Source organism: Grampus griseus, assembly GCF_964374135.1.
Source record: "Grampus griseus genome assembly, chromosome: 1".
NCBI lineage: Eukaryota > Metazoa > Chordata > Mammalia > Artiodactyla > Delphinidae > Grampus > Grampus griseus.
In genome coordinates, this window is record NC_139017.1 from 182,740,183 (window position 1) to 182,808,481 (window position 68,299).

Genomic DNA, 68,299 nt, shown 5'->3' on the forward strand with positions numbered 1-68,299 from the left:
AAGGCCTTCTCAATGAAACGAAGGAAAATCGTTTGGATTTTGGAATGGAAAACGATGTAAAATACAGAAAGCGTCATTTTGAATGCATGACCGAGCTGAGAGAAAGGTCAGGAGGGAAACAGCAACCCCAAATGCAGAAAAACCGGGAGCATAAGAGGGGGCCGAGCCCCAGGACGTGCCGCTTGGAGGGGAGGTGGGCAGGGACGGGGGCCAGGCAGGGAGGGGTGGGCGGGAGGAGGGGGCGTGGTCAGCTGCCGGTGGGGGAGGGGTGCAGCTGAGGACACTGCTGGGCTTAGCGTGGCTGAGGGGGTGCGGGGGGCATTCTGTATTCTTTCCCATTTCTCCCAACCCAGCGGGCCCAACACTTTAAAATAACTACGTCACAAGTGACTGGATTCTGCCTGTGTAGCCGGCGTGGCTGCAGGTTTACAGAAGAAGGAGCTGGGGACACAGAGTGAACAGAACAGACAGCCCGAGCCAACACAGAAGTGTGTCCTGGGAGAGTAATGTTAACGATAATGATTTCAAGAAAAAACAGCACATCAGTGTGAAAGGAAATTGACTTTCGACTCCAAGTGAGGCAACCAACAAAATTATGAGATTTAGCATAACTTTTTGCACAAAGGAAGAAGAAGGAATTCCAGAGCTTTCTTCTGGCTTCACAAAGAAATTGCACAGGTGCCCTTCTGAAAAGAGAGATGTTGACTTATTAGTTTTGTTTTTTGATTTTTTAAAATCCCACAGCATTTGTTGTCATCTGACATACGGGTGATCAAAACAAGATGAATAAATGTTTCAAACCTAAGTATCCATTGCCAGAGGAATGGATAAAGAAGATGTGGTATATATACACAATGGAATATTACTCAGCCATAAAAACGACTGAAATTCTGCCATTTGCAACAACATGGATGGACCTAGAGATTATTATGCTTAGTGAAATAAGTCAGACAGGAAAAGATAAATACTGTATGTTATCACTTATATGTGGAATCTGTTTTTTGGCCACACCACGCGTCTTGCGGGATCTTAGTTCCCCCACCAGGGATCGAACCCAGGCCCTGGCAGTGAAAGTGGCAAGTCCTAACCATTGGACCACCAGGGAATTCCCTACATGTGGAATCTTAAAAATAAAACAAACTAGTGAATATAACAAAATGAAATCAGACTCACATATACGAGAACAAACTAATGGTTACCAGTGGGAAGAGGAGAGGGAGAAGGACAAGATAGGGGTATGGGATTAACAGATGCAAACTCCTATGTATAAAATAGATAAGCAACAAGGATTTACTGTTTAGCACAGGGAAATATAGCCATTATTTAGTAATAACTTTATTTAATTTTAAAAAATATATTTATTTATTTACTTATTTGGCTGTGCCAGGTCTTAGTTGCAGCACGTGGGATCTTTAGTTGCAGCATGCGAACTCTTAGTTGCGGCATGTGGGATCTAGTTCCCTGACCAGGGATGAAACCTGCGCCCCCTGCATTGGGAGTGTGGAATGTGGAGTCTTACCCACTGGACCACCAGGGAAGTCCTGGTAATAACTTTATGTGGAGTATAATCTATAAAAACGTTGAATCGCTATGTTGTACACCTGAAACTAATATAATATTGCAAATCAACTATGCAGCAATAAAATGAACAATATGAATCAATGTTTCAGACACCTAAAAAAACTGTGTGGCCTTCCCGACAATTTCTCCCTTCGCTGCTAAGTTCTGGTTGGAGACACTTTGGAGCAGTGATATCATCAGCTTCTAGCGTGATCCACCCTGTTGTTTCCTTGACTTTGTTTTCGAATGAATTTCTTCTGCATCACGTAATACGAGGTTCATACGCTCATCAAAACCAACAGGTCAGGGGGCTTCCCTGGTGCTGCAGTGGTTAAGAATCTGCCTGTCAATGCAGGGGTCACGGGTTCAAGCCCTGGTCCGGGAAGATCCCACATGCCGCAGAGGAACGAAGCCCGTGCACCACAACTACTGAGCCTGCGCTCTAGAGCCCACGAGCCACAACTACTGAGCCCACGTGCCACAACTACTGAAGCCCGCGTGCCTAGAGCCCGTTCTCCGCAACAAAAGAAGCCACCGCAATGAGAAGCCCATGCACCACAACAAAGAGTAGCCTCCGCTGGCCACAACTTGAGAAAGCCCATGTGCAGCAATGGAGATCCAATGCAGCCAAAAATAAATAAATAAATAAATAAATAAACAGGTCAGGGACTTCCCTGGTGGTGCAGTGGTTAAGAATCTGCCTGCCAGTGCAAGGGACACGGGTTCGAGCCCTCGTCCGGGAAGCTCCCACATGCTACGGAGCAACTAAGCCCATGTGCCACGACTACTGAGGCCCATGTGCCTAGAGCCCGTGCTCCGCAACAAGAGAAGCCACCGCAGTGGGAAGCCCGCGCACCGCAACGAAGAGTAGCTCCCGCTCGCCACAACTAGAGAAAGCCCGCGCACGGCAACGAAGACCCAATGCAGCCAAAAATAAATAAATTAATTTTTTAATAAAAACAGGTCAGCCCTCTACCGGCATATTCACTTGCTCCTCAAGCCACACCTGAAGCCAAGGTCTATTTTGCAAGAGTGAAGATAAGGTTGAGGGCTGCACTGTCACCTTTTTGGCCCTGGCCACAGAGCAGCGTGGGGGATGCCCATGAAGACCACGCAGACTCATCACACTGAGAGATGTCAATTCAGTGTTATCAGGGCAAAGACCCAATCAGGAGGCTGGATGTGGGGGTAGACGGGTCTACTCTTGGAAGTCCAGGGGTCAGAGGAGGCCCCTTTGTGCCAATTGCAGGCCCGGGGGCAGCCTTATAGCATTGGAAGGAGAACAGGGGAAGTTTATCCCCATTCTCCACACTAATTGGAGAGGAGAGACGTGTACATTCCCAGAGCCCGAATTTCTGAGGACACAGCAGAGCAGGGGCTCCTGAGACGCCCTGTCACTGTCCCTCCGGATCCATCTCCCCCAGCAGCTGGGAACTAAGCAGGGCAGGAGGCTGGAACGCCCCGGTTCACCTTCCAGAAAGAGAGGCCTGCAGAGATTAGGGAAGGGCAAAATTGACCCTTTCTAAACACAAATGGGGCGTGGTGAGCGATACATTTTTCTTCCACGTTAAGAATGAAAAAGAAGATGATTACATATGCAGTGGGAATGAGAGGACTGTGGACATTTTTATGCTGATACATGTGAAAACGTAAACAAGACGGGCAATTTCCTAGGGCGTCTGGGCAGCTTTCAGTCAGTAAAGTGGCCTGAGACGAGGTGGGCAGGGGCTGGGCTGATGAGGGCCAGCAGAGCTGCAGATGCCCTGAGCCCAGGCTGATCAGCAAGGCCCAGCCCTCATCCAGCCTTCTTGAGGCCCTTGGCCACCACTGGCGACATGAGGGCATCTGTACAAAAGCAGAAACGGGCCAGAGGGGATCTGAGTGACCTCACACATGGGCCTCCTCTCCGGCCCTTGGAAACAACACAGCAGATTCTACTCTCTGCTCACCACTTTTTTTTGCTCAATTCAATGCATTTTCAGCAAAAGCTATCATGTTGCCGAGGCCTGTGCTGATCTGTACTGTGAGGAGGGCGGGAAGGGAGGGAGGGACCCACCGACAGCCCTGTAGGTCCCTCCACAGGGAAGACCCCCGGCTGGGACCTGCCCCGTGTCCCAGCCTCGTGGACCCCCGAGCCTCAGTTTCTGCCCCTGCCTGCTGCCCAGCTCATTGTCAGGCGTCCCTTTGGGCCCAACTGCTGTCCCCTGGTACTACTGGTTCCTGGCTCATCTATACTAGGGAGGGAAGGGAGCCAGGTCCCAGGCCAGGTCCTGTCCTGCGTGTCCTGGGAGCCTCGGGCACAGGGTCTGCCCCTTACGGCCCACAGCATGCTGTACTCTGACAGAGCTGCTGGGGGCCCGGAGAAGCCAGCCACCCTGAGCTCCGAGCTGCACAGGCAGATCCCTGGCGGGGCCCTGGAGACAAGGACCTTCCTCTCCTGAGTCTGCAGGTGAGAAAACAGATGCCAGCCTCCTGCCCACTCTGCCCTGGGGACATGCCTGCAAACGCCCAGGGCATCTCTGTCCTCAGGGAGCAGAGAAGCAGGGATGTCTGGGCAGGAAAACAGTGGGGGCTGGGTGCCCACCTGTCCCCTCTGCCCCGGCCGCCTCACTGCAGATGCAAAGCAGGCAGTGAGTTGTATGAAGGCTCTCAGCGTGCACTGGGAGGGGGGCCTGGGGCACCCAGGCACCCAGGCAGTCTCTCTCTGGTGTCCCCTCTGCTCTCCCTCCCCTCACAGGGCATGGGGTGCGCGTCGCCCCCCTCAGCTTCACCTACCGGGGATGGGGCACTGGAGCCCTGAGGCCACATAGCGGGCCGAGCCGTCCAGCCAGTGGCTGGAGGCAACTCCAGGTCCCGCAGGTGAGAAACGCAGCCCCACAGGGACCAACCTGAGCTTGACGACCCGCTTCTCAGAGCCCAGCTCCGCCAAGAGGGGAGCGCTGTGCCCCGAAAAGGCCCCCTTCCCCGGATGTCCGGCCGCCCCCCCAAACCGCCTGGTCCTCTGGGGTGTGAGCAAGGCTGGCCTGCGGGAAGAGAGGACCCTCGGCAGCCGGAGACGCAAAGGCAGCAGAGGGGGTGGTTCCTGGCCCCTGAGGACACCGTGAACGCCAAGGCCGCCGGGAGGGGCCGAGGACGAGCTGCCGCCCCGAAGCCTCTCCTTTTCAAACAACCCACACAGTGGTCACCCACGTGTCCCCGTAACCTCCGTGCTCAGGGTCCGAGCGGCCCAACACCAGCTTCTTTCTCCCAGCCCAGATGGGCTGGGGGGATCACCTTGTCTGGAGGCAGGGGGTTCCCTGGAAGTTGCTGTTGTCGCTTCAGGCTGGTCCAACCTCCCCTGCTGGGCGGAACCATTTCCCACAGGTCCTGGAGCCCGGACCCTCGCCAGTGAGATGCCACCTGGGTGAAGTCACCTGTACGCCCCCTCCCCGAGTCGGGGGGGGGGGCTACAGGGATGCCGGAGGCGGCCAGCAGCCTGCTGGGCTCGGGCGGCAGGCAGGGTTTGGAGAGGGTGAAGGCCATGGAGGCTTCTGCGGACACACTTTGACAGTCAGTCTGAAGCCTCCAAGCAGGAAGCCCAGAAGCCAACACCGTCTGACATTGACTTTTCTTTTATTTGTGGTTGTGATATGATGTTTCCTGTAAAGGGATTTAAAGAAAACGTCCAGGAAATAACCACACAGCTGGTGACCTCCGGAAAGTGGCCCTTCAGACAGGGAAGTGTGTCCTAGCCGGGCCTGCGGGAGCTGGATGGAGGCCTCTCCCCTCCTTGCCCGCCCCATGCTCAGGGCCAGCCGCAGCTGGACCTCCCAACGTCGAGTGCCCGCTTGCTCACCCAACAGGAGACCCGGGGAACCACGTTTTCGTTGCACAGAAATGGTTTCTCCTTCCTTGTGGTCTCTGCCTCACCTTGCTGGCCCCTTGCAGGAAGCTGAGCCCTGGGGTTCAGTCTGTGTCCACAGTCCACAGCTGGGGAAGGGGGCGGGCCTCTGGACCCCAGCCAGGGTGGGGGGCGGGTGGGGCTGGGGGAAGATGCTCAGGTCTTCAGGGAGGGGATGTCAGGCAGAGGGAGTGACCTGGGGGTTCTAGGAAAGGGAAGGGGTCAGGGTGGAGGGGTGGGAGGTGGAGTTGGCAAGGTCAGCGGGGCCGGCAGGCCACGCGCTGGGTGGGCCTCTGAGTTGCAATGGTCAGACAGCTGGTGTCCCAGTGTCTGCACAGAGGGGCTTTCCTGGCCCCTGTGCCTTTGAAGTCCAGGGGCGGGCTTGCTTCAGGCAATGTTGGATCCAGACACTTGGTGCAAATACTCTGGCAGGTTTCTTTTTTTCCTTTTTTTAAAAAAAATTTTATATTTATTTATTTATTTGGCTGCGTTGGGTCTTAGTTGCGGCATGCGGGATCTTCCGTTGCGGTGCGTCGGCTTCTCTCTAGTTGTGGCTCGCAGGCTTAGTAGTTGCGGTGTGCAGGCTTAGTTGCCCCGTGGCACGTGGGATCTTAGTTTCCCGACCAGGGATCGAATCCGCGTGCCCTGCATCGGAAGGCGGATTCTTAACCACAGCACCACCAGGGAAGTCCTTCTGGCAGGTTTCTTGCCTCCCTCAGGGGATGGCTTCATTCTCAGACCAGCTCTTCCCCTGAGATACCTTTCGATCAGCAGCTGGACGTCTACTTCTGCCAGTAGAGCAACCACACTTTCCCGTAAGCTTCGGCAAAGGCCTTGAGGCCAAGGGGACGGTCTGACTGGCCAGGCCTGGGTGCTCCAGCAGCCCCTGGGCGAGGTGGGTGAGCCCACCCAAAGCCCCACAGCCTGAGAGCAGAGAATAGAGACCCCCAAAGGGAAATGGAGGCGCTAGCACTGGGAGTCAGGACAAGCGTGGGGCAGGGAGGTGCCACCCGCCCGCGACGTGGTGTGGGGAGTGGGGGCACTGGGTTTGCCTTCACCTCACGTGTTGGTCCCTCTCTGTCTGCTGCCCCTCCCCTGTCTTCACTCCAGCCTGGCTGTGCCCAGCACTGGCTTCCGTGTCTGCACAGCCGGGGCTCCATCCTCTGGTTTCCAGTGCAATTGCCTAGGAAGCTGGCTCCAGCCAGGAGGGTCTCTGCGCAGTGAGGGAGCTACCCTGGTGGGTGGGCAGCAGCTTAAAGGTGGGCCATCTGGTCTTTGAGGTCTTGCCCACGTGCCCTTTCCGGTGGGAGGGAGGCCACTCGTGCCACGCTCGGCTCCCTGGGGAAGGTGGGCACTGACCTTGACTTCCCCCTCACCTTCCCTAATGGGGCAGGAGCGACAGCAGCCCCAGATGCTCCTGCAAACCCCATTAGCTCCTACTTCTGGGCAGGGAGCTGTCGGGGGTTCTGGCTAGGGGATCTCAGGGCTGGTAGGTCCAGGATCTGAGATGGGCTGTCTCTATGGGGCCAGGGGAAGGGGCCCAGGATCCATCCACCTTCCTCAGAGGCTGTGGCTGGTGGCAGAGGGAGCTCCAGCCCCTCCACAGAGCTAAGCCCTGGTACTGGGCCTTCGGAGGACAACAGACGGCGACCCCGCTGGCCACTGGCAGGGGCAGCTGCAGAGGTGGGTATGGGGCCTGATGTGGGGTGAAGGGTGGGGGTCCCCCGTGATCTCTGGGGACAGTTTGCTTCACCAGCCCAGAACCCTCAGCTGGGAAGCAGAGCTTTCTCACATCTGCCCTCCCCAATCCTGCGGCAGCTCAGCAGATCCTGCACAGGGACACGTAGGGCACAGCCCTCCCCCTCCCCTCCCCTGCTCTTTGCCCAAAGATGCCCTGCACAGAGAAAATGCCCAGGTGGGGGAGCAGCAAAGCTGGCAACGCCATGCCTGGCCCTTCCTCCTAGCCAGGAGCTGCCAGACCAGGAAGAGCTCAGGCTGGTGAGCCCCCAGCCCCAGAACAGGCTAAGGGCATGGGTATCAGGCTCCGCAGGGAGGCCTCAGGCTGGATCTAACTGGATTCTCTCCCTTACCCGCCACCAGCTGCAAAAGCTCTGAACAGTCCCGTTTCTGCCCAGCTCCTCTCTGGAGTGGGCAGGTGGAATGGTCACCTGGCTGCTCTCTGGCCCAGAAGACCTGGCAGTGGAGACCTGGGCCACCGTAGAGCATGGTACCCTCTGACCACTGTCCCATCCCTACCCCTCGGGCAGAGCGGCCGCAGCGACCTCAGCTTCCCCGGGAAACTGGTGTGAGAAAGCTGGTCGAGGCCCCAGGGAGCTCGGGGTGAGGACGCGGGGTCCCTGGATCACTGTCACTTTCTGCCCCCTGAGTCCCCCACAAAGCTGGGCAGGAGTCTGAGCCCAGGGCCCTCCCTGCCGGGGGAGGGGGTAGAAGGCAGGGGCAGGGCCAGGGGTGCCTCTCTCCAAACCTTTGCCCCCAGGCCTCCCCCACTAGGTGCAGCGGCCTGGGGAGACCCTGCTCGGGGTCTCAGGGAGCTGCAGAGGCCTGGTGTTGGGGGCAGGGTCTTCTGGCCGGTGTGCTGACCCTTGGCTTCAGGCTCTGGTAGAGGGCTTGCGATCTGGTGCTGACCTGGAATTTGGGGGAATGACCAGGAAATAGTGAGGCGGGGGTGGAGGTGGGGTGCTCCTTGGATGGGTGTATGGGGACCAAGGACTCAGTGAGTGTTGCAGCCCACCTAGTCCCTCCTCTCTCTCCCCCAGATGAGAACAGCACCTGGAAGTGGCTGCCGGGAAACTACAGTCCACAGGACAGTTGCCAGGGACCCCTCCTCGCCTCCCTGCCCAGGGCTCAGAGGTGTGCTCCCTGCACGTGGTGTGCTACTCCACATCCAGTCCTGTCAGGCAGGCCTGGCTGCGTGTCCCCCGGCCCTGGAGAGGCGTCTTGAGCACGGGACGGTTAGGCTGGAGGGGATGGAAGGCCTACGGTCTCAGACCTCCTGGACACCGGAGTGGGGGAAGGTATGTGTCCCTCCTTCCCCGGGTAGTGATGCCCACCCGCTGCACCAGGTGGGCTTGTGGCGGGGCTGTTCCCTTCGTCCAGCCTTGGCCCTCTTCCCGGGCGATCCGGAGGGCTGCCCCAGGGCCATATCTGCGGGGAGGCGGGGGAAGGATTAATTAGAGCCGAGAGTGGTCCACCCTGTAGCTGCCTCTTTGGTGCGGAGTGAATAGTTTTCAGCAGAGGAAGTCTCATCTCTCTGGCGCCCCTCCCAGGTCGGCGCTGTCCACTTCTAAATGAGCAGAAGCCCTGAGGGCGGAGGAGTTTCCGTCCTCACCCCCTCCAGGTCACGGCAGATGGTACCCTTTCTTTGCCGGTCCCCACCGCGGGTGTGGGATGGGGCGGCGTGGAGCCGCGCGCGCTCGCTCCAGGCCGCTGCTCCCCACCATCTGGAGGCACGGCATCCTTGCCAGGTGTGGCCAAGGAGAGTCGCGAAGCTGCCCCCGGGTGCCACGACTCGAGACCCCAGCCCGCCGCGGACCACTGGAAAGCCCGGAAAAAGCCTGGCAGGGGAGGGGAAAAGGCAGGGCTCCGAAGGGCGCTCACACGGCGAGAGGCCGAGGGGCACAGCCGCCCCGGCGGCGCCGGGCCCCTGCCGACCCGCGCGGCCACCCCCTCTCCTTCGAGATCCGCCCTCCGGGGGGGCCGCGGCCCGGCGAGGGTTAAGGGGGGCGGGGCGGGGGTGGCCCCGCCTCCGCCGCCGCGCCGGGTCCGAGCGCGCACGGGGCGCGGGGGCGGGTCGGAGCGGGCGGCGGCGGAGGGCGCGGCGAGCCGGGCGAGCGCGGGGAGCGGCGGCGCGGCCGGCGTGACCCACTGCCCGCGCCCGTGCGCCCCCGAGCCCGCGCCCCGCCGCCGCCCGGCCCAGCCGCAGGATGCGCGCTCTGCTGCTGCTGCTGCTGCTGCTGCTGCTGGCCGCCTGCGCGCCGCCGCCCTGCGCCGCGGCCGCCCCGACGCCGCCGGGCTGGGAGCCGTCGGCAGACGCGCCCTGGTGCCCCTACAAGGTGCTGCCCGAGGGCCCCGAGGCGGGCGGCGGGCGCCTGTGCTTTCGCAGCCCGGCGCGCGGCTTCCGCTGCCAGGCGCCCGCCTGCGCGGCGCACGCCTCGGCCGGCCGCTCGCTGCGCGCCAGCGTCCTGCGCAACCGCAGCGTGCTACTGCAGTGGCGCCTGGCGCCGGCCGAGGCGCGCCGCGTGCGCGCCTTCGCGCTCAACTGCTCGTGGCGCGGCGCCTACACGCGCTTCCCGTGCGAGCGCGTGCTGCTCGGCGCCTCCTGCCGCGACTACCTGCTGCCCGACGTGCACGACGGCGTGCGCTACCGCCTGTGCTTGCAGTCGCTGCCGCTGCGCGCCGAGCCCGCCGTCGCCTCGGAGCCCGCCGTCGTCCCGGAGCCTGCCGCGTCCGCCGAGTGCGTGGAGTTCGCCGCCGAGCCGGCCGGCATGCGGGAGATCGTTGTGGCCATGACGGCGGTGGGCGGCTCCATCTGCGTCATGCTCGTGGTTATCTGCCTACTCGTGGCCTACATCACGGAGAACCTCATGCACCCGGCCTTCGGGCGCCCGGGCCTGCGCCGGCAGCCCTGAAGTGCGAGGCGCCCGCCAGACCGGGCTCTGCCTGCCCGACTAGGGTGCGGGAGGCCCCAGGCCCTTGGCCCGCTCTCCCCTCCCCGCTCTCGCTCCATTCTGAGGATCTCCACGCAGGGCCTGCTGGAGATAGATGGGGCACCGGCCGGCCCTTCCCAGAGCCTTGGAATCACCGCACGACCTTTCCAGCTGAGCAGCCGCCTCCCAAACTCCAGCTCGGGACTGGCCCTTGGGCCTGAGTGGAGATGCCAACCGCGTGCAGGGCTCTCCCCGCTCTCCAGAGCCCTTGGGGGGAACCGTCAGAGCACAGAGACCCTCTTCGCAAGAGCCATTGGCACCCCCGGGCCGACACCCTGCGCCTCCAGCCTGTGACGAGTTGGAAAAAACCAGGCTGTCGTTATGGCTTGGTCACTGTGTGCTTTTCCGACTCAAGGGGGCCACTTGGAGCCTGTCCTCTCCCCGCCCCACCCCAATGGGCTTAGGTAGTTCGTGCCTTAGTATCTCGGGCCCACTGCGGGAGCCAGCCACCCTTCCAGTGCTGTCCAAGAGGGTCTGTGGCCCCGATGCTGGCAGCTTGTGCGTGCTTCTGGCCAGAGCCCCCCTGGGGACCCTCCCTTCAAGCTTTGCAGGAGCATCCAGTTTGGGTAAGAAGCGTCCTGCGGTGTTTCCCTGTGTGGGCATTTGACAAGTTGGGAGCCATGACTTAGCTCGGCAGGCGGCCCAGCGTCCAGCTGTTGTTTCCGGGGGTGAGTGTCCCCTGACCTCGGGGGGAGCTGGCAGTTCACCAGGGCTGGGCTCCCTCCCCTTCCTTTTGTGTGTCTGGTGAGGACTTTCCATGGGGACTGGGGGTCTGAAAGCGCAGTGCCGTATGCAGAGGGTGAAGGTTAGATGCCAACTTGCCCAGCTGGACCTTCCACTGTGATCTGGACCCCAAGCCTCAACCACGGCATGACGGACAGCACCACGCCACCCCATCCCCGAGCCAGTGGCCAGCTGCCCCGGATCTGGCTGGGTGCTGCCCCCTGCCCTCCCACCCGCTCGCCGTGGACTGAAGGCTGGCCTTGCCCCTCTCCGGGCAGACCTGAGCATCTTGGCCGAGGTTCCCTCCTGTGCCAGCCACCTGACGATGCTGGGCGCTGGGAGGGGCGAAGCATGGCTCGCCCGGCTCTGCGTGAGCCCCCGACTGTGGCTGTCCTGGACCCGACACATCTGGAGTCACTGTGGCGAACTCCCCCTCCCCCAGCAGCCACCAGCGACCCTCACACCAGCAGCCTGGCTGGTGCCCCTGCAGCGCCCACTCCCTACCTCTCTGTCTTTGCTCTGCCCGCCCCTGGCGTGGCACTGGTGAGGCGTGAGCCTGGCGCCAGTGTCTAAATGTCCATCATTCTTAGACCCAAACCACCGTCTTGTGTACTTATTTGGGAGGGGGGAGAGAAGGGGGAGGGGGAGAGTTGAACCCCTTTTTCCCAGCTCCTCAGGCGTCAGCCCAGTGGTTGGCCCTGGACCCTTTGCAGGTCACGTGGGGTTAGCCCAGGCCGGGAGCACAGGCACCCTGCCCTTGGGGCTTGTGGCAGAGGAACAGGCAGGGTGTCTCTCAGCTGGCCTGTCCACCCTCAGAGCTTGGACAAGCATCTTCTCCGGGGCCTGCTCTGCGGGGCGGGGCTGGGGAGTGGCACCTGCCGCAGTTGGAAATAGCCCCGCTTCAGGAATGACCCGCTTGAGCTGTGACAGGCAGCAGTGAGGCGGCTCCAGAAGGGGCCCCTCCCCGGCCCGGGCATCCCCACGCGGTGCTAGAGCTGGGCGGGTGGGGGCCAGAGGACGGACCTGGGGCCCCTGTGTGTGGCGCATACTGTGTCACCCCCTGCATTCCCTACTGGGCCTCCCGCACCTGGGCTAGGCTGTCCTTGAGATCCTGGAGCCGGCTGTGACCCTGAGGGGCAAACAGCTGGGGGTGGGCCATGCTCTGAGGAGTGACTCATCCCCCCTCCCGCCAAGGGGGCGGAGTGCAGTGAAGTGTCTAGACAGCCAGCAGGAGTGGAAGGGGTTTCAATCCCTCCAGCCTGGCTCCCTGGGGGACCTTTTCCTCTTGCAGCTCTAGGCCACCCGTGACAGGCGCTCAGGTGTCTTCCACAAGGGTGGGGCTGGCAGCCCTGGTCCCAGGCCCTGGTGCCCTGCTGTCCATCCTCTAGCTCCTGTGTGCAGCTGGGTTCACAACCGGCCACTGTGAAGTTCTTGGAGGCCTGCCCTGGGCCCTTCCCCCAGCCGTGCACCTGATTTGGGGCCCTGTCCGTGGCCCTGACTGGGCTCACGCCAGCTAGAGCCACAGGCCTGTCCTACCCGCCGATTCTCGAGGCTGGTCAGCACTGACCCGCAGTCCTCTGCTCCAGAGATGCCTCTTCAGGGCTCTCTTCAAGGGCTTCTTGGAGGCCCAGGGTCCAGCCCAGCAGGGTCCAGTGGGGGAGCCCTGGCCTGGAGACGGCATGGAGCTGGTGTCCACGAGGAGCACTTCTGCTCCTGAACCGTTGCCACCCCTGAAAACTGCTTCCCCAGGTGGCCCTTCCATTCTGGGGGCGCGGGGACACCCAGGCTCCTCCCCTACGAGCCCCCAGTCCTCCATCCCCACCACGTCCTCGAGGAGGCCCCCCCCCCGGTCGCGCTCTCTCTCTGACTCGTGGCTGGCGGGTAGACGTGCGGCTTCCCTGTGCCCTGGAGGTGGGGGTCCGGATGCCTTGTCCCCCAGTCAAGACTTCGTCTTTCTCGTGGTGCCTGAAGGTAACTTCCTTAAGCTTATGATTTTCTGACGTGGAGTAGAAAGAACTGCTCTGATTCTAAAACACTGAAGGGTTGCCTGGGCTGTCAGCCTGGCCCTGCTTTCAAGAGCCATGCACCCTTTCAATGCCTCAGTCTCCTTGTCTGTGAAGTGGAAACAGTCATCGGACCTAACTCAGAGGCTTGTGTGGAGGCTTATGTGAGATCAGCCAGGCGGAGAAGCGTAAGTGGTCCGTGCTTGGTCCTGTCTGTGCCACGACTTGATGCGCATCCAGGCCGAGACAACCCCTGCCCACGGCTGCATCCCTAGCCTGACCCTGCTCAGAATCCTGAGGTCCTTGAAATTCCACCACCAAGCACACTCCCTGCTCACTCCCCAAAGCTGACCCACAGCTTGTGTTCCTCACTCAGCCAGCAGGAGGGATTCATGGTCATTCTGTGGACGCATGCCCAATGCCCTGTGTGGCAGGCTCTGGGGGCCCAGCAGTGACACCGGAGGTAAGATGCAGGCCGGCCGGCCTGCTCAGGCCCCTCCCCACGGCCCCCAGGGCAGCTGCTAACTCCCCAGGTCCCCCGGACATTCAGGCCTCCGGCCTCCGAGGAGAAGCTGGTTTCATCAGCGCTGGCTCGTGAGGACCTCACACTCCCAGGGGCCGCTAAGCCAGGGGGTGGGGGCGGACACACAAACGCGCAGGCAGCATGAGGTGCAATGGAGGAAACATTTCTCCACTGGGGCAGGGCTGTGGGGCTGGCGTTTCCCTGGTGATCTCAGGATTGGGGGACTGGGCTGTTGGAGCTGGTCTACAGGGACAGCCAGGGAGCTGCTGGAGACCCTGGCCCAGGGGATGGGCAGTTTGGCCCCTTCAGCCTGAGTCTAGAGAGTCCTGGGTCCCTGACACCCAGAGCCTCCTCCAGCCGCATCTCTCTGGGGACTGGAAGCGTGACCCCAGCAAGCGCCGGCCAAGAGGGGAGGAAGCGTCCACATCCCAGGGTGGGGTCAGGCTGCACCTTCTGAAGTCAGGAGCCCAAGGGCCACACACACACTGCCTCTTTCTTTCAAGGTCCCCCCAGATATCCCCCCTCCTTTAGAGATCTGTTATTTCATTTCTATGCTGTATCGGCTGTCTTTTCAAACTTTCATTTTTTCTAATGACCTCAGTAAAATGTTCCCTCCATTTCTGATGCAGGGTGTTCTTTCATAACTTTCGTTTTCCTAACTCTGTTTAGCTTATGATGAAATATTCAGTTAAAATGTCTACTTATTTTGGGGGCATGCCTTTCTGGCTTGTCTTCTCTACCTACAGGGATGTCAGCACACTTCTCTTTTTCTTATGGAGAGTCTGGGTGGGAGTCACTCGCTGCTCTGTCCCCTTGGCCACATGTAACGAAGCTGGGTTTCCCTCGCTCTTAGGTGGGGAGTGGGTGGGCTGGGATAGCGTTCAGAACTTCCCAGCTCTGCTGTTAACCACTGCGTTGATTACGTGGCCTCACACGTCTGGGATCTGCCTTTCCTTCCCCTCCCCCACTTTTATCTGGACTGTCTCCTTCCTTTGTCCCACGTGTCTCTGTCCTGCTCAATTTGGATCCCAGCGCGACAGATTCTCCCCATGCCGTTCCCTTCTTCCCTCATGGCAACCACTCTGATGCTGTGCTGCTGGGCTTGTTTTTAATTTTTACTCAACACCGTGTCTTTGAGATTTATCCATGTTGCAGAATGCACAGATTTTTAATTGTTTCTGTTCATTGCATGCAATTTCTAGTGTGTGTCCACCAGGCTGACTTGTCCTCAGCCCTGAGGGTACACGGGTAACTGCAATGCTAATCACAGTGTCGCCATGAAAATGCCCATCCACATTCCTCAGGGACCCCTGTGAGGATTTCTCTAGGTGAGGGGCAATGGATCTTAGGGGTGTGTGTACCTAACCACCAATATTATCAGTTTGTCCTTAACGGCCAAAGCAGTCAGCACTCCCGCCAGCAGGGCAGGTAGGTTTCTACTTCCACAACTTCTCACAAACACTGTGTATTGTTCAGTTTCGTAGCCTTTGCCCATCTGTTGGCTGTGTAGCAGTAACTGGATGTGATTTTAATTTGCTTTCTTCTGATCACTGGAGAGGCTGCACACCACTTACTATTCCTAGTAGCCATTTGAATTTCCCTGCTGAATAACTGCTTATTCATAATTTTTGTACATTTTCCCATTGCTGTGGCTTTTTCCTCTTGATTTTCAAGAGGTCCACAAATAGTGCTGTCCAACAGGACTTTCTGAAATTAGGAAAATGTTATCTGTGCTGTATTAGTTTCCTGGGGCTGCTATAACAAAACCACAAACTGGGTGTCTTAGAACAACAGAAATTTATTCTCTCATGGTTCTGGAGGCTGGAGGTCCGAAATCAAGGTGTTGCCAGGGGTGGCTCCTTCTGGAGGCTCTGAGGGAACGTTTCACGCCCGTTTCACGCCTCTCTCCAGTGTCTGGTGTGGCCGGCAATCTTTGGGGCTCCCTGGCTAGCGGACACATCACTCCAATTTCCAAGGACGCCCCTGTTATGGCCTCCTCCTGTCTGTCTGTCTCCTCTGAGCCTCTGTGTCTGAATTTCCATCTCCTTTCTCTTATAAAGACACCACTCACTGTATTATTGCCCACTCTAATCCATTATAATTTTAAAGTATTTTATTTAGTTATCTATTTATTTGGTTACACCAGGTCTTAGTTGTGGCTCACCAGCTCCTTAGTTGTGGCATGTGAACTCTTAGTTGCGGCATGCATGTGGGATCTAGTTCCCTGACCAGGGATCAAACCCGGGCCCCCTGCATTGGGAGCACGGAGTCCTAACCACTGCACCACCAGGGAAGTCCCCTAATCCATTATAACTTAATTTTATTCCATCTGCAAAGACCCCTATTTTCAAATAAGGGCACATCCACAGGTCCCAGGGGTTAGGGTATCAACATATTCTTTTGAGGAACACGATTCACAGTAGTCACTAGTCTAGTCAGTATCTACTAGTCATTGTGGCTATTTGGGGACTTGAAATGTGACTAGTATAACCAAGAAACCACATCTTAAGTTTTCATTAATTTAAACGTAAGTTCAAATAGCCGTATATATTTAGTGGGGCTGTACTGAACAGCACACTTCTAGATACATACCTTTGACTATTTATTTTTTAACTAATTAATTTATGGCTGCGCTGGGTCTTCATTGCTGTGCACGGGCTTTCTCTAGTTGCGGCTAGTGGGGGCTACTCTTCATTGTGGTGTGTGGGCTTCTCGTTGCAGTGGCTTCTCTTGCTGTGGAGCACGGGTTCTAGGCACGTGGGCTCAGTAGTTGTGGCGCACAGGCTCTAGAGTGCGGGCTCAGTAGTTGTGGCGCACAGGCTTAGTTGACCCGCAGCATATGGGATCTTCCCAGACCGGGACTCAAATCCATGTCCCCTGCACTGGCAGGCGGATTCTTAATCACTGCGCCACCAGGGAAGCCCCCCTTTGACTGTCTAGATGTTGCAAGTATTTTCTCCTATACTGTGAACATTGTTAACAGTGTCCCTTGTTGAAAACAAATCCTTAATTTTGATGACATCATCAGACCTATCTTTTTTTCCCTATATGTTGTATGCATTTTTTTTTGGTCTTAAGCAATCCTTGCACACCCAGATAATACATAAATATTCCCCATGAGAATATTTTTTTCGACTGGCTTTATGACTTTACTTTTCATATTTAATTGTCTAGAGGTCACATTGTATATGGTGTGAGGTAGGGATCCAACTTTTTATATCAGCACACTGAGCCGATTTCCCCAATCCAGTCTGCAGAAACAATCCATCCTTTTCCAGGTGCGTGGGTCTATTTCTGGGCTATTGTATTCTATTGGTCTGTTTGTCTTTTCGTACAGTGGTACCATATTATCTTTATTATTATAACCTTAACATCTGTAGGGTGAGTTTCTACATTGCACTCTCTTTAAATTTATATGTATATTAAAAATATTTATTTATGTATTTATTTATTTAGGCTGCACCAGGTCTTAGTTGCAGTATGCAGGATCTTCGTTGTGGCATGCGGGATCTTTTTTTTTAGTTGTGGCATGCGGACCCCTTGGTTGCGGCATGCAGGATCTAGTTCCCTGACCAGGGATTGAACCTGGGCCCCCTGCATTAGGAGCACAGAGTCTTACCCACTGGACCACCAGGGAAGTCCCACATTTCACTCCTTTAAAATGGACTTAGTGAGACTTCTGATTCCAGCCAAGATGAAGTAACAGGGACCAGAATTACCCTTTCACCTGAAACAACTAAAAAATCATACAAAATATGTGAAACAACAGTTCCAAATACATTGGCTGTAATGCAATGAAGGGCCATGACCTCTGAGAGAAAGGAAAGAAACGAATTGAGTCCTGTGGCTGCTCCAGCTTACTGTCTGGAGGATTTTCAGGATGCAGAGCGAGGAGGAGGGACTCAGACAGAGCCCAGTATTGTCCTGAGTTAAGTGGATGGATCTGGGAGGCCAGGGAGGCCAAGATGGCTGGAGTTTGGGGGGCAGAACACAGAATAAGAAAGAGGATGTGAAGATCTATAGCTTAGGACTGACTAGTGTGTGTGTGAGGGAATCACCAGGCCAAGAAAGGAGCCAACAAACAGGATTACAGGCAAGACTCCTCAGAGTTCAAGCAGGGCCAGGAGCAGTGTCTCTGACAACCAGCCAGAGTGCAAACCCACCCCCGGGGCACCGATTACACGTATCAGCTGCTGGAGGTTGCCCCACAACCTGATGCTCTGTTTATTTTTTCTCTTTCATTTTGTTTCGCTTTTCTGTTTCATTTATACTTTTTATTTATATGTCTTCAATTTCACTAACCTTCTCTTCTTCAACGTCTAATCTACCATTAAACCCATCCAGTATATTTTTCATATCAGATATTTTAGTGCAATGTATAAGAGAACAAGTTGGTAAATTGTACTTTATCAAACTTAAGAACTTTTGTCCTTCGAAAGACATTGATGGGAGAACAAGACGAACCACAGGGAGAAAATATCTACATATCACATATCTGGAATATATATACATAAACTTAATAACAACACAATGATAAATGCACAAATGATTTGGACATCTCAGCAAAGAAGACATAGTGACGGCAAATAAGCACCCGAAATTATGCTCCATTTCATTAGTCACTAGGTAAATACACACACTGAGATACCATGAGGTACCTCGTCTAAAAATGTCTAAAACTGAAAAGACTAATCACATCAAATGCTGGCAAGGATGTGGAGAACCTGGAACACTGCTCATGGGAATGTAAAATAGTGCATCTACGGGACTTCCTTGGCAGTAAGACTCCATGCTTCCAATGCAAGGGGCGCAGGTTCGATCCCTGGTCGGGGAACTAAGATCCCACGTGTGGCGTGGCACAGCCAAGAAAATATGAAGGAAAAAAATATTACATCGCTTTGTAAACAGTTTAGCAGCAGTCTCTTAAAAAGTTAAACGTACATCTAAACTTATGATCCAATCATCCTACACCCAAGCATTAAGCCAAGAGAAATGAAACAATACGTCCATACAAAGACTCATTCGTGGGGACTTCCCTGGTGGCGCAGTGGTTAAGAATCCCCCTGCCAATGCAGGGGACACGGGTTCAAGCCCTGGTCCGGGAAGATCCCACATGCTGTGAAGCAACTAAGCGCGTACGCCACAACTACTGAGCCTGCACTCTAGAGCCCGAGAGCCACAAGTACTGAGCCCGTGAGCCATAACTACTGAAGCCTGCATGCCTAGAGCCCGTGCTCCGCAACAAAAGAAGCCACCGCAACGAGAAGCCTGTGCACCACAACGAAAAGTAGCCCCCGCTCGCCACAACTAGGGAAAGCCCACGCACAGCAATGAAGACCCAACGCAGCCAAAAAAAAAAAACAGACTCATTCATGCATGTTCACAGCAGCCTTATTTGTAATAGCTAGAAGCTGGAAACAACCCAAATGTCTATCAACAGGTTAATGGATAAACAAAATGGGGTATATCCATATAATGGCATACTTCTCAGCAACAGAAATGAACTATTTATACATGCAACATTATGGGTGAATCTCAAAATGATTATGCTGAGTGACAGAAACAAGACCCCCCCGAACCCCCCCCAAAAAAGTACTCTATGATTCCATTTATATAAGATTCTGAAAATTACAAACTAATCTATACAACAGGAAGCAGCTCAGTGGTCACCCGGTGAGATGGGGGGTCGGGTGGAGGGGAGTGCAGGAAGGAATTACAAAGGGGTATGAAGAAACTTTTGAAGGTGATAAATACTATCTTGTTGCTATTTTTTTAAAATAAATTTAATTAATTAATTTATTTATTTATTGGCTGCGTTGGGTCTTTGTTGCTGCGCGCGGTCTTTCTCTAGCTGCGGGGAGCGGGGGCTACTCTTCGTTGTGGTGCGCAGGCTTCTCATAGCGGTGGCTTCTCTTGTTGTGGAGCACGGGCTTTAGGCACCTGGGCTTCAGTAGTTATGGCGCGTCAGCTCAGTATAAGGAACGGCACCAAGAAACGGAGGAGAGCTTAAACAAGCTTTATTTGGGAACGCTCCCGGGCGAGGTTCACTGGTCCCAGAGAAAGGGGCCAGAGAAGTCGCGCCCGGCGAGGGTTTGGTAAGAATTTATAGGGGAAGAAGGGAAAGGGGTGTGGTGAATCCGGGAGGGCGCAGGTTATTCCTTATTTGGTGGTCTCTTCGGGTATCGTGGCAATATCCGGTGCCGGTTGCATCAGTCTTGGGACCGTTAGTCCCGCCCCTCGAATGGCGGGAAGGCTGGGCCGGATGGAAAATCCCCACTGGAACTGGGTGGTCCGGAAAGTCTCCAGGTCAGTTTCTGGAACTGGGTGGTCCGGAAAGTTTCGGTCTGATGCATCCTGTGAGTCTGATTGCGTTCCCCTGCCTCGGGCCAGTTGGCCTTACAAGTAGCTGTGGCTCGCAGGCTCAGTAGTTGTAGCGCACGGGCTTATTTGCTCTGAGGCATGAGGGATCTTCTCGGACCAGGGCTCGAACCCGTGTCCCCTGCACTGGCAGGCGGATTCTCAACCACTGCGCCACCAGGGAAGTTCCCAAGGCTAGTTATATTTCAGCTTGGGGTTCCCACATCATGATGAAAGTATAAAGTTCATCAGATGCTGGTAGCATAAGCACAGACAGTGCACAGAGGGCTCTGACAACCACCTGGGCACCTTCTCCCTCATGTACCTGCCCGACGAGTACTCAGTGAGTGCCTCTAGAGGAACATTTCTAAATGCACCACACATAAGGCAAAAAAGCCATCTGGGCTGGAAGTGGAGTCCCTAGCCCTTTGGAGCTCACAGTCTATGAATGCAGTGGGGTAGAGATGCACAGAATGCTAACAGTGTTCAGAACCATAAGAGTTAAGTTGAGGGTGGTACTGGGAGCAGAGAAAGGCCAGCAGGAGAAGAGGAGGACGCAGGTAAGCTTTCTTGAGCCTGGTGACATCTATCTGAATCTCAGTGCCTGGACTACGACTTGAGGTATGGGGGTGGCGTACGCAGAGGTAAGAAAGGCATGGGACAGTTTCCAGCTGGTGCTCCCTTAAGTTCTAAACAAGAAGCAGGGAGAGGTGAGGTAGGAGAGCTCGGTATTGCACCGGTACCGTCAGACCATAATGTCTTTGAATTCAGGAGCACATACTGGGGAAGCCATGGAGGGGGCCTTCCTTTCAAAATGTAAACAGCGCTATTATTTGTGGTGGGGGTAAGAGAAAATACATGTTCATCATAAAATACAAAGTTAAGGAATTCAAAAAAGTATAACGGGCATTCAAAGCACTGTTAACCCTACCACCCATAAATGCCCTCTTTCCGGGGCGTCCCTGGTGGTGCAGTGGTTGAGGGTCTGCCTGCCAATGCAGGGAACACGGGTTCGAGCCCTGGTCCGGGAAGATCCCACATGCCGCGGAGCAACGAAGCCCGTGCGCCACAACTACTGAGCCTGTGCTCTAGAGCCCGTGCTCCGCAACAAGAGAAGCCACCGCAATGAGAAGCCCATGCACCGCAATGAAACGTAGCCCCTGCTCGCCAAAACTGGAGAAAGCCCGCAGCCCGCGTGCAGCAACGAAGACCTAACACAGCCAAAAATAAATAAATAAAATAAATAAATTAAAATAAATGCCGTCTTTCCCACTGCCAAATTTCAGTGTATGTCTTCCTGGATTTATGTTCTGCATATATTCAAATACATACAGAGCAGAGTGCGGGGAGCGGGGGAAGATGCCCTCATTCGTCCTCATTCATCCCTCAACCCCCAGGTCCTTCCAAGTAAATGCTTCCTTCTTGCAGTCACGCACTGTCCCTCCCATACACTGCGCGCGAGGGTCCTTAAGTATTCTGAGCGTCTGGTTCTCAGCTTTTTTCTCTGTGAAAACATCAGGAGCAATGGTAGGACATCAGTGAGGGTGGGCTCTCACTGCCCTGGCTTCTGAGTTTCTCCCTCTCCAACAGGAAGACTCTCTTCTGCCCTTGCCTGTGGTCACGCTTAGCCTATAGGTATTCAAAAGGCGGCCCCCTCCACACCCTGTTTCAAGTATCCTGCTCTACCACCGTTTGGCTCTAGTGACATTTCTTCCACTGGGATCTCCAATCCAGAGCACACAGTACCTTTCCACTGCCGCCACCCCTTCATGTCCCTTCATGTCTCATCATTTCTGGATCCACGGCGGAGAATCGCCATTCCCTTGCCCCCTCCCTTTGCTGCGCTCCCAGATCAAAACATCAGTTCATTTGGCCACTCCAAGCGGCCGGACGTGGCTGGAGAACAACCAAACCGGGTTGATTAGTTTCACTGTCATATCATGACCCCAAACCTCACGCCCGCAGCGCCTCCAAACCAACCCAAGGATCTAAGTCAATTTGCTCTCCCAACCCGAGAGGTTTCTTCACACCTCCTTACGCCTCCTCTCTAATCATCTCTTCAAATACTTTCACAACATCACTTAAATGTCAAACTTCCCAGGGCTTTCAGAGGACAGCCACGCGCTGGCGTCTGCGCGAGCTTGGGGACGGGAGGCCGGTAAGAGGCCGTGGCAGTCGTCCCAGGAGGGGCGCGGGGGCTCGGCCTACAGCGGTGGAGGCGCGCAAGGAGCGACATGGAGGATCTCGGGGACTGGCTGAGGGCGAGCGGAGAGCGGGCGAGGGAGGATCGCCGGCTCGGGCGGCAGGTGCGAAAACAACCGGGGTGGACGGAGCGCGCAGATCGGTACCTGGAGACGCCGGGCACGACCAGTCACCTCCAACGCCCGCCCCAGGGGCCGCGGCGCCTCTCACGTCACTCCAGGCGACGGCGACGGCGCGCGTGACGTCACAGGAGCCGGCGCGACGCCTTGCGCGTCACTAGCGGCGACGGCGGCGGGGGCTTGTGACGTCAGGACGCCAACGCAGGGCGCCAGGAGGCTTCCGTGCCAAGCGCCGTCCTCGGCGCTCGCGCCCGAAGCAGCGGCGCGCTCGCTGGCCGGTCTGGCGCCCGGGGAGCTGGGCCTCCCACGGCCCGCGGTCCAGCTCTCTGGGCCGGCGCTGGGAAGCCGCTGGGACGCCGTACACACGCCAGCGCCGCGCGTCCTGACGCGCTACGTCGCCGGCGCCGCCGCTTCGCGTAATGACTTCCGGGCGCCGGGGCCGCCATCTTGCTCGCGCGGAAGCGGCGCGGCTGGGTGGGAGTCCCGAGGCGGGAGTCGCGGACCGTGCGGCCGCCGCCATGCCGTCATCGCCGCTGCGGGTGGCGGTGGTGTGCTCGAGCAACCAGAACCGGAGCATGGAGGCGCACAACATCCTCAGGTAGTTGGGGCATCCGCCCTGGCCCAGCGCGCCCCGCGGACGCCGGCCGACCGGCCGTCCCTCCGGCCGACCGGCCCGTGCTGGGCGGTTCCGGCTCCCGGCCCGTGCTGTGTGGCGGCGGCCGCGGTTCCCGGCCCCGGTTCTCCCTGACCCGTGCTGGGCGGCCCAGGTTCCCAGGCGGGCGGTGCGCGGCGGCCCCCGAAGGACGGCCGAGAGGCCTCGCCGCCTCCAGGCTCGTTGGCTACAGGGCCGAGCGCAGCGAGGAATCGACAAAACTCGGTCCGCCGCGCGGTCCCCCACGTGTGCTTAGCGTCGCGAAAAATTCACATTCTGAGCCGAAATGTTTCCGGGTCGCTGAAACCTCAAACTGCTAGTAAACCTGAAAGGCTGATGCTGTTCGCGTCTACTTCGTACGCACGTCTGTGTATCTGAAAATCATGGTCTCTGTAAAATGCTCAGCAGTGAGGCGGTAAGTTGCAAGACGAAGGTTAGGGTCCACGAGAGGATAGGCCGGTTGTGTCCAGGGCGTGTCGCCTTTTTATCAAATATGGAAAACTTGCGCGACAGGATCTCAGGATAGAACAAGTCGTAAAAACACGGAAATGGCCTATTTTAATTTCATGCATTTGTGTATTTGCTTCTATCTACATTTTTCAAGTCTCATGCAAAAAAATCCTTTCTCCTCCCTTGGAAAATCTCCAGTCGATAATTTCTGAACCACACGTGAGTTTGGTTTCACGTTTCAGTGCTAACTCCCCTTTTGTGACGCCGGTGTTGTATATGTTTAATAAAATTTTATTCCCGTTTGATAAATTTTTTTTCGTTCAAAATCACTTTACAGAATGTGAAATTGACACCTTGCATTACAGTTAAAGTTTGGTGTACATGTCAACTTTGATAGTAAAAGTTGAAACTGCCGTTTCTTCTGAAGTTTTCTTATGTGGACATTACAGGACAACCATGCCTCGCTGCTTCTCCTACTACGGCAGTCAGCTTTGACTCTCCTGGGGAAATCAGAATTCTCCCTCGCCCCTCGTTTTTAATGAAGCTGGACGCACCAGGTGTCCACGATCTGCTAGTTATGAGTTTAATTCTTCCTAACATCTACCACACTGTCTGCAGTATTCAGTTAATGTTGTTTTTTGGTCTAGTGTGATATGCTTCGAACCTTACAAACCAATGTGGAGTTCGTTTCTAAACTAGAATTTTTTAAACTGTAAAGTTGTTTTAAAATTGGAAAAGTGCAAGAATTACAGTGTGCTGGATCTGATCCCCAAACTGCATTTATCTGTTCAGAGTCACTAAAAGTGGTAACTTTAAGGAAAAGATTGCAAGGTTCACGCTCCAGGAAAATTATTCAAGGAAAATAAAATTTAATGTCTTTAATTAGAATGACAAGTGATCTGGAAACCACCTCATTCTGCTGGTTCTGGCTGGTGATCCTTTATTTAAGCTCTTCTCTATCTGCATAACAAAGTTGGGGTGAAATCTTACAAAAGGAAATGTTTTTAAATTTCCTGTAGCAACTTTGTTAGTAAATCAGTTCCAAAGTCTTGCCTATCTGATAGCCCTGAGACAGTCACCAGCAAGATTTAAGCCCTTGCTTAGTTCAAAGTAACTGGCACAGCCTTGGGTCTCCTGCGGAAATGAGGGTGCAGAAGAGCCCCCAAATAATCACCAAGTAGGAATGCTTGTGTACTTTTACCCATTTTACTATTTTTCAAATTTACTCATGAGAAAAGTAGATTCAGAATGAGGGCAAAAGGAGGTAAGTTTAGGGTAACATACATTATTTGTACCATGAATGTGAAGTTATTTTAGACGTGAATCTTTAATTTCTAAAATGCTTATATTTGGGGGGTGTTTTCCTTTGTTAAAATGATAGTATTTGCTTGTTGCAAAAAATCCTCGCTGTAGAAAATATAGAAGATGAAGAAGATAAGGATCACGGTACCATTTTGGGGTACACTCTTCTTTCTGGATGTTCTTGCAGGCATCCGGACACACACTGAAGGGAGGCCAGAGCACTGTTAGGTAATCTCTCCACAGAACGTGAACATAGTTTGATTTCAATATTCATTTCTGCTTTTATTTTTATACATTGGATTTGAACATATCTATTCATGTTGAGTAATAGCAGTGGTTACAAAACCATGAGCCAGTACTCAGAGCAATCCTGTGCAGCAGTCACTTTGGTAACCACTCCCCGTAACAGGTGGTTGGTTTTCAGTTTTATGATGTCCACATTCTTGTGCCATTTTAAGTATCTTTGTACACTTTTCTAGTTATTTCCTTGGCATAAATTGCTGAGTCAAAAAGTAGGCATATTTTACATTTTCATACATTCTGCCAAACTGCCTTCCAGAAAAGTACCTGTTTATAGAATTCCCATTTCCTCACAATATGGGCATTATTTATATCTTTTCATGCTGCTGGGGCAAAAGTATCTCGCCCTTTAGTTTTAAAATTGCTGTTGAGATTGAACAACTTTTTGTGTCGTTTTCACTTTTGAAAATTATTTATGGCTTTATCTCTTTCGATAACTTACAGGGTTTAAAAGGATGTTTAAGAAATTTATATGATGGTTTTTGTTACAACTAGTAGAGCTTATAAAAGATTTAGAGACTTAGGTCTTGAAGATGATTGTGAAAAGCATTTAAAAATGGTACGATTAAATAAATAAATAAATTTTAAAAAATGGTACGATAGGGCTTCCCTGGTGGCACAGTGGTTGAGAGTCCGCCTGCCGATGCAGGGGACACGGGTTCATGCCCCAGTCCGGGAAGATCCCACATGCCGCAGAGCGGCTAGGCCCGTGAGCCATGGCCGCTGAGCCTGCGCGTCCAGAGCCTGTGCTCCGCGTTGGGAGAGACCACAACAGTGAGAGGCCCACGTACCGCAAAAAAAAACAAAAACAAAAAAAAGGTACCATGAGGGGCTTCCCTTGCGGTCCAGTGGTTAAGACTCCGAGCTCCCAATGCAGGGGGCACAGGTTCAATTCCTGGTGGGGGAACTAAGATCCCACATGCTGCAGGGCATGGCCAAAAAAAGAAATGTATAAGTGAAAACAAGAAAATTGTGTATGCAGTTTGGTTACAACTAAATAAAACTATGCATAGGAAAACTTCTGAAATGAACTATCATAAGGAATGTAGTTGATCAAGCATGCACGCTAGGTCATTTATTAGTGAAACCCAATTTTATTTTTGCCCCCTTGAAAATCTGCTCAGGCTGTATTTTTCTGAGAAGTCAAATACAAGTGTTAATAAATGTTGGCGTTTTCTAGAGCTAGTCATAATGTTCCCTGGGGTGATCTTTTTTGATCTTTTGAGACTAAATTGTTTGAAATACTAGTCCTGGAGCCATTCAGGTTTTTTAAGGGGTGCAGGAAGACTATGTTTATTTCCACAGAGCCTCCTGTTCTTTGTACTCTGTGGATTAAGGTGTCCCTTTGGAACCAATTAATTTATTTTTTTGTTCCAGACTCTGTGTTAGAGGTCAAGGGGCCTGCTGATTTTTGGAAGCTGGTTTTTTTTTTTTTTTTTTTTGCTGTACGCGGGCCTCTCACTGCTGTGGCCTCTCCCATTGCGGAGCACAGGCTCCGGACGCGCAGGCTCAGCGGCCATGGCTCACGGGCCTAGCCGCTCTGCGGCATGTGGGATCTTCCCGGACTGGGGCATGAACCCGTGTCCCCTGCATCGGCAGGCGGACTCTCAACCACTGCGCCACCAGGGAAGCCCTGGAAGCTGTTTTTAATCGTAGCAGTTCAAAACAGATTTTAAAGAAAGACTTCTCTAAATTACTGTTTTCAATCATAATTTCCTGGGCAGTTTGATTTTGGGAAGATGAGCAGAGAGGCTGTAGATGTGGAAGAAAAAAGGTTAGAATCAGTCTCTTGAGCTCCTCTGTGCCAGGTGCTTTGCAAATGCCATCTGATTTCGTCCTCACAACTCTTAGGATGTGCACACGTACACAGGTGAGGAGATAATACCCAGAGCAAGAAGCCCCAGCTCATGAGTGACAGCAAGGATCTGGCTACAAGGGGCTCCAGTGCTGACGGATGAGTGACAGAACTGATGGGATAGAACGCGGGCTGGAGGAGGATCTAGGCTGCGGGGAGTGCGACAGTCAGCTGAGGTCCTGTGATTCTCCGATTTGGGGTGGGGCGCTCAAGTCTTAATGTCATGAGTAGAGTATGTGGACTCTAGCCACACTGGGATGGAGGTACTCAGACAGCCTCTCCCAGAGGGGACTGAGTCTCAGGGCTGCTGGGATCTGAACACAGGATCTGAGTGAGCCCAGGCGGCTTGACACAGCACTCTCCCAGACGGTGCTAAACTCTCCCCTTGTCTTGAATACACTTCCAGAAGCCTCTTGTTCTAAACCAGGGAGGGATTGTCCGCTATCCCCTGCGGCCCCTTTGGCTGCATTTTTGATACTTTGTTTCTGGGTACACTTGAGGAAGGTAAACTGGAAACTATCTGGGGAGGTGGAAGATTTGAAATTGTGTGTATAAGGTTAGAAGAGGTGCCTACAGGGGACACGTTTGCCATCATAGATTTTAAGGGACTCTGCATTGTTTTTTTGCTTTTTGTCTTCAGGAGGCAGAACTAAGACCAGAAGGCTTGGTTGGAAGAAGGTAGATTTCTGTTTGGATGTGAACATTGAGACGAAACTGGGTAGACCAAGCATGGTATCAGTTCCAGCAGCTAAAACATTTTCCCCTGCCTTAAGGATCATCATCTCCAACCTTCCGTAGGTGAGAACAGGTCGAACCCAGGGAAGATAGTTGAGCGGGTTCACCATGGTTAGTAGCGCTTAGGGCAGTGCTGGGACTGGAACAGCTGAAGTACCAGATCTTGAGGCCCTACTCTGCTGGCCCTGCACCCTGGGGAGGCCGACAGTGGCCGGCAGAGCAAGCTGGCCTTCGAGAAGCCAGGGTCGAGGAAGAGCTGGCCTGGAGCAGGGACATCTAAGCAGGAGCTCTCTTGGGCGCTAAACAAAGTGGCACGTTTGACAAGCTCCATGCGTGGTGATCTCATGCTGAGAGGCCTTTTGTTTTCTTCTTGACCTATGGGAGGGTGAGAATAAAATAAACCCTAGAAAACATTGGGAAGTGCTTAGGCTGACGTTTTACTAGGGGTGACATCAACTTTACTGGAATATTAACATTTCAGGAAGTTGATCTTCCCAGCTTGTGGCTATACCACAGTGAAACTGCAGGCAGGCGTTATAGTGTGATGGTGCTTGAGCAGTTGATCTGTGTTGGGTAAGCATGAGGTCATTGTGTAGCTAGAAACGGCTGATTAAGCAGTGGGCGATTTTACCTGTAGTAAAGCTGACTTATGCTCGTAAGCATCTTGTGTCCTACTCAGAGACAGGTCCTACTTTCAGAAGGTTTGCAGTGGTCTAGGATTTCAGTCTTAGCCACAATAATGCTTTGAATTAGGTTAATAACCACACTATAGAAAATAGAAAAAAAATGGCATAACCCATACTGTAAATTTGGGTGTTTTCTTTTTTTTTTTTTTGCGGTACGCGGGCCTCTCACTGTTGTGGCCTCTCCCGTTGCAGAGCACAGGCTCCGGACGCGCAGTCTCAGCGGCCATGGCTCACGGGCCCAGCCGCTCCGCGGCATGTGGGATCTTCCCGGACCGGGGCACGAACCTGTGTTCTCTGCATCGGCAGGCGGACTCTCAACCACTGCGCCACCAGGGAAGCCCTGGGTGTTTTCTTGATTGGTATTCATTTTAACTTTATTATTTTACCTTTAGGCATCAGGATAACAACTGAAACAATTCTGTTTCCCAAAATTCAACTTTTTTTTTTTTTTTTTTTTGCGGTACGCGGGCCTCTCACTGCTGTGGCCTCTCCCGTTGCAGAGCACAGGCTCCAGACGCGCAGGCTCAGCAGCCATGGCTCACAGGCCCAGCCGCTCCGCGGCATGTGGGATCCTCCCGGACTAGGACACGAACCTGTGTCCCCTGCATCGGCAGGCGGACTCTCAACCGCTGTGCCACCAGGGAAGCCCCAATGTTTTTTATGATAGTGTAATCTTTTCTATAACTTAACATTTCTGTATCTTAATGTGTAACATAATTTCTATATTTTTCTGATAGATTTTTGATACCTATAAAGACAAGTTTGATAAATACTTGTCTGGAAGATTTGTTTAACATACAAAATAATTGGCCCCTGAGACAAAGCCTTTCGGTGGTCAGCAATATTTTTACAGCGCTCAGTCCTTTTATGTGAGAAACACATCGTCACTGTACATAGTCACACACAAGATGGGCTGTTTTGTCAGTTGCATGAGCTTAGAAGAAACAGGGCTTCTGTTGTTAACTAGCCTTTTTGCCACTTGTGACCATTTTGTTGGGGGAAGAACAAACTGGGTTTCATTTTGTGTGTGCAGTTTAAATTCTTCTGCCAGTAAATTCCTCTTTTGGGGTTTCATTTTATTTTTAAATATGCTTGAGTAACATTTCAGGCAGTTAGGGAGGGCAGTGAGGAGAGGGCAGCTGCGGCCCCCCTCCCCCGACGGTTTCTAGTAGGAGAGACCTCACCCAGCCTTTCAGAGACCTAGCAGGCATCCTCTTAGAAGCCCTGTTAGGGATCAGCCGTGTGGAAAATGGGCCCAGGTTATCTTTGGGGTGATCTATTTTTAGGGATATGGACAGTGTTTCACTTGGACACCTAGCGCACGCCTCAGTCCCTGTTGTGACAGGAGGTAAGGGAAGGAGATTGTCCACCCGGGCAGTTCAGGCTCGCTGCCCCGGCAGGAGTCAGGGGCATGTGAGACCCTGTGCTGGGACCTCTCCACCTAGGGCCTCTTGGGAACCCTATGGGCAGTTTTTCAGTGGCACACATGCCCTACGCCAACCCCAGGAACACCTTGGGGTCCTGTCTGGGGCCTGCATTACGGGGTGCAGGATGTGTTGGGAGCCCCCAGGCACCCTGTTTCCCATCACCCCCAGCCCCACAGCTTTGCCATCTCTGCGCTTCCCCCGTCCTGTGTCCTGGAGGGTTACCTACTTTGTTCCCACTCCCAGAGCATCTGAGGAGAGGGATTTAGGTCTGTTTCAATCACTGCTGAATCCCCAGCACATATAGTAAGCTCCAGAAAATATCATTGGATCAAAAATGGAATGGCTAACCTGCCACCAGTAGAAGTGGTGGTGGTTTTTCAGTCTTAAAACTTTAGCCATTGGGGATTTAACAGTCTCCTTTGCTGCTGCCTGGCTAAATTAAGACTTATTCAGTATATATTTCATTAATGTATTTCAAGAGTAGTTGTGCTTGGGCTCATTTTAATAAATTTGAACTTAGGTTTAAGAGTTGGGCTCATGTAAATAAGTTCTTTAATTATGAGTAAGTATCTCAAAGGGATGACTGAGATGTAGAAATACTGATTTTTTTTTTAAAAAGTGATGGAGGAACTGTGTCTAAATGAATCTTTCACTTATTTTTGTTGGGAAGCGTTTTGTTTTTCCCACGGTTCCCCCAAATGATTTTTGGGACCCCTTTTGGAGCAGGCTTCTTGGGTAGCTAGCTGAGAAAGGTGGTCTCAGCGTGGTTTCGCATTCTGACCCGTAAAGGCACTCTCTCTCACACACTTAACTCACTCATTGTTTGGTTTCAAATGGCTTGTTTTAAAGCATCCACCAGAAGACAGGCCTTTCTCCCAAGATCTTGTGAACAGATACGTGGCCTTTGGAGACAGGCCCGGGGTGGCCCCAGGAGCGTGTTGAGCAGTTGGATTCACGCAGTCACTGTGTCGCTTCCGGGCAGGGTCACACCTTGGGCTCCCTCTGCAGGGACTGGACTCAGCTCCAAGCCCTCAGGGACCTTGCTTCTGTGGGTTAGTGTTTTTCCATAGCACACGTTCCTCTCTCAAGGACCTGCTCCCTCCAGGGTATTTTTGGGGTGAGGGGCTTGGCACTATGAGGATAAGCTCTCTGTTTCGGGCAGTTCTTGTGGAGTAGTGGCAAATCATGAAGCCAGCAAGACAAGCGTGGCCCACTGCTGTGTGTTCCCATGGCGCCCGTGGCCGTGACCTGTTCCCGGTCACTGTCTTGGGAGAGTGTGACCCCCGCGCGGCTGTTGTCAAGGGGGCCTTCATCCCTGCCTTGTTGGTCCTTTGACAGAGAACATTTCTTTTATTGTACGTACCTGACCTGGTGAGGAAACGGGTTGGGTGACGTGGTCTGTTGGGCACCTGCTGGAGCCTGTGGGTGGAGGTGCCCGCGTGGCTGGGCCCTTGCATCCCAGCCTCCGTGTCGCCGGGGCCCGGAGCTGCACGTAAACTGGGGCTGGGTTGGTTGTTGTCCATTTACAGCTCAGGTGGCCATGGCCCCATTCACTCCTCAGTCGTGCCTGTTGTCCCCCGTGTTCTCCATCACAGTGACCTCTGGGGCCTGGTTGAGGGCACAGCTCGGGCCTTCCAGGGACAGAGGGACATTACCAGCTTCAGAGGACTCAGGCAAGGTGTTTGACCCAAACCGGATGAGAAGTGCTTTAAAAACGTGTGTCTGTGAGGCTCTGTCGCACCAGGCGCAGTGGCTGCGCTCTTCGCGTCCCTCCCCGTTCTCACAGTGACAGCAAGTGACCTGTGGGTCCTTCCTGTCTTTTGTGGGAGGGACAGTGACTCTCGGGCTGGGCTTCTAGAAGTGCTGTGTCTGCTGGGAGAGACCACGGGTCTCGCTCCACAGGCGCTGGGGGCCGAGTGAGGTTTCCTCCCTTATTTGTCCGCCTTTCAGCAGAGAGGCATCGGTGCCCACGAGGGATTGGGGGAGTGGCGCCTGCAGACCTGGGCTTCCCCACGTGCTGGGACATGTGTGCATGGACACGTTCGCTCCTCCGTGGGCCTCCAGATGTGGCCAGACACCCCTGAGCTGCAATAAAATGTACAAAAAAGCTTGAGACAGTGACCGCGGCCGCCTCAGAGCCTGCGGGGCCGTGAGGAGAACGTCGGGGCTGGTGGGCCTGGGGCCTGCTCCCGAGTTGGCAGGCAGGGATGCTTCCACACGGACGTTTTAGTGATGTATAAACACGAGGTTAGGATGAGAAGGCCGTTTCACGTAGACGCTTTGAACACTCCCAGTGTTGGCTTTCACCGCTTGTGAGTTTGAAGGAACATGGGGTCTGCAGCTGGGGTCTGAGTGAGGATGGCGTTGGGGCCGCAGTGTGTGCGATGACCTTTCTTGCTTAGGGTGCGACTGTGGCTCGTGGACGCTGCCTGTCAAGAAGGTTCCCTCAGTTTATTAGGAGACACTCAGCCATTCCCTTATCTCTGGCCCTCGCAGCTGGCGCCTCGAGGTAGGAGGCCGGGGGAGTGTCCCTCTGCTCCGGGGCTCCGGAAACTCTATTCTTGGTCCTGGGAAGCCTGCATCACGGCAGCTGGAAACCTGGACAAATGGTTTCGTTCTAGAGACCAGGACAGGAGTCAGATGACAAGACGTTCTAGGTGAAATCTTCCCTCTACCACGTGTCTATCCTGTGGCCATCACAGACATCCACCTCGTTCCCCTACGTTCCAGGATCCTTTGTCTCCTGTTGGGATTGGCTTCACCTAGCTTTTGTGTAACGTGCTACAGGATTTTTTTAAATTTGCAAATAAAATACTTAGAGTTAAGAATTGAGAAACGTGTTCTTTGAGACCAACAAAATTGTTCATATAGTCCATTTCCCATTTCATTTTCCTTTTTAGCATATTGTGTCTCATTTAGTCCAACTGTGATTCTCTGTCGTTTTGTGTCTTTCAGCAAACGAGGATTCAGTGTCCGGTCCTTTGGAACAGGAACTCATGTGAAGCTTCCAGGACCAGCACCCGACAAGCCAAACGTTTATGATTTCAAAACCACATATGACCAGATGTACAACGATCTCCTTAGGAAAGACAAAGAACTGCATCCCAGTGGTTGCCCTTTAACCCTGTGTGCTTGTCTCTGACAGGTGTCACCTGTGGGCACCACTCAGGGGCACCTGTGAGGCAGGGGACGCGGCGGCCCATTTGAGGTGTGCGGGGTCACTGGGTTTCTGTTCTGGTGCTCACGGGACCGTCCAGAGGTTGGAGCCACTCGGGGCCGTGGGCTGCAGTCCACGTGGACACAGTCGGGGAAGGTTGTGATACAGTATTAGAGCAGCTTAGGTGAGGAAGGTGGGACCCCGCCATCCGTGGCTTTGCACACTGCAGGTAGGTGTGGGCGTGGGTGTGCACTGGTTCACGGGCGGCTGCCTCACACTCTGGTGCTCTTTCTGGAGGGTCAGCTCATGAGAGGGCCACATTGGGTGCCGAAGGAAGCATGTTAGAAGCAGGGAATTTGAGAGGACTTGACTTCCTTTCAGGAAGAGACAAAACAGACTTTGTCTGCTTCCTAAGACTCACGGGAAAGGAAGGTATTTTAAAGCCAGATTTGTGTGAATGTGACCCCAGGCTGTGGATATTAAGATCATCCTTGCTGGCTGGGTTTTGACCAGACACTTCACGGTCACCCCGGGCTGCTTTAAATTCCTGGGACACCTCATGTTACCATGAGTGACGGTGGTTCTCAGGATGGAGACCAGACACATCCCAAGCGAGAGGAGTATAGACACCGGGTGGAAAGCTTCCTTCACTTCGGCGTTCTTGCAATTGTGAATAAACTACGAATGTTCTCTGTACACCTATAGATTACTTAGCTGCGAGGGGCCCCGGAGGTCATTCCAGCAAAACGCACTGGACGCTGGTGGTTGCTGCACGCTCCACCCCGTGCCCGCTCCTCCCCAGCTGCAAGGGAAAACGTCGGGTGGGGGCGTTGGGGCAGAAATGCAGGTATTTCTCGTCAGTGCCCCAGCCGGGCACTGATGCTGGGGGTCCAGGACTCACGCCCACCAGAACCAGCACCCCCCGCTGCCCCATGCAGTCCCAAGGCCCTCCCGGGGGTGTGGGAGCCCCAAGAGACCCTGCAGCGCACCTTGCGCACACACTCCTTTCTCAGAAGGCGCAGACCACATTAGGAACAGCTCTGCATACTACCGGGGAGACGCCAGCCGTGTCCTGGGCTCCGCGTGGCGGTGCCGTGTGGTGAGAGCCGTCCTAACCTTGTGGAGAGGCGCCAGCCACGGCCGCTCCCCTGGGAAAGCTGTGATCCAACTCCAGGCTTTTGGTTCTTGCACTGAAAACTCTCTGTTGATAAGCTTAACTTGAGACCCCATCTAGTGAGTTGGCCAGAAATTTCTTTGGGCTTTTCTGTAGGGTAAGATGTTACAGAAAAACTGGAAAGAACTTTTTGGCCAACCCAGTATTTTTTAAGATTATTGTTCAGTTAGCACCATTCGTTTTTTAAAGACTTAAACTCAACAAGAGAAACGACAACAGGTAATGCACTTAGTCTGTACTCCCTTAATTATTGTAAGTTAGGTCTTTCACATCAGAGCTACTTCTGGGAATGGGCAGCATTTACACATTGTAGACCAAATCTGGAGGGATTTTGTGCGTGTCCCTGGTGGCTCTAAACGAAGGGGCAGAGCCCAGCCTCTCAGAACTCAGACTCTCCTCTCGGGGTGACTGTACAGGCCTGTGGTCTCCCCAGCAGCATCCAGTCCAGGGGATGGTTGTGCCTGCTGTCCGGGCCCCGTGTAGGGGAGTTGCCTCCGTAGACCCCCCCCACGTTGGCTGCCCTTCACGAGCCTCTGGGAGGGAGCCTTGTCGCTTTGCTGGCTTCACTTGGGTGGGATTTCTACCTTCTGGGTGGGGTGGGAAGGGGCAAAACAAGGCTGTGTCTGGCACTATGCTCAGCTCTGCCTGAGTCAGCCCTTGGCCAGTAACAGAGGAGCGTCTGCCGGCAGTGGGGGACGGGGAGTCCACTGGGACGCTGGCAGGATGCCAGGGGGTGGGGGGCCGGAGGCCTTGCCAACTTGGGCAGGGTTGGTGATCAGGTGTGGGGCAGGGAGCCCCGCGTTTCCCCACGTGCTCAGGACACGGCAGACGAGGTCAAAACCTGAATCTGTAGCATAGAACACCTGGGCGTTTGCAGACGTGGCTTTTGCAGCTCACAGTGCAGAGCTAGGAAATATTGCAAGATGGGACCCGAGGGCAAAACGACATGCAGCAAACGTTTGAGTTTTCAGGGAAGAGAAGATGCCCCTTGTTGGGCAGAGCCGGGGAGTTGAGGCCAAGTGGCTGGCAGGCACAGATGGGCCCTGGAGACGTCTGCGGGCTTTGCCTGGGCACCGCTCTGCCCTGTGGGCTGGGGCCTGGGACCCTGTGGTTCTCGAGCCCTCAGTGGGTTCTGGTCTGTAGTCGTTAGTAGCCAGGCAGTTTATTTGTTCATTATTTGGCTGTAAATAGGGGTTTTGCTTTTGGTTTTCTCGCCACAAGCAGGAGTGGGTTGGGTTGAGAGGCTGCGGCCTCGGTCCTGCGGTGACAGGTGTGGCCGCAGAGCACCTGCCTGATGTCGCCCAGCCCTGTGAGGAGCTAGACAGCCTGGTGAGGTTTACGTTTCCCTCCCCCTGTGGGAACTCTCAACGATAGTGCAGGAAATCTGGGTTCACCTGACCCTCCCCGGGCATGTAAGAGGGTCTTCTCTTCGGACGCCTCTAAGGCGGGAGCTGTCCTTGACTATGAGACGATCTACCTGCTTCAAGTGCACGGCTTCGCGGGTCCACGGGGCTGTGCGCTCAGCAGACTGTAGGATGTTTCCCCCCAGGAAGCCCCCTGGCAGCTGCTGGCCCAGTCCCCGCCTGTGGCTCTGCCTCTTCTGGACGTTTCTGATCCACAGGTCGTACAGCACGGGTCTTTAGGAGCTAGCTTCTGCCTAACGTCCGAAGTTGAGCTGTCCTTTTGTCGTTGTCGTTGAGCTGTCCTCTTTTATGTGTAAATGTTCCCGTGGACCTTAAGTTTTTTCATCCCTTTGCCTTGGAGTCCTTTTGAATACAGAGCAGCTTCAAACTTGGTGTTCCGTTTGGGGGCTGTAGTGTACCTCCTGTGTCAAGTTGGTAGAGGCTTCCAGATCTTTCCATTTTCTGCCTGAGCCACTTTCCACACCTGAGCTTCCTCCCGGGCTCTCCAGCATCAGTTGAGCAGAATCTGCAGCTGAACCTCAGCCTACTTGGCGCACTTTTGGGGGAAGATAAGTCATTTTCTTCTAAATGTAAGACTGGCCAATCTGTGACCTAAGGAACAGGGTCCCTGGGCCCAGTCACGGAGGAGGGGCCGCCAGGAAAGATGAGGCTGGCAGTGTCCTCACGGCTCCAGGAGAGCTATGTTTCCTTGGTTTTGGATAATTGCTTTGTGAGTTACAAAACCACTTGTCTTAAAAAGCAAGTGAATGTGTAGCTCTAAATATAGTTCATGTGATTTTTAATACATGTGACCAATTGCTCCCCAAACAGTGAGTTTCAGTGCAGATATAACTAACACTCGCCCAGATCCTGACTTTACCCTGTAAGTGGCGGCTGCGTGTTGAACTTGTATCTCGCATACTTTCCCTCTTTCTCCTGTGGCTCTTTTGTAATTAAATACCTCTGGGGTTAGATTGTTTTTTAACTATTTGTTTATTCATTTTCAGTTTCTCAATTTCATTGTCTTTTAGGCCTTAGGTTAATTTATGTGTATACTCACTTCTCCACTGTGTAATTTTTGTTGTCTTGGAGTAAAAGGTAATAATAAATGTAATTTCTAAGAGTATAAATCCCACAGCCTCCGGGCCTCCATCCTGGGTACGAGGTTAGTGGACACAGCAGCTCCGTCCTGCTCAAGGCCCCTGGGCTTTTCCAGAACCTTGTTCTTGGGGTCTCGTCAGACCCTCCTCGCCTTCTCTTGCTGCGTTCGGTGGCATGGGGTGGCTGCCCGGCCCTGCCCTGAGGACACTTCCTGCACTTCAAGTCCAAGCCCCTTGGGCTCCCACCTTCAGCGTGTCCTGCCTGACCCCCGTCGTGGGCGGTCCCTGGTCACCCTCACTGGCCCCGTGCGTGCCTGGCGTGAGCTCGCCTATCTGACCCCATCTCATTTCACCCTGGTTGGCAGCTGTGATTTCAAGTGGTTACTGAAAACAGTGTCTGTTTAACACATGAGTGTGTTCCTAAGCCAGACACTGGTTCCCAGGGAAACTCTGATCTAGTTTTACTGATGCTTAAGCTTTTGGATTTTAGAAAAGCACTCAGGCTTAAAATAAAAGTTAAGGCCTTCAGGTACTTCACATGTGGCCGGAAGAGAAGCTTGCATGTCTGACAGGCATTGCCCCGAGTCGAGCAGCTGGCTGCCCGAGGTGGCTGCGGGGTCCCTCCTGAGGCGACAGCAAGGCAGGTCGGGGTCCCCACAGCCTGCAGCAGGTGGGGTGCAGACGCAGTGTGTAGCCGGTGGGTGACGCCGCAGCCCGCGTTGGTGGGTTCACTTTGACTGGGGACCGGGGTGGCGAGGCCATTGCAGACCACGCCAGAGCTCCCGCCGCCAGCCTCAGGAGCGGTGGGGCCTCGTGACAGCTTGTGGTGCATCGGCTCTTCATGTTCGAGGGTCCCAGCAGTCGCCACAACCCTTTGAGAGTATTTCAAGCCTAAAGCTCTTTGCTGTCAGCCTTGCTCATACCCAGGTGTGCTGAGGACGCCGCTCCCACGGCTGGTGGCTGAGTGTTCTCGTGACCACGCACAGCAGCTGCAGCACCACCCGCCCGCCTACCGGCCTGCTCTTGCCCTGGCTTCGCCCCCTGGCTCCAGGGAGGAAGGGGCCCGATTCAGAGCCATGGGGGGCTGCAGTTGGGCCCCTGTGCTGCCCCAGCCCCGTGGCTCGAGGGAGACCTCTTGCATCCATGCTGCTTTGCCGTGAAAACACAGACTGGGTGCCTTGGAGGGGAGGGTGTCTCCATCCATAACAGGTGAGGGGTTGTCAGGGTTCCTTGGCGGGGGGGAGCAGTAGTCAGCTCTGGCCCCCTCCCGTTGGCACCTGGCATGTGTCTGGAGTCTGAATTTGAGGTGGCCGTGGCCTGTGGCCAGTGTTGGAGGGCTGGCCGGCCGGTGGGAATCCGGGTGAGCTGTGTCAGCTCCGAGGTCGGGGGCCAGGTGGGCATCAGGAATGCCCTCCCCCCCACCTCAGGGCAGGGCTTCTGAGGAGGTGTGGGAGTGGGCTGGGCGGGCCTTGCCGTGGGCGGGTGTGGGTCTAGGTGCCAGCAGCGCGTGGGTACGGCTTTCCCCCTGGCCCTGAACCCTGACGGGGTCCAGCCATGTCCACCTCGGCACTGACCGCTCCTCATGTGGATGGAGACTGAAGGAGTGCGTACACCAGCGGCCTTGTGCCCAAGCTGCGTCGCCATTAGGTGCCCCAGGCTCCTGCCCCCGAGATGCCCCGTTCACACGTGAACCTGCACCTTCCTGATGCCATCCTCTAAAGCGAGGGACTTGAGCAGGGCGTCTTTGGGGACACACATCCTGGAAACTAGAGAAGCACTGTCATGGGGGCCTTCAGGGAGGGTCTGGGTCGCACGTCCGTGTCTGAGGGCAGGGCCTCTCCCTGGCACGCGGTTGGGCTCGAGGAATCTGGCCCCAAAGCACCATCTCCGCGGACACTTCGTGGAGCATCTCCCTGGTGCGTGGGCGTCACCTGTAAGCTCCTGAACTCCGCCGTCGGCCTTTCCCTGGCTCGTGTGCAGGAGCACAGCCACCCCACCCCAGCCCCATCAGGACAGGCAGGGCGTCACCATGACCACCAGAATAAGAACGGACAGTCTGTCAGGACAGGCTCTGCCAGGCCATGTCGGGCAGCCCTTGGTGTGTCCCAGGTAGCTGGGGACACTCGGCAGCGCTCCTTCTCTCGGCTGCTTCCTGCCTGGGAGGCTTGCGGCCCTTCCTTCCTCTGCTGTGTTTCTCAGAGGCCTCTCGACCCTGGCTGCTCCCGCGGGTCCCCACGGGGAACCCTGCTGGGCACAGGTGGGTTGGTTTGCAATGACCACTGGCCTCTTGGGCCAGCCCCCCACCCTCCCTCCATCTTAGCCAGACGGTTTGGTTTCTTGTGCAAACTGCGTGGTCTCGAGAACGCCAGGCTTGGCCAGGGCTCGGCAGGGAGCACGGGGGGTCATCCAGGGACATCTGGGTCGGTGGCCACCCTGGGCTTGGTGCTGTTCCTGCTTAAATCACTCAGTAAGTGGAATTTCAGTGAGGGTGGGGGTCATTTTATTTTTCCTTGAACTCACAGTGTTTGGGGTGGATCTCGGGCACTGCTTGGAGGTGGGCGGTAGGCGGCCAGGAGATCGGCACCTAGAGCATCACCATGTTGTTCCCCCACCGCACCCTCCCCACCCCCCGCCGCCCTGTGATGTTTGGGATTTAGTCTGTTTTGAACCATTTATGTAGAAGTGATTTGGTATTTGCAGACTAATTCATGATCTGAGGGTTTTTTCTCAAAAAGTAAGTAAAATGCTCCAGCCTAGGACTCAGGTTTTCTCTTTTGTTTTGAGATCAAAATTTTTATGATGTCACACAGCTGGAGGGTAGGTACGTGTCTATTTGAAACAAAACACTAAGACTAAAGATATTTTTCCCATTGCATTTTTATTCAGCCAATTTATTAAAAAAATATTTTCTTGAGCTTCCTCTTAAATTTAAATAAATGTAGCATTTTACCCTATTTGGACAAGTGGTCTACCACTTTTATTTATTTTTAAAAATAAATTTATTTATTATTTTTGGCTGCATTGGGTCTTCGTTGCTGCACGCAGGCTTTCTCTGGTTGCAGCGAGCAGGGGCTACTCTTCGTTGCGGTGCGCGGGCTTCTCATTGCGGTGGCTTCTCTTGTCGTGGAGCACGGGCTCTAGGCACGCAGGCTTCAGTAGTTGTAGCACACGGGCTCAGTAGTTGTGGTTCGCAGGCTCTAGAGCGCAGGCTTCAGTAGTTGTGGCGCACGGGCTTAGTTGCTCCACGGCATGCAGGATCTTCCTGGACCAGGGCTCAAACCTGTGTCCCCTGCATCGGCAGGTGGACTCTCAACCACTGCGCCACCAGGGAAGCCCTACTTGTATTATTTAAAGTCTGCTAAAGCCGCACCTGGTTAGACGGTGTTGTCTGTCTCTGCCATCTGTCCCCTTCAGGCTGACTTAAGGCGGCTTCTGAGGTCGGGTTTCTGAGGAGGAGACATTGGACTGGAGGGTTGCAGAGTCTGCTTTCTGGCCGTCACTGTTTTGTTTTGTTTTGTTTCTAACACCATTGTGCAGGGAGTGTTTCCTTTGAAGAAGAGGGATGGCGGGTTCTTGCCTCCCGGGCCCCAGGCCCCGTGCAGAAGAGGCCGGGCGAGCAGAGCCCCTAGGATGCTGCGCCCGTCCCGGGAGGGCTGGTGGAGGGGCCCTGGTCGATCAGACGGGTGAGTGTTCCTCGCCTTCCGGTCCAGGCTGTGTTCTTGGCGGCGGGTGGGGGGATGGCAGCTGCCCTCCGGGGGGCTCCACACGACCGGGACGTGCTCTGGAAGCTGGGCCTGTGACTAGTGTGTGTAGAACACGATTACGGATGAAACGTATTTGCTACTTCCCAATTCATTTTTTGCTGACTTTGGCCCGACCGAAGCGACCTCGCTGCCTGGTTGCAGTCTGGGGAGTTGTAGTCGCTCCTCTGCTTCGGTTTGTCCTGCCCTTTCCTGGCTGCCTGTGGCCCTGCTCGCCCGGCCCCGGCCCCGGCCCCGGCCCCACGGGCGGCTCACGAGACAGAGGCTTCTGGTCCCTGCGGGCCTCAGGCCGTTTGGAGCACCCTCTCTGCACATGCTGCTCAAGAGGTTTGTTTTTCTAATTTTCATCATTCTTTTTCTACGTGACACCTGTTCCAAAAAACGGCCCAGTTATGCATCCCGTGGCTCCCTGCGCTGTCCTCCAGGGCGTCCTTTGTGCAGCACGTGTGTCTGAGGCACCCAGTTTGTTCTTAAGTTTTCTGTCTGGGGATGTGGCCGTTTCACAGACACGAGGTTGTCACCCGTCCTGCCTCCCCCAGTGGCCAGTGACTGTGCTTCTTGGGCTTGTGCTTTTCACGAGGCCTATGAGGCTAATGGCTCTGACACAAAACCCTGGGGGTATTGTGACAGCAGACTGTTGGCGGCACAGGGAAGGCATGGGTGAGGGCTGGACCCGTGCAGCCGCGGTTGGTGCCCATCTGAAATGAAGGTGGCGAGGTTGTCGTTAGGTAGTGAGGCTAAAATTTGAGCAAAATGATTAAATTGTTCCCAAGATGGGGTGGCCCATTTCCCTGCAGAGCTGCACATCCACTCAGTGCCCAGGAGGCTTCATGTGTAGGGAGGGAGCTCCTGGCTGCCTCCCCCTCCCCTGGGACGGGCACCCCAGAGGGAAGCCCCACAGGTGGGCAGGGCTCTGAGTGGATTCTTGAATCCAGCAGAGAAGAGCGCAGGGCCGCTGAGCAAGGGTCCAGACTCCTGGATTTGGAGTTGGGAGGTCACCGTGGGCTTCCAGAGGCACGAGGTCCTGCTTACCTTGGTGCTGTGCTCGGCCCAGTGGGTTTGCGGAAGCCCCAGCTCTTGCCCGTGGCTGGCCAGTGGTCACCCGTCCAGGCCAGCGGGGGGCTGGTCCTTGTCTTTGAGGACCTTCCCCCAGAGGCACTTGGGCCCCTGTGTGAGGGGTTTTGCATCTTCTGTTTCAGTTGGATCAAGCTCAGTACTGGAGGTAGAATTAGGTTGGAGGATGCCTGGGATGAGCGTGTTCTGGGGCACAGCCCACTTGGCCAGCTCCAGCCGTGGGATTTGGGTTCACACCCCGGGCTAAGCCTCGAGGCGGGAAACGCCTGGTGACGTTGGGGGGCAGAGGTGCTGATGCTGAAAGTCCCTGGGCTCCGTTTGGTCAGCATCCGAGGAACAGCTCGGACGAGGGCATCCTCTCTCGGTGAAGCACACACCGCAACGGTCCAGCCAGGGCCTGCCCGAGCTGCCCCCTGCCCACTCCATTCCCAGAGCCCCAGTGCGGGGGCAGAGCTGGGCTCCCGGGCCTGGCTGTTGGGAGAGAACACAGGTGGTGGCGGCCGGCGGGCCTGGGAGGCCACTTGCCGGAAGCGCCTTCCCGACAGGGCTCGGCTGGCACTGCCCCTGGCCCCCTCGCCCACTTCCTCGGGGTTCTGACTCCACCTGGAGATCCTGCTTCTGTTCTCGGTGTTCCGAGGCTGTCTCTTCCCAGGTTTGTCTCCATCACGTGCGCTGGGTGATGTTTGTGGGCGACCAGGCTGAGGTGTGTCACTTCCGACCCTGGGAAGGGAAGTACTTCTGTCCCTGGGGGAGCGGGAGCCTGGCCGGTCCTCAGCAGAGACCTGGGCCCTGGGCTGGGAGGGGACATGGGGGCGTGGGCTCCACTGTTAAACCTCCGAGGGAGCGTCTGACCCCGTATGTGGGTTCTGTCGGCGCCTCACCCCTGCCCTGGAATCGGCCCATCCGTCTCCTCACTGGTCTGGCCCCAGCCTCTGCCCTCAGCCACCTGCCTTCACAGGGGGCATCTCTGCTTTGACCCCAGGTTCCCAGCATGGGCTCCGCGCACCGGGGCCTGCTCTGTGCCGGCCTGGCCCCCTCTGCCCACCTCCCGGGCCCTCCTTGTCCGATGGGAAGCAGAGCCGCATCCTCGCCGAATCCCCCCACATGGCTGGGCTGGGGCAGCAGGAGGAATGATGTGCTTGCGCTCCGAGGGCTCGGGAAGGCGTTGCCTCGGGCGCCCAGAAGTCACGTCTGCCGGACGCACTGTCAGGCCCGTATCTCTCAGCATCACTGTTGAGACAGAAGCGTTCAGCTGAACCTGTTTTCCGTGCTGAGCACACGTATGTAGGATGAACTCGTGGTTGGGGGCTAAACCTCACATCTGAGAAGTTGCCTTGAACTAGAACAGACTGGAGCCCTCGGGCACCTGGGTCAGAGCAGGTTCTGCCATTCCGGACGGGCAGCCTCCAGGCCCAGGTCCTGGCTCAAAGCCGGTCTGTGGTCCCTTTGGGTGCATCTCAGACCCGCCGGTATGTTTGCCTTTTGCCCTTGAACTTTGGACACAAGCCCCCTGTGCCTGCCGTGTTCCCCTCAGGACAGTCCCTGGGCCCATCCTGAATCTGAGTGCCCCCCGCGGGGTCGCTCCAGCAGGCTTGCCGGTGCTCATGTAGCAGTTTCGAGAGCACGTGCTCTCCGCTGACAGGGTCTGCATCGTTTGATGGGTAGGACCCCAGAGTGTTTCAGAATGATCCTTTGTTGTCGTACTTCCTGTGGCAGCAGACAGAACCTCTCGTCTTTCTGGGGCCCCCACTCTTGAGGAGCTGCGGATCTGCACCACAGAGGAGGTGCCCACGCCGCCCTTCATCTGTCCCAGGTGAGAGGGGGAGACCCACCCTCTGAAGGTGCAGCGGCTCCAGGCGTGAGCTGGGGCGCACAGCCGCAGCCCAGGAGACGTGGGGCAGGGGCAGGGGCCCAGACACCGTGTTCTCTGCCTGCACCCACCTCGGCCTCCGTCCGCCTGGGTTGGGCTCTTGAGCTAGCTTTCCCCGCCTGGGGGGTTTATTTCTGACAAGCGTGTGAGCTCAAAGGGAGGCCCCAGCCAGCTCTCCCTCCCTAAAGGAGGCTTCCTGCCTCGGCAGGTCGGCTGGCCCTTTACCCACTGTGGTCAGCCAGGCCTGCCGCTGCCTCTGGGCCCAAGGTCGCTGTTGGCTGGGGGAGCACCCATGTGGGGTGGGAGTGGTTCTAGGGGCCTAACGTGTCCTTCCCACCTGGCAGGGCCCCAGGGGGTGGTCCTGGCTGCCCGGCTCCCTTGCAGCTCTGGTCCACGGGCTTGGCCTTGGTGGGTTCGGTGCAGATGCCTCGAGTGGCCAGGGCCCTGCTGCCTTGGCCCCTGCAGGTCGTGGCTCAGCTAGGAGTGCTCGGCCCCTGAGTCTGCAGCATCCCAGCCTCCGTGGGGTGAGCACGCCCCCTGCCTCCCTCCCTCCCTCCCTCCGTGCACAGAGCGTGGGCCTTCCCTCAGAAGCCAGGCCCTAAGGAAGGCTTTGTCTTGGTGGCAGACAGCTGTCGCCATCTTGATCCCCACTTTTCCTGTCTCACCCTGGTGTGAGGCGGGAGTTCAGGCAGGTCCCTGGGAATCCAGTGTTTCGTCGTTTCATCCTCAAGGACCCACACCCGCACCCAGCATGCGCTGTCCTTGGTCCTGCCTGCCACGGCCTGGGCCCTGCGTATCCGGGATTTGCTAGAAAATAGTCTCAAAAGGTCCCTGTTACTCCTTCCTTGTTACACTGATGAAGGTGAGGCTTTGATCTCTGAACTAGGCCTTTTGTCCTCAGTTATGTGCAGCTGACTTTCATTTGTTACATCATCTTTGTGCATAACTGAGGGTCAAGGAAAGAAGGAAGGGGCTTTGCAAGACTGCTGGGGACCCTGAGGAGCCCCCCGAGCACCTGGTGGCCTCCCCTCTGAGGGAGCCGTCACCGTGAGCCTTGGTGTCACCTGAAGCCGGGCTGTCTGGGTGGCCGGTCTTGGAGCCACTGTGGGAGTGCAGGGAGCCTCCACCACCAGCCCTGCACCACGTGGGGCCTCCCTGGCCTGTGTCTTTCTGCTGGACGTAGATGCCAGGTGTCCGAAGGACCAGGTTCTGGGGAGGAAGACCTAGATGTAGCAGCGAGTGGGCAGCCAGGAGGCGGCAGGGCCAGCCCGGGGGCGCAGGCCAGCATGAGGTGGCCGTGGTTATTACGCTTGTCTAAAAAATGGCAAGAACCAAAAACGCCCCACAGCTAACAGTCAAGTGTCTTTTCAAGTGAAAACTCTTAATTAAATGTATTTTAAAAGCCGTTTTCACCATCCAAGAAGGTAGGAAATGTATTTTGAGTAATACGAGCTCATTGAAATAAACTCTCATAACTTAAAATCTGGGAAAGACAGTAAATGTATCCCTCAGAGTTCCTAAATCAGCCCATCTGTGTCCGAGTAGAGTGGACAACATGCTTGTTTCAAACTATCCAGAACGACCCTTAGAGACCACGGGCTTCGTCCTTGGGGCAGTGAGCCCTCTCCTGGGGCCGAGGACACAGCCATCGGGGGTGGGGGTGGGGGTGGGATCCTGTCTGGAGGGTCCCAGAGGAGGCACTTCCAGCTCAGGGCCACCTGCTTGGCACAGACCTTGACTGCGGGACCTGTGTGGCCCATCCGAGCTCCGAGGGACTCGGCCCTTCCAGGTCCTGGGCCTGGGCTCCCCTCACTCTGCCCTCAGTTCACCAAGGCTTCTCCCTCCTGGACGCTCTTCGTGTCCTCTCTTGGGTGGGCTTCCGGATTCTCTCACTGCCATGCTGAGCTAGGCTTGGGATTGGGTTTCCAGGTTAGCTTTGTCTTTGCCAAAGGGCTTGGGTTCAGCATGAGCGTTTGCCAAGACTCTGCAGGACGGAAAAGGCCATCAGTGACTTCCTGGCGGCCCAGTGGTTAAGACTCTGAGCTTCCACTGCAGGGGGTGCAGCTTCAATCCCTGGTTGGGGAAACACGGACCTGGGAGAAGGCTGCAGACACTAGGTCTGCTTTCTGGAGAGGTGTGGGTCCAAGGGCAGCCAGTAGGCTGGGCTGGGGGCGAGCACTCTCACCTGACTTGTCTCCTGCGGGATGGGGGATTGCGGCCCAGCCTGCCCCCACGTGCCTCCGTCGCCCTGATGCTCCTGCTGGGGGCGGGGGGGGGGGCGGGTGGCTGCGCCTACGCGGATGCTGGGGGGGAGCGGGGCCTTTATCCAGAGTTCCTTAACTCGGGCACTCAGCTACACGCAGAATGGCATTTTACACATGCTGGACAGAAATAAGAGGATCAAGCCCCGGCCAGAAAGGTTCCAGAACTGCAAAGATCTGTTTGATCTGATCCTCACCTGTGAAGAGCGGGTGTACGACCAGGTGGTGGAAGGTAAGCGCAACAGCTGCAGCGCCAGGCCCTGTGCCGTGCCCTCTGTCCTGCTGTGCGTCCAGCGCCTCTGAGGCAGCCGGGCCGTCCTGTGCGTGGTGTCTGTTCCTGGCCCAGGGCTGGAGAAGGGTTCCCGGTGCGTCTGTGGGCTCCGGCAGGCGGGGGAAATGGGGCAAGGCCACGGAGAGGTGGACAGAGGGCCCCTGACCTGTGTGGGCCCTGGGAGGGGGTGGGGGCAGGAGATGGTGGCCTTGGGGCTGACCGTGTTCACCAGGGCAAAACCACCTGTGCCAGCCAACAGCACGGTGCGGGTTCAGGGCCTTTGTGGCGCAGCAAGAGCACGTGTGGTGCAGAGGGACTAGGGCCTGGTGCTTTGTAAGTGAGGGTGCTGTCAGCTGCTGTCCCGCGGGACAGGCTGGATTTGGCAGGTGTGACCAGGTGGCCTGGGGTCCAGCTTCATGAGCGCGAGCTTTCCTGCGGTCCCAGCCGTATTTGGCGTGAGGCTCCTCCCGGGGTTGGGGGTGGGGGGGGAGTGCTCGGCCTGGTCAGATGCTCTGATGTTGGTCCTTAACTGCATCCCCGAAGGAAGGCTGGGCAGCGCACAGCCTCCTGCGCTCTGTTCTGAGGCCTCTGACTTCCGTCCTCTTGTCACGGTCAGATCTGAATTCTAGGGAGCAGGAGACGTGCCAGCCTGTGCATGTGATCAACGTGGACATCCAGGACAACCACGAAGAGGCCACCCTGGGGGCGTTCCTCATCTGTGAGCTCTGCCAGTGCGTGAGTATCGGGCCCTGGGCGGGCCTGCGTCGTGCACACAAGGGCTTCAGCATGAACGTGACGAGCACACCGCTCGGTTCACGGTCCGCTTACTGCCAAACGTTAAAACCCATAAATGCAGAGGTGCCCACAGGTGAGAGTCACCGAGTCAGCTCTGGCTAAAGAATGCACCTTTGAGCGTTTTAGGTTGATTGCAGGGGTGAGTGACCTGCCGGGGTCTGGCTTCTGTGGAGATGGCTCCCAGGACTTAGGCCCCCTGCCAAGACCCCAAACAGCTAGAGGAGCCCGGGAGCCCCCAGAGATGGCATCAAAGGGCTCTGGTCCTCTCTGCCCCCGCACTTCTCATTCCAGACGTCCAGCCCTCCCCGAGTGGCCCTGGGCATCTTCCCTTGTACAGGAAACCCCAAGAGCTTTTGCAGCCACTGTGCAGCTGTGCTCAGAGCCAAACATTTCCTCTTAGATGGGACAAAAGGACCGACCCAACTCGTATGTCTGGTCATATCTTTGGCCTGTGGCTTCTGCATTTAGGCCAACTAACTGTGAGTGATAGAAAAGTGAAGAAAACGAGGCTTAACCAAGAAGTCTGGAGACAGGCAGGCCTGGACGGGTTTGCTGTGTGAGGGGCCCAGGCCCCTGCTCTCTTGTTACTTTGCCCGGCACAGCTTCTGTTCCCAAGGTGTCTCATGGTCCAGGGTGGCTGCTGAAGCTCCAGCAGTTGTTCCCATGGTCTGGCCATCAGGCAAAAGACAGGGCTGAAGGGGCTGACACGTCCCAGAAATAGCACACGTGACAGCCACTTGGGTCGGGCTGGCGAGAGCTTGCAGAGGAGAGGCACTGCTCACAGGCCGAGACGGGGGGCAGCGAGGGGCCTCGGCCGCAGGCCAGCCCCTGCCAGGACAGGCGGGCTGAGGAGCTGGCCCCGGACCACCCTGGGGCTGTCCCCTGGCAGGGCCGCCTCCTTCCAGGGCGGTGGTTCTCCACCAGGGGACATCTCACCGCACACACGGTGGGCCTCACAGCCGGGAGAGACGCTAGTGGCAGCTGGCGGGTGGGGGCCACAGGCGCTGCTTAACCCGCTACAGTGCACGGGACGGCCCCTGGGCTTCCTTGCTGGCTGACCGGGCCCGCGACGGTACTGTCTGGGTCGGGTCTGCTCATTTTCAGGGTGGGGGCAGTGCAGGCGGCGAGCGTCTGCAGTGCGCGTATGTGTGGCATCTGAGGCCACCCGCCCTGCTGCAGCCGCTCCGTGTCCCGTCCCTGTCGGGCTCCCCTCCGCCCCGCCCCACACGCACGGGCGGCACCAGGCCGGGGCGGGGTGGGGCTGCCTGTTGGGCGCGGGCGGCTCAGGGCGGCTCTCCTCTGGCTCCAGATCCAGCACACGGAGGACATGGAGAACGAGATTGACGAGCTGCTGCAGGAGTTTGAGGAGAAGAGCGGCAGGACCTTCCTGCACACCGTCTGCTTCTACTGATGGCCCCCGCCCGCCTGGAGCCACCTTGCTGAGCTTCCTTTTGTTAATACTTCTTCCTTCCTGATATTTGTTTTTACCTTTAGGTATTCTGCCGATGGACGGACGGTAGCAGTGCCCAAATAAACTGTACATATGAAATGAGAAGATATACATAAATGCCAGATTACAATCAAGTGTTTCCCATCCCACTTTTACTTATGAGTGGGATATTGATTATAGTTTTTTTTCTTTAACCAAAAAAGAAAAAAACGGTTGATAGCACATTTCCCCCCAGCCATCTGCCTCTCACTGAGCACCCCTTTCCCGTCTCCCCTAACTGGCTGCAATGTACAAATCCCTGAATAAAGCAACAGGCTGTACTTTTTGGGAAAGAACCTGCCATTGTCTCATCAGTAGATGTTGCTGGTCGTCCTGGCTTCATCCAGAGTACCCTGCCTGGCCTGGACCTCCCGTCAGGGTCCTCAGACGGCAGTCCGGGCCTGTGGGTCAAGCTGAGCTCTCTAGCACCACCCCGAGGGCCTCCCGTCCACGGGGACTCTGGAGGGATGTGGCACCTGCTCCCTGGGCGGGGACCGCTCTTGCCTGGTGACCCCTCCTGGTCTCCGTGGCACAGAGGTGTTCCGGGGACTCCTCTGTGGGCAGTGCTGTCCCCCTGCCTGTGGATGGTGGGCTGGCTCAATGACCCCTCCCCAGCCCCCAGCAACATGGGGCAGCCACATCAGGGCTACGACGCGGGCCTCTGAGCTTCGTGGCCCACCCCTGAGGAGAGCCGGGGCTGAGGCTGGCCCTGCCCCCGCAGTAAGGGATCCTTTAGCCTTTGTTGGGCCCCATCCTTGTGCCATGTGGCCATGGCTCCGGAGTGACCTCCCTGGCAGGGACCCTGCGGCCCCTCCGCTAAAGGCAGCCTCTTGCCGGAGGAGGCTGGGTGCTGACCAGTCTGCCCGCAGCCCCTCACCCGGCGACCCCGGGCGGGCGGGGAGGAGGGGCCTCCAGCTGAGAAGTGGGGAGGAGGAGAGCGGAAGGAAGCCCGGGGCCTCTCCGGGATCGCCTCGGCGGGTCGGGACGGGACGCGGCCCGTGGTCCAGGGGCACTGGGCAGGCAGCCAGGGCCGGCACTGGCCAGATGGGGGCGAGCGGGCCCTGCGGCCCCCGGGGAGGGGTCCGGCCGGCGTCGCGGGGGCGAGCGGCCGCGGGCGGCGAGGTTCCTCCCGGGAGGCGGGCGCGGGGGAGGCCGCGGGGGGAGGGGGCCGGAGCCGCGCCGCGCGCAGAGCGGGAGGCAGAGCCGAGGGCGGAGCGGAGCGCGGCGGGCGCGGCGAGCGCGCGGGCCGGGCGGCCGAGGACCCCGGGAGCGCCGCGTCCCCTGCCCCGCGCCGGCCCCGCGCCTCCTCCCCGGCCGGCGGCGGTGGGTGCGCGGCGGGCTGACCTCTGCAGAGGCGGCGGGGGCTCAGCATCGGGCCGGGGCCGGGGGGGCGCCGGGGCCGGGGGGCGGCGCTCCGGCCCGGCCCGGCCCCGCCCGATGTCCATGAGCGCCAACACCATGATCTTCATGATTCTGGGGGCGTCGATCGTGATGGTGAGCGGAGGGGCTTCCCGCGCGCCCGCTCCCCGCACCCGCTCCCGCCTCCGCGCCCGCGCGCCGCCTCCCCCTCCCGCGGCTTGTTTACCGGCCCGGGCGGCCTGCGCTCCCCCATCCCCAGCGCGTCGGCCCCCGCCGGGGGGCGCCGGCCCAGCCTCTCGCTCCTCGGCGCTGACCGGTCATGGGCTCTTCCAGGCCATCGCGTGCTTGATGGACATGAACGCGCTGCTGGACCGATTCCACAACTACATCCTCCCGCACCTGCGGGGCGAGGACCGCGTCTGCCACTGCAACTGTGGCCGGTGAGTCTGCGCCCAGAGGGGCACACGCGTGATCACACATGTGGGGTGGAGGTGGGGCCCACTGGGGCTCCAGCGAGCGCCATGCAGGCCGGGCTGCAAGGCCCAGCTGGGCCAGGCCGGTGGGGGCTGCTGAGGCTGGCGCCAGGCCGGGTGGGGGAAGGACCGGCCAGCTTCCGTGGCACAGAGGTGTTCCGGGAGTGGGGAGCATGCCCGAGGCAGTAGGACCCCCTCCCAAATTGCCTTTAGAGAAAGGGCCCGCGGGTGACGGGCAGAACGGGTCCAGGGCCTCCTGGCCCGGGGCGTGGAGACCAGGAGAGCAGCAGCCCAGCCTGGTGTCCCGGGAGGGATCCTGCGCACGGCTATGCCCACAGAGGACACCATCCTCCTCCCTGGGCCCTGAGCTGTGTCCATGAAATTTCCTGGGAGCCAGCTAGGGGGAAGAGCAGAAGGTCAAGGTGGGCAGGGCCTACCTTGAGGGGCATCTGGCCCAACCCCCTCGCTGTCCACGGGAGGAACTGAGGCCGGGGGTGGAGTCTGCTCAAGGTCACACAGAGAGAGGGGAGAGCCCAGGTCCCTACACCCACTTTGTGACCCCCCCCCATTCTGTGCACATGTAGTGATGGAGTCTTCCTGGCCATGCATGTTTGTATGTCCATGTACGAAATAAACATCTTCTCATGAGACGCGCATGTGTGTACCGTCTGTGCATATACATGTGCGCACACGCAGCAGCCCCTCAGCCCCACGCACGCTGGGGCCCCCGAGAGAGCGGACAGAGGCTGAGCAGACAGACTTGCCCAGGGCCATGCGGCCGGCAGGGAACTCGTGCTCTTGACCCTGCCCTGTGCTGCTGCTCCAGGGACGTGTGCACACGTACTGGGCGAGGGGTGTGTGAGAGGACAGTTTCATGCCTCACTAAGCATGCTACATGCCTGTGTGTGCAGACCGGGTGTCGAAGCAGAACATGGGCAGCAGGGCAGATGGAGATGGGCGTGTAAACGGCCCTCACGAGTGTTGGCCAGGAATCATCCGGAGTGCTGGCTGGGTGGCCACACCCTCGCGGAGATCCGCGTGTTCCTGCCTGGTGCGCACGGCCCAAGGCCAAGGAGCGGCAGGAGGTCAGCTCCACGCTCCCTGGGCCGACCCAGCCTGGGGGTGTGAGCGGGGGTCCTGAGACCCTCCCGGAGACCGGAGGTGTGCCCGCCACCGGCCCAGGGTTCAGCTCCCTAAACATTAGTGAGGCCCATTTTCCGTGCAGGGCTGTTGCAGTGTGACCTGCACATGTGTGCCTAAGACCTCACACTGAGGCCCTTTTGGGCAGACAGGGTGTGTTTTCAGAGTGTATTTGCTCCGGGGATGTGTATGGGTCATATGTAGTGTCCAGAGTACACGTGGATTGTGTAAAACAAGTGCCCATGGAGTGCAAGCCACAGCGAGGCCTGAGTGCACAGCTTAGACACAGACAACACGAGAGCCACGCCTGCTGTAGGCGTAGAGTGTTTCCGTGTGTGTATGTGTCCATGTATGTGTGCTTTGTACACATCGCTGCATAAGGATGTGTAAATTCCGTGTACAAAGTATTCTTGTATATTGACAACATGCATGTGTATGCGCAGTACATGTGTGTAACACAATATACAGCACCCACGTGCACCCTGTGGGCACAGTGAATGTCTGCAGGGTGCAGTCTGGCATATCAGGCCTCTGTGTACGAACCATGTACACATGTTGCCACAACGGACTCTACTTGTGTGTACACCCCGTTTGCAGAGAAGGCGCACGCACACTCGTGTGCCTTCTACATGCCGATGCGGAGAATTTTATACAGAGGACACGTGTGTAAATGCTGTGAAACGTGCGTGCCAGCAGGCTGTGTCTGTGGGTGCACACCCGTGCATATGCCACAGTGCCCACAGAGAGGATGGCTGTGCGCAAAGCCCAGTGCATGTGCATCTCCATGTGGCACGCACCGCGCTCGTGCCCGGGCGAGCGTGCACATGCACACATGTGGAGCTCATGGGCCGAGTCCATGGTATACACGCCATGTCCTGTGCATGTGGCCGGCGTGTATACACAACATGCGTCCGACCTCAGGTAGACACATGCAACATGCGTGGCCCAGGCAGGACACATGTATGTACACATCACGGAAATACGTGTGCACGTGGGTGACCTGAGCCCCCACCTGCCCCCCCCCACCCCGGGGCCTGCCTGACTTGGAGGAAGGAGGAGGGCAAGGAGCAGGGGAAGAGCGGCAGGTGCTAGGACAGCGATGGGGGCACAGGTCATGACCTTTGACCCCCTGGAGGTCCCCCCCACCCCCCACCCCCGGGGCAGTCGGGGCCCTGGCCTTGTCCTACTTGCAGGGGCGTTTCTGGCTTCCTCGGTGACTCCATCTTCAAGTTTCCTGCCCTGTCCAGGGGTAGGAAGTCGTGGTCCCGAGGAAGACCCTCCCTGTCGGGGTCGGGAAGGCAGGAGGGCAGGAGATGGCGGCGACGCTCAGTGTTACCAGCTGCTGGGGGCCTGGCCTGGGTGACGAAGGGCGTCCTCTGCCGCTACGCATTCCGGCGCTCAGCAAGGGTTCTCCACCCTATTGATGACTGATGAGGGCCATTGGCGAGCTGTGGCCACATGGGCTACGGCCGCCACCATGTGTCAGGCAGTCCTCTCCAACTAACCCAGGTGTGGTGGTCCCTGCTCAAGGGGCCGTGGTGGCTGAGGCCCCACCTACTCTGGACAAGCTGAGCCGGATGGGCTCCAGGAGTCCCCAGGGGAGCGGGAGGGGGGTAACATGGGGCCTGCCCGCTGCTGTCTCCACGGGGTGGAAAGCACTGTGTGGCCCCCACTGGCACAGGGATGTCGGTGATGGACGGGCAACAGGGGCCTGGGGTCAGGGATGTCCTGGGGGGTTTCCGTTTGTGAGGAGGTCCCTGGGGGGCCGGGGAGGGTGGCTCATGTTCAGTTGCGAGGGGGGGACGGGGACCCATCTCAGCTGGAGACCAGGCAGAGGTGTCGACATGTAACCGAGGGAAGATGGGGAGAAGCAGGTTGGGGAGGGAGGAGCTATTTTTAGGTGCAAATTTGAGGTGTCTGTAGATCCCACGTGGAGACGCCATGCAGGCAGCTGGAGCTCAGAGCAGACGTGGGGTGCCGCGGGGACGTGCTGGGGGTGGAGAGTTGGAGAAGCCAGCTGAGGGGCTCGGTAGGAGGGGAGCCAGGCAGGCGCACCCCAAGGTGGCTCCTGCACTTCGGGGAAGGAGGGGCCCCAGGGTGACTGGGGGCTCAGGGTGCACGGACCCCACACGCCTCGGGCACCCAGGTCCTGCAGCTTCTTCTCCCCGGCCCTCCTGTCGGTGGTGGGGGGGCGTGGAGCCCAGAGTCTGTTGCCCTGGGTACTGGTCTCTGGGCAGGGCCACCCAACCCGGGATCGTGGGGCCCAAAGGGCTTCCTGGAGGAAGAGAGGATCCAGGCAGGCCTGAGGCTAGAGGGAGCCTTGTGAGGAGGGTTCAGTGTGGCCTCCGCCTGGATTGTCAAGGGAGGGGAGGCTGAGGGGAACGGCCCAGGCCTCAGTGGGTGCTGGGATGCAGGGGACAGACCATGGTCCAGGGTCTGTCCCAGGACCTGGGATCTGTGTGGGGCACGGTTAAGGGGGTGCCCCCGGGCCTCAAGCACAGAGAACTGGGACAGGGGAGGTTCCTGCAAGGGACAGAGGGGCAAAAGGAAGACCAGAGGCCCAAGGCAGGGCTCATCCCACACGGCTTTCCTTGGAGGGGAAGCTGAGGAAAGGGCGGAGTGACTGCAGGGTGGGAGGGAGAGGCCAGAGGGGCAGTGCCCCAGGAGCCAGTGGGGGCCTCTGGGCACAGGCCCACGGGCGGGCTGTGACCCTGTCACTGGGCGGGGGCACCCCGCCTGGGCCCTCGCCCCGGTACGCCTTCTCCACCTGCGCTGTGCTCCTGTCACCGTGTCAGGGTTGCCTCTGAGCCCCGGGCTGGGCAGAGGGACGAGGGTGATGCGTGGAGGCCAGCCACTGGACTTCACGCTGACTTATGACCTCGCACACTCCCATCCTGCGGGCAGCCTCCCACCTGGTGACCCGGGTCCTGGGCGAGTGCGCTGGCCCCTCCCGACCTCAGCACCCCACAAGGTCTGCTTCAAAGACCCCTGCAGGCAAACGGGTGCAGCTTGCCCGCCCCGCGGGACAGGTGCCAGCCCGCCCTGCCGCCCCCAGGCACCACGTCCACTACGTGATCCCGTACGACGGGGACCAGTCTGTGGTGGACGCCTCCGAGAACTACTTCGTGACAGACAACGTCACCAAGCAGGAGATCGACCTCATGCTGGGGCTGCTGCTCGGCTTCTGCATCAGCTGGTTCCTGGTGTGGATGGACGGCGTCCTGCACTGCGCCGTGCGCGCCTGGAGGGCGGGCCGGCGCTACGGTGAGTGCGCGGCGCGGGGACCCGGAGACAGCCTCGTCCGCGCCGGGGCCACGCCCTCTCCCACGCCCACGCCATGCCCACTCCCGGCCCCGCCCACCAGCCCACGCCCTGACCGCGCCCCCCGCCCCGCAGACGGCTCGTGGACCTGGCTGCCCAAGCTGTGCAGCCTGCGGGAGCTGGGCCGGCGGCCACACAGGCCGTTCGAGGAGGCGGCCGGGAACATGGTGCATGTGAAGCAGAAACTCTACCACAACGGTCACCCGAGCCCGCGGCACCTCTGAGCCGCGCGCAGGACTCGCGGGGCCGCCGGCCACCGCGCCCACGCTCACGGGACTGGACGGCCGGCCCGGGCCAGGGCGCCCGCGGCCGTCGGGCGCGTCCGGCGGAAGGTGCTGTCTCCTCTTCTTTTTATAAAGGGGGTCGGGGTGGGGCCGGGGCGGGGGCGCGGGGACAGCGGCACCGGGGGCGCGGGTGGGACCGCCCGCCCAGCCCAGGACCACGTCCGCCGCTGGAAACCGGCGGCTTCCTGTGCGCCCGCGTCTGTCTCTCCGTCCGTCCGTCTGGTTTCCGGAGCCGGAGCCAGTTCTGCCGGAGGCGAGCACGGCCGGGAGCCGGGTGCGCCCACGTCTGCACACGGGGGCACGTGCATGAGGCGTGTGCGCCCGCGGCCCGCAGTGGGGGCGCGGGCAGGGGTCCGGGGGAGGCCCGGGCCCAGCAATAAGGCTTCTGAGCCCCGCGGCGGCAGCCCGGGTCGGGCGCCTCACTGTGACTCCCACCCCTGCTGGTCAGTAAATTCTCTAGAAAGCTCCAGCCTCTGCCTCTTCTTTTTGCCTCTGCCCCAGGGATCCGCACATCAGCCATGAGACAGACACTGAGACGTATCTGTCAGTTTTTATTAGATTCTGGATAAAAAGACCCCCAATTCCAATCCGGGAGAACTTCGCCTTCTGTGGGCTGGCAGTCCCCCCGCTCCACACATCCTTGGCCATCGCGGGTCGCTGGGCTGGTTCTTGGCACCCGGCTTTATGGGTTCACAGACCTCAAGGGCACTGCCCTCCCGAGGACAGCTGGGCTGCACAGAGGTCAGCTCTGCTCATCATGGGCTCGGGTCTGGCCCTGGGAGGGACTGGGCAAGGTCAGGTCCTTGGCCGGGCCCCCTACTGCTGGTCACTGCTGCAGCAGCCAGCATCTGCCTGGGACGCTGTGCTGCCAGCTTGGCCGCTGCCCCGGGCATGGCGGACAGTGCCTGCTCCCCGTCTGGGCCGGGCTTGGAGGGACATGTCTCCCAGGAGTGTCCTGGGGGCGGCTGCGGGGTCAGGGGAACCAACCCCACCTCAAGGCTGCACCGCACAGCTGGTCCTGAGCAGAGGCCTTTAATGCTGCCCTGCCGCCCTGGGCCTGACCAGAGGAAGGTTACACACGCCGGGAGGGGGGCGGCTGTGTGGTGTCACCACGTCCGCTGGGAGCTGGGGCACCTGGTCAGCGTGCTGCAGGTGTCCAGGCCCGGCTCACTCGGCCTGTGAACTTGGGAGCAGGGGCCGGCTCCCCTCTGCCTTCAGCCACTGCATCTTCTGCTTGTGCTGCTGGATGGCATCCTGGACCCGGGCGTCCATCATGGCCTCGGTGAGGACCCCATCCTCAGAGGCATACGCCATGGCCTGGCAGGGGAAGAGAGCACTGAGGCAGGGCAGCACAGGGGCTGCCCGCGTGGGGGAAGGGCCTCAGCCTGAGGCTCCTCAGGGCCCACCAGTCACCACTCACCCGTGTAGGCCAGGCCTGACCCAGGGACAAGGCAGCCTGGCCAGCCCCATCCTTGCTGCACTCGCCGCCCAGAACCCAACTCCTCTGGGGCAGGGGCAGGTGGGGCAAAGCGTGGGCTGCTCTCCCGGGCCTGCGCTCAGCTGCAGGAGGGGCCTGGCCGCTCAGCATGAGGCGCACGCCGACATGCGGCAGCACACACGTGCTCGCAGGCGACCCTGCAGCCCAGAGCAGCTGCCATCCCTGCAAAACCCGGGGCCCTGCCCGCGCCCCCGGCTGGTGCCAGTGCTGGCTGCTCCACTGGCTTTCTCAGTGGCTTTCGAAGAAAAGAAACCCAGAGGCCCACTGTCAGGGGGCAACCCAGCCCTCAACCGCAGACCGGAGGGCCCTGCCCCGTGGACAGCAGGGCTCGGGGCCAACGAGCAGCCAACAGAACCACCACAGGCCACGCAGACACCAGGAGAGGCAGAGCCCCCGGGGCCAAACTGCCCTCCACGCAGAGCGCTCGGGGCCCCACTGTCTGCAGACGGTCCTCCCAGAACCGCAGGCTGTCGTGGTCCGGGCTGCCGGCGGCGCTCTGCACCCGCGATGCCCAGGTTCCCGGGCCGTGCACGTGGGCGGGGTGACCACAGTTCGGCTCACCGGGCCCCAGCGTGGGCCACAGCACTTCAGCTGCCAAGGCAGGTCTCCTCTGGCCAGGCTGCGTGCCTCCTGGGTGACCCCGGGCCCCAGCTGCTTCCTGTCACCCAGCTGTGGCTCTGACATGTGCACTCAAGTGTCCACTGAGCAGGGAGCCCAAGCCAGTCCAGCTGTTTCTCTCTAGGTCCCTAGGAGCCTCAGCCCACGCAGGACACAGGGAGCAAGTTCCCACCATCCGAGATGACCAGTCACTTTGCTCCCCACACGGCTGTTCTCAGCGCCTGGCTGAAGCTGCAGAGGGAAGGGCCGTCCCTGAGGCCTCCTGCAAGGAGCCCGAGTTCTGCAAAGCAGCTGAGGTGGGGTGGCAGCCAGAGGGGGTCCCTGATGGGGAGGGGCAGGTAGAGGGTGTGCAGCGACTTTACCACGGAGAAGCCAGCTGGGCACCACGGACACCAGGGGATCCAGGCCAACATCCCTGTGATGTCGTGTGGATGTCTGGTGCCCCCTGATACGATGTGACCAGAAGGGGCCCTCACCTCTGGTTTCCTCCAAAAACCCACAATCCCATTCCACTCATGAGAAAGCCATCAGACAGACCCAACGAGGGACGTCCTACAGGACTCCTCAAAACTGCCGGAATCGTCAGAAACAAGGGACGCCTGAGAACTGTCACAGCCCAGAGAAGCCCGAGACAGGAGGACTGAATGTCATGGGCATTTGGGTGGGTTCTGGGAGAGATCACGTCTGAGGTGGAATTGAGGGATGTGGTGAGACGGCCAGTGTGGAGGGAGCTGTGCTAGCCTTGCGACTTTTCTGTGAACCTGGAATTATTCAAAAACAAAAAAAATTCACTGAAAAAAAGCTTAAAGGAGAGCTAACACCCATCCTTCTCAAACTCTTCCAAGCACTGGAGAGGAAGAAACACTTCCTACTCACTCTGAGGTCAGCATCACCCTGATACCAAAACCAGACAAAACACCACACAGAACCAGACCCTCTGTGAAAACTGATGCAAAACGCTCAATGAAATACTAACAACCAAACTCGGTAGCGTATTGAAAGGATTATACACCGCAACCACGTGGGCTTTTTTTCCCTGGAGTGCAAGGATGGTTCACCTAGGGAAAAATCAACCTAGGTAAGTAATTAAGAGAATGAAGGACAAAAAGCACTTGATTGTCTCAATTAATACAGGAAAACATTTGGCAAAAATCAACACCCTTTCTTGATGAAAACAATAAATGAGGGGGAATTCCCTGGCAGGCCAGGGGTTAGGACTCCACACTTTCACTGCCGAGGGCCCAGGCACGATCCCTGGTCAGGGAACTAAGATCCCGCAAGCCGTGCAGCACAGCCAAACAAACAATAAACTAGGAATACGAGGAAATTTCCTCATCCTGATAAAAGCCAGATAAGAAAACATCAGCAAACGTCGTCTCAGTGGTGAGAGACTGAAAGCTTTTCCTCTGAGATCAGGATCAAGGCAAGGATGCCCGTTTTCACCACTTCTAGTCAACAGAGCACTAGAGATTGTAGACAGATCAATCAGGCAGAAAAAAGAAAAGGCATCCAGACTGGAAAGGAAGAAGTAAAATTAACTGTCTGCAGGTGACGTGATCTTATCATACATGGTAAATCCGAAGCAATAAATTCAGCAAAGTTGTTAGACACGGAAGTAATGCACAAGGTCACCTGCGTCTCTACACAGGGACACGGAGTAATTGGCAAAGTAATTAAGGAAACAATTCTATTTACACCACCATCGAAAAGAATAAAATACTTAGGAATTACCTTACCTAAGAAGGTGAAAGCCTTGTACACTGGATTTTGCTAGAATTAAGGACATGAAAACACAGAAAAATATCTGCGTTCATGCATTGGAAGACAACGTTGTTATGAGGTCAGTACTACCCAACGCAATTTACAGATTCAATGCAATCCCTATCAAAATTTCAATGATGTTTTTTGCAGAAATTAACACACAAAAAATCCACCCCAAAATTCATATGCAATCTCACGGGGCCCCAAGCAGCCAGAACAATCTTCAATAAGAATATGTTGGAAGTCTCCCATATCCCGGTTTTAAAATCTACTACAAAGCTACAGTGATCAAGACAGTGTGGTACTGGCACTAAGACAGACACAGGCCAGTGGAATAGAACAAAGAGCCCAGAAATAAACCCTCACATATGGTCAAGTGACCTCCAACAAGGATGCTGAGATCACTGAATGGAAACGACAGTCTTTTCAACAAGTGGCGCTGGGAAAACTGGATATTCATATACAGAAGAACAAAGTTGTACCCTATATACAAAAATCAACTCTAAATGGATCAGAGATCTAACCCTAAGACCTCAAACTATAAACCTCATAGATAAAAACAGATGGGAGAAGCTTCCAGACATTGTATTTAGCAATGACTTGCTGGCTATGACAGTAAAAGCAGCTGACAAAAGAAAAAAAAAAAAATATTGGACTTCATCAAAATTAAAAACTTTTGTGCTTCAAAGGACACTATCAACAGAGTAAAAAAGGCAACCCGCAGAAAAGAGGAAAATGTTTGCAAACTACTATCTGAGACAAAGTTAATATCCAGAATACATAAAGAACCCCTACAATTCAACAAGAAAACCTCAAACAACCCAGTTAAAAAAAGGTCAAAGGACTCGAACAGACCTTTCTCAGAGGAAGTCACACGCATGGCCAACAGGCTCACGACAAGATGCTCAGCATCACTGATCATCAGGGAGCGCAAGTCAACAGCACAGCGAGACACCACCTCACACCCATCAGGATGGCCACTACCAAAAAACAGAAACCAGGGCTTCCCTGGTGGCGCAGTGGTTGAGAGTCTGCCTGCCGATGCAGGGGACACGGGATCGTGCCCCGGTCCGGGAAGATCCCACATGCCGCGGAGCGGCAGGGCCAGTGCGCCATGGCCGCTGAGCCTGCGCGTCCGGAGCCTGTGCTCCGCAACGGGAGAGGCCACAACAGTGAGAGGCCCGCGTACCGCAAAAAAAAAAAAAAAAAGTTAAAATAATGAGTTTTATGTTTAAAAAAAAAAACAGTAGGTCCCCATGATAGGTAGCTGCAGGGTGAGAAGCACGGACCTGCACTGACAAAACCATCGCACGGGGGTGGCAGCTGCAGCGGGGTCCATGCGACACCAGCAGGTGGGCTTCGGGGAGCAGGTGCACAGGTCCCCGGCTGCTCAGCCTGGAGGGAGGAGGGTGGGCAGGAGCCACCACAGTGGCCCAGCCCCGTGCACCTGGGGCCACAGGGGAGAAACTCCAAGGGGACACACTGACATGTCCTGTCCCAGACGGTGGGACCCCCAAGGCATTCTGGCCCTCTCTCACAGGGGGTGGGGGTGGGGACTAGCAGACGTGCCCAGGGCCTGGCTGCCCAGGGGCTGGACACACAGGGAGCGCAGCCACGGGCTCTGGGCCTCCACACGCAAACGCTCACCCTCACATGCGCGTGCGGGGGCCACTATCCTCAGCTCCCCACACGCAGGCACACACAGGCCTGTCCCCTGGTTCCCCAACGAGCAGGGAGGGCAGGGCAGGGCGGGGGAGGGGAGGTGCGCCAGGGCGCTCCCCACCACTGGGACTGGGCGCCACTGGGACTGAGCCTTTGTCGCCCCCCAGTTCACGCTGAAGCCCTGACCCCCAGTGTGGCTGCACATGGAGATGGGGCTTCTAAGGAAGCGATTCAGGTTGGGCGAGGTCCTAAGGGTGGGGCCCTGATCCTACAGGACTGGCGTCCTTGTACGAAGATACTCTCAAGGGCTCTGCACAAGCACACAGCAAGAAAGTGGCTGGAAGGCAGCCAGGAAGCGGACCTGCATTGGAACCCCCCTCACTGGCATCCTGATTTGGGACCTCCAGCCTCCAGAACCATGAGATGAATGTCTGTTCAAGCGCCTGGCTGTGGCATTTTGTCACGGCCACCCAGGCTAAGACACCCTGTTCGCCACTCTGTTGGTCGTGGAAACAGCCAACCTCGTGAGGCCTGGTTCCTGAGTGAGGCCAGCCTGGAGCAGGGCACCCTGTGACTCACATGAGGACAGAGTTTGCAATCTGGGGCTGTCCGTTACAGCAGCATGACCTAGTTCATTCTGACTAATACAGCCCCCCTGTGTATCTGGGCAAGGATGTTCAAATCCAAGCAGATGTCTACGTAGCATTCGTGCTAAGTTAACAGTGGCCAGGTTGTCACGTGGCCACACACATGAGCCACTCAGCACCCTCCACCTGGCAAGGACCATGGGGAAACTTGTTCTGAATGGCTGCACCCAAGGCTCCCGGGAGTCAGTGGGCTTCCCTGCCCTGGGCACCCGTGGAACCACTGCTGGGATGTTTCAGATGAAAGCCTGGCTATTGGGAATGACAAGGGCCACTCTGGCCTGTGTGCCCTGAGCCACAAGGTGAAGATGGAATCACCTCCCGTGGTCCAGCTGTCCTCAGGCCCTCAGGACTCAGCAAACCCATCCAAAAAGCCAGAACGCCTGAGGCCTTCACGCCCCCGCAGACAGTCCCGAAAGCAGCAGTCTGCCTCTAGGGGCTGGGAAGGCAACGCCCGACTCCTTATGAGGTCAGTCGCCTCCTGGCTCCTCACATTCTGCGCCCTCGGGCATGCTCCATCCCTGGCCCAGGCAGTGTCCCCCGGACCCTCCACCCGTCTGCAGTTTGCTGTGCCAACTGTCCTGGGCCCCAGCCTGGGACAAAGCCCAGGTTCCTAAGACCCTGAGCTTGATGACCACCGGACACGCTGCTGATTTGAGAGGGCCACGCCTGACCTGGGCCAGAATGACACTGGGAAGGACCATAACGCGCGAAGCCACGGACGGCCCTGGCCCATCCTCCCTGCTGCGGGGGGCAGAGGGTGGTGGCGGGAAGGGAGGGCATCATGTCACGTCTGTGCAGAAAATCACTCAGAAACACCCTGGTGGGGGGGAGGTGCAGGTGCCAGCCCAGTCACCTTTCGACAACTCTGAGGGTCCCTGGCTCGGTCGGGCTCTGGCCTGCGGGGCGCATCCCCAGCTCACCTGCCACGCCACAGCAAGCTGGGAGATCTCCCGGCCCGACATGCCCTCTGTCAGCTGTGCGATCTCTGAGCACTTCTTCCCGTAGTCAAACTGGGCCAGCTTCAAGCGCCTGGTAAAGAATTCCCAAGTGATGCCTGGGCGCCCACAGGACCCGGGCCAGAGCAGAGGCCCGTGAGGGACCCAGGCTCCCACACAGACGGACAGCAGGAGCCTGTGCTGGGAAACCCCAGGCGGGACATGTCCGACCCCCTCACTTTAATGAGCTACCCCCTGCCCAACGTCCACTGCTGGGGCCAGGTCTGGCTGTTCCACCTTCCTACCCTGCTGGGCAAATGTCCCTTCCTCGTGGAGCCCAAGACGGGGCCTGGGTGGGGCACATGCTGGGCTTAGGGGCGGCCGTGGGGCCGTTCAGGATGTGGGAGAACGGAGGAGCTCCGGGGGCCTGTTCCCAGCTCCACCGCCTGCCTGGGGGCAGGGACCCCGCCCAGCACTCAGACAGCAGCGGAGCTCCTAATCCCGCCCCCGCAGGCGGATGCCAGGCCCAGTCAGGCCTGGCTGAAGGCCCAAGAGAGCCCGCTCAGACTCCTGTGAAAAAGTGCTCAGAACCTCAGGCTGCACGCAGTGTCCAGGCTGCAGCTGGGCTAGGATGCGCCATCGGGAGCTGGAGCAGGGTGGGGAGGTGGGGGACTGGGGCCAGCCAGGGGCAAAAGGAAAAAGAGACCCAGATAAGAGAGCTTGGGGGCAGCTGTCAGACGGGTGGCAGGGGCAGGCAAAGCCCGCCGCAGAACAGAAGACGGCTCAGCAGCGCCAGGCGGGAACCAGGTCGGTGGGGCTGAGATCTGGTCCCCGGAGAGGGTTACAAATAGACCAGCGCTGGCTTATCTGGAACGCTCCCGACAACAGTGAGAGAGGGCCTGGACGAGCAGGGAGGGCACCCCCGGCCTGGTGGGCCCCGCCGTGTGCTGGGGAGGGGCCCCAGAGGGAGGCTCAGCGAGGCCAGAAGTGGGCCGGCACAGCCCGCCACTGCCAGGGCCTGACTGTGGCCTGGATCTGAGCGTTTCAAAGGCGGGACGGGGCAGCAGGGCCTCCAGTGATGGGCGATCATGACCCCACACGTGAAACCCAGGGGCAGGGGCACGGGCGGGGAGCGGCCGTGGTGGCGGGGACACTTACTGCTTTCCTTCTGTGGCTGGTTTAAGAACATACTTGTCAAAATACAGCCTCACCAGGCGCTCCCGCGCCTCTCGCCGCGGCAGCTCGAAGCCGACCATCTCGCCGATGCGGTCGTTGATGGCCCAGTCCAGCTGCTCGGGCTGGTTGGTGGCCAGGACCAGCATGAACCTGCAGCCGGCACACGGCGGGAGCTCAGGGCTCGGGGCCAGCAGAACCCGCCGTGCGGCGTCCTCACACGCGAGACCCTGCCGCACCGGCGCTGCCCTCTGCCTCCCATCCCTCCCTGTCTTGCCCCAGCTCATGCCTCTCCCCAACTGGTGGCCCAGCCATGGAAGCCTCCCTGTGTGCAGGAGGGACGGGGACCCAGGTCTGAGACAGATCCCTGCCCCTCCCACACCAAGTGCTGGGGTCTTGAAGCCTGGGGCTCAGCTAAGCAGACGTGCCAACTCAGCAGGAACTCGACACGCCCCTGGGGGTCTCAGTGGGGGTAGGGTCTCCACCGGCAGCAGCTGCAGCGGGCAAGGCTAGTGAGTCTGGCGTGGTAGCCACGTTGGCTGACCGGCAGGGCTAGATGCCACCAGCAGGCAGGGGGCTGGAGGGACCTCACCCACCTGGAGGAGCAGGATTAGGGGGCCCAGAAGGGCCAGCCCAATCCTAGGGCAACCTGCGACCTGGGGCCCCTGGCTGTGGGGTGAGCCCCTGACAATGCATCTCATGGGCAGCTGGAAATGCCCAGGGCCTGAGCCAAGGGCAGTGGCCTGTGGACGAGCCTGTGCCCCTCGGCTCTGCCTCAGAGACCCCAGCACATTGTTTCCGCAGCTCCACAGACGCCCCACGGCGCCCAACGGGCCGTCCCACTGCGTCCGGCCACGTGGGTCAGGCGTGAGCCTGCTCGGGCGGCCGCCCCACAGCAGCCACGTGAGCTGAGTCAGTGCCACGGGCCCCGCACACGGGCTCTCCTCACTTGCTGCTGTGCTGGCCTGTCCGGTGCAGGAACGCGTTCAGGGTGGCCCTGAGGTCCTCGCTGATCTTCTCCTGCAGAGACAAAAGTCCGGCGTCAGGTCCGCACGCCGGAGTTCTATAAGCAGCCACGGGGGCGCTAAGGAAAGGCTCCGCAGAAAGGCGGAGCCCCCGCTCGCCCACGACAGAATGAATCTAAGTTCGAAGGCTGAAGCTTGACTCCAAAGACGCTGAACTTCCACTTTTCAAATAAAATGGATGAAGAAAGCTCAGCTGAGGAGCAGGTTCCCGGTGCCCTTCCCAGGAAGTGCAGACACGGCGGCCCAGGCCGCCCACCCCGCCAGCGCCCCGCCCGCCCTGCCCGCTCCCCAGGCCAGAGGGCGGCCTCCAGAAACTCACAGTCGCTCGCTTCCTGAGAAAGGCATCTGCTTCGTCCACGAAGAGCAGGAGGCTGCAAGGGCAGGGCCACGTGAGGCAGGCAGGGCACGGCCCCGCGGGAACCCCAAACTTTGCACTGTCCCCACCGGTACCCAGACCTTGGCCGCAGACGGGGGCATGTGAAGTACCAGTGTCACGAGAAAGTAACTAAAAATAGGCTGGTGACCCCTTGTCTTAAACGGTTTAAAGTCTCCAGGACTGGGCCTCTCTGGTGGCGCAGTGGTTAAGAATCCGCCTGCCGATGCAGGGGACACGGGTTCAGGACCTGGTCCGGGAAGATCCCACATGCCGCGGAGCAACTAAGCCCGTGTGCCACAACTACTGAGCCTGTGCTCTAGAGCCCATGAGCCACAACTACTGAGCCCACGTGCCACAACTACTGAAGCCCACGCACCTAGAGCCCGTGCTCCGCAACAAGAGAAGCCACCACAATGAGAAGCCCGCACACCGCAATGAAGAGTAGCCCCCGCTCACTGCAACTAGAGTAAGCCCGCACGCAGCAACCCTAACCCTAACCCTAACCCAAACCCAATGCAACCAAAAATAAATACATAAATAAGTAAGATTTAAAGAAAAAGGAAAAAAGGAAAGAAAAGAATCTGCCAGCCAATGCAGGGGACACAGGTTCAAGCCCTGGTCTGGGAAGATCCCACATGCCGAGGAGCAACTAAGCCCGTGCACCACAACTACCGAGCCTGCGCTCTAGAGACCGTGAGCCACAACTACTGAGCCCGTGAGCAACAACTACTGAGCCTGCACCCTACAGCCCACGAGCCACAACTACTGAGGCCGTGCACCGCAACTACTGAGCCTGCATGCCACAACTACTGAAGCCCACGCGCCTAGAGCCCGTGCTCCGCAACAAGAGAAGCCACCACAATGAGAAGCCTGCACACCACAACGAAGAGTAGCCCCCACTCGCCGCAACTAGAGAAAGCCCACGCGCAACAACGAAGACCTAACGCAGCCAAAAATAAAATAAAACAAAGTCTCTGGGACCAAGAGGCTCCCGGACCTTGGGGACAGGCTGTGGGGAAAGTCACCAACCCCCCTTCCCAGCAGGAGCCCCAGGGCCACCCAGGAGGCACCCAGCTCACCCTCGCCGGCTGGTGTTGGCCCAGTCAAAGACCTTGTGCATGGCGGTCACGCCGTCCCGCCCCATGGGGGCCACATCCCCACCCGTCATGATGGCGTAGTCCATGCCTGAGTGCAGCGCGAGTTTCTGGGTGGGAAAGGCACTTTAACGCCTGCTCCGTCTGCCCTCCAGCCCACCGCCCCGGTCGCTGGGGACCAGACCGCGTGTGGGGAGACGCCCTTCCTGGAAGAGCTGGGCAGGGGCCGCCTCCCATGTGCCCACGGCACCTCTCCCTGGTAGGTGAGACTCTACAACCCCCAGCTACTGTGCCCTCACCTTGGCAAACAGTGTCTTGCCCGTCCCAGGTGGCCCATACATCAGGATGTTCCGGTACACACTCCTGTTCTTCCTGGTGTTCCTCGTGGCAATGGCGATGTCCCGCACACGAGCCTCCAGGCTGGGCTGCCAGGGGACACGAGGTTTGGGGACGCTCTGCCGCTGAGTCCATCCCTCCTGAGTGCCTGGGTCAGTGCGAGAGGCCGCCTCTCCCTGGCTGGGGCTCAGCCAGTAAACCGGACTCCAGGAAGGCCGAGCAGCCCCGCCCGGGCAGGAAGGTCCCAGGGACAGGCAGCCCCACTTACGCTGAGGACGACGCCCTCCAATGCGTCCTGAGGCTTACTGAGGAGCCGCCTGCTGACCTGCGGGGCGCGGGGGGGTATCAGGGTCAACGGCGGCGCCCATGGTGCAGCCACCCCAGAACACGCGTTACCAGCTGTCCTGGAGAAGGCTGGCAGGGGAGACTGTCGGCGACACTGACCTCTAGCGACAGCCCACAGCACTGCCCGTGGGTGCACAGCACCCAGGCCAGGCAGGAAGCCTGGCTCCCCTCGAGGAAGGCAGCCGACACAGGGCTGCTTCCAGCGACTTATCTTACGGGTAGATGGCTTGCTGGAGCCCCAGAAGTTTGTATACAAGCTCCAGTCCACCCAGGGGGACGGTCATGCCCACAGACCCACAGAGGGACGGAGCAGACTGGCGTGAGGGTGCCACCAGTGCTGACGCCACAGGGCCAGAGGAATAGCGTCAGGAAAGAGAGCCAAATGCAAATCTGTGAGCAGGGGAACAGGGCAGTATTGGGTAAAAAGGGGAAAAGGGGTCACGTGTGCGACTCGGCCGTAAGGCCACACGGACCCAGGAGGCCCGCGGTCACCTGCACAGGGTGCCTCAGCAGCTCCAGCACCGTGATTCGAGAGGTCTCCCGCACCAGGGACGGCTTCCCCAGCCGCGTCTCCACGTAGCGCCCTATGGCCGACGTGGCGTTCTTGGCGGAATAGATGCCGACGGCCAGCAGCGTCAGCCCAGCCACCTGGAACAGGGCAGGGGAGGCAGGTGGCGCCCACCCCATCCCCGGCAGAAAAGAGGGGCTCCCCCACCAGCTCCCTGAGTCTCAGCCGGGCCCCACCAGTACCTTTCCAAAGGGCAGGCACTGGTGTGGAGATAAAACGGACGCCTGGCACCCCTCCCACACCCTCCTCCCAGCCCCACCAGGGCCAACACTGAGCTGTTCCGAGCGCCCCAAACACAAAGGCTGCGTCACTTGTGGCTTTCCAGTGGCAGTGGGGGGCGCGGGGGCAGCGACTGCCTCAGCCGTAGGTCTGTGAACGCTCAGAGCGCCAGGCGCCTCTCACAGCCAGCAGAGACCCCGACACGTGACACAGACCGCAAGGAAAACGGCAGCGTTGTTTACCGTGGCTGTCACTTTGTCCCAGTCTGTCACAAAGGCCTGGAATCCTTCACCAAACACGGTGCCAGCCGTCCTGCAGGGGAAGCAGTGGCATGACTGGGAAGGAATCGGGCTGTGCCTGTGCGCCTAGCCCAGGCTCCAAGGTCAGCCCCAAAGGTCACCGCAGAAGGACCGGCCAGGGGAGTAGTGGGGTGCCTGCTCAGGGGAAGGGGCGAGAGGATGCCCGCTGGGCACGGCCTCACCTGATGGACTCCAGGATGGTCTGGCGCTGCTCAGCAGCCTTCAGGCGGATCTGCTCGCGGGTGATGTCAGCATTGTCGCGCTCAGCCTTGGCCCGGGCACGCGCCTCGGCCTCCACCCGCAGCATCTCGTTCTTGTGCCGAAGCTCCATCTCCCGCTCCACGGTGGCTGCCCAGGGAGAGCGGGGAGCAGCGCTCAGCCCGAGGCCCCCCGACCCAGGATGAAGCGCAAGCGCAGGGTACCCCCCGGGTACCCCCCCACCCCCCTCTCCCAAGGGTCTCTGCGCCCGCTGCTTCACGCTGCTTGGGAAGCACAGGGCCTGAAGCAAGGCCCGTGGCCCTTGGCCCGTGAGCTCCCAGGCCAGGGCCCTACCTCGCCGCAGGGCCTCCTGCTTCTGCACGGACTCCTCCTGCTTCCGTAAGTTCTCCTCGTTGAGAAGTTGCTGAAAAGGAGCCACAAGGGAGAGGGAAGGGCTTCGAGTTTAGGAAACGGTCAACATCACACCAACAGGTTAGCTGCTCTGGCCTCAGAGATGTCCCCATCGCCCCAGGGGCTCCGACCCCAGGGGATGGTCGCCTTGAGGCCTGCAGGCTGCACGGCCCGAGGCAGGAGCCGCGGCCCCCAGCCTAGCTCGGCCTCAGAGCAGCCCTGACCCATAGCTGTCCTCACAAAACAGGCTTTTTGCTGGACTGTTTAATTTAAAAACTAAAACGCCCACAACAGGCTCGACGTTTGAATGCCCCCCCACAGACCCGTTTGAATGCCCCCCCACAGACCCGTTTGAATGCCCCCCACAGACCCATCAGTCAGGGTCCCACCCGGGAGACCCTTGGGGCGGTGCGGGCAGATCCCCACCCCTCCAAGGTAGTGGTTACTGCCGGGCAGACCCCAGGCTCTGGCCCCCACCCGCCCCAAGGGATGCCCACGCCCTCAGGGAAGACAGGCGGCTGGGCAGAGTTCACCTGCTGCTTCAGCTGGTCCTCATAGCGCTGCCGGGACAGCTTATCCTGGTACTGGGCCCTCTAGGGAGGGAAAGGGTGGTGTGCACACGGCCCGGGCACAGAAGCCATGGTCCAGGGTGGGACTCGGCGGGCGTGGGGCCCGAGGAGCGCCCCGCATGCCCCACCCCC

General features: G+C 57.7%; 4 protein-coding genes across 6 annotated transcripts in view; 3 read left to right on the forward strand and 1 right to left on the reverse strand.

The window, feature by feature from the left end:
• Positions 1–9,384: 9,384 nt before the first annotated feature.
• Positions 9,385–10,089, forward strand: FNDC10 (fibronectin type III domain containing 10; the record flags this gene model as incomplete). The annotated part of the gene is made up of 1 exon (XM_082674388.1): positions 9,385–10,089. One exon carries the CDS (start codon positions 9,385–9,387, stop codon positions 10,087–10,089), a length of 705 nt encoding a protein of 234 aa, XP_082530514.1.
• Positions 10,090–22,310: 12,221 nt separating this feature from the next.
• SSU72 (SSU72 homolog, RNA polymerase II CTD phosphatase) lies at positions 22,311–48,146 on the forward strand. Of its 3 annotated transcripts, none has more exons than XM_082660775.1 (7): positions 22,554–22,692; positions 27,294–27,451; positions 28,267–28,433; positions 32,457–32,600; positions 45,394–45,533; positions 46,189–46,307; positions 47,677–48,146. In XM_082660775.1, exons 3-7 carry the CDS (start codon positions 28,300–28,302, stop codon positions 47,776–47,778), a joined length of 639 nt encoding a protein of 212 aa, XP_082516901.1. In that variant the 5' UTR covers positions 22,554–22,692; positions 27,294–27,451; positions 28,267–28,299; the 3' UTR covers positions 47,779–48,146. The 3 variants fall into 3 exon arrangements, with proteins under 3 accessions (XP_082516900.1, XP_082516901.1, XP_082516902.1); XM_082660776.1 differs by lacking the exon at positions 22,554–22,692 and adding an exon at positions 26,753–26,829; XM_082660774.1 differs by lacking the exons at positions 27,294–27,451; positions 28,267–28,433 and having other exon boundaries at positions 22,311–22,692.
• A 1,114-nt stretch (positions 48,147–49,260) lies between these two features.
• TMEM240 (transmembrane protein 240) lies at positions 49,261–54,373 on the forward strand (the record flags this gene model as incomplete). The annotated part of the gene is made up of 4 exons (XM_082674361.1): positions 49,261–49,350; positions 49,549–49,655; positions 53,884–54,092; positions 54,225–54,373. The coding sequence occupies exons 1-4, from the start codon at positions 49,294–49,296 to the stop codon at positions 54,371–54,373; spliced, it is 522 nt and encodes a 173-aa protein (XP_082530487.1). The 5' UTR covers positions 49,261–49,293.
• Positions 54,374–54,977: 604 nt separating this feature from the next.
• Positions 54,978–68,299, reverse strand: part of LOC309828889 (ATPase family AAA domain-containing protein 3) — a 17,650-nt gene continuing 4,328 nt past the window's right edge. Inside the window, exons 4-16 of the mRNA XM_082664519.1 lie at positions 68,132–68,191; positions 67,542–67,611; positions 67,172–67,337; positions 66,933–67,002; positions 66,396–66,551; positions 65,827–65,883; positions 65,522–65,647; positions 65,208–65,332; positions 64,072–64,123; positions 63,677–63,747; positions 62,713–62,880; positions 61,540–61,648; positions 54,978–55,750 (exon numbers count right to left, since the gene is read on the reverse strand). Coding sequence (XP_082520645.1) covers positions 55,601–55,750; positions 61,540–61,648; positions 62,713–62,880; positions 63,677–63,747; positions 64,072–64,123; positions 65,208–65,332; positions 65,522–65,647; positions 65,827–65,883; positions 66,396–66,551; positions 66,933–67,002; positions 67,172–67,337; positions 67,542–67,611; positions 68,132–68,191 — 1,380 coding nt within the window. The 3' untranslated portion in view covers positions 54,978–55,600. The remainder of the gene's footprint in view (positions 55,751–61,539; positions 61,649–62,712; positions 62,881–63,676; positions 63,748–64,071; positions 64,124–65,207; positions 65,333–65,521; positions 65,648–65,826; positions 65,884–66,395; positions 66,552–66,932; positions 67,003–67,171; positions 67,338–67,541; positions 67,612–68,131; positions 68,192–68,299) is intronic.

Bases quoted from the DNA above. Each gene is read 5' to 3' on its own strand.
- SSU72 (XM_082660774.1), top strand. From the start codon at position 22,514: ATGACTTCCGGGCGCCGGGGCCGCCATCTTGCTCGCGCGGAAGCGGCG. The intron at 32,601-45,393 runs GCATCCCAGTGG...TCGGGCACTCAG, and splicing joins CTTAGGAAAGACAAAGAACT to CTACACGCAGAATGGCATTT. The intron at 45,534-46,188 runs GTAAGCGCAACA...TGTCACGGTCAG, and splicing joins GTACGACCAGGTGGTGGAAG to ATCTGAATTCTAGGGAGCAG.